The sequence below is a fragment of the Mixophyes fleayi genome, chromosome 7, assembly GCF_038048845.1.
Source record: "Mixophyes fleayi isolate aMixFle1 chromosome 7, aMixFle1.hap1, whole genome shotgun sequence".
Taxonomy (NCBI): Eukaryota; Metazoa; Chordata; class Amphibia; order Anura; family Limnodynastidae; genus Mixophyes; species Mixophyes fleayi.
In genome coordinates, this window is record NC_134408.1 from 129,015,036 (window position 1) to 129,066,830 (window position 51,795).

At 39.8% G+C, this 51,795-nt stretch overlaps 1 protein-coding gene across 1 annotated transcript; it reads left to right on the top strand.

The window, feature by feature from the left end:
* Positions 1 to 15,655: 15,655 nt before the first annotated feature.
* On the top strand, positions 15,656 to 49,179 carry GALNT3 (polypeptide N-acetylgalactosaminyltransferase 3). The gene is made up of 11 exons (XM_075180732.1): positions 15,656 to 16,132; positions 28,788 to 29,375; positions 30,352 to 30,524; positions 32,448 to 32,597; positions 33,103 to 33,337; positions 34,821 to 34,938; positions 37,574 to 37,774; positions 39,567 to 39,698; positions 41,580 to 41,684; positions 43,045 to 43,197; positions 45,886 to 49,179. Exons 2-11 carry the CDS (start codon positions 28,876 to 28,878, stop codon positions 46,006 to 46,008), a joined length of 1,890 nt encoding a protein of 629 aa, XP_075036833.1. The 5' UTR covers positions 15,656 to 16,132; positions 28,788 to 28,875; the 3' UTR covers positions 46,009 to 49,179.
* The last annotated feature ends 2,616 nt before the right edge of the window (positions 49,180 to 51,795 follow it).

The window sequence follows — 51,795 nt, forward strand, 5'->3', positions numbered from 1 at the left end:
CCGCAATTCACTCACCTGCGTCCCGGCCGTCGCTATAGCGACCGGGACGTCACTTCTGGCCCTGACCCGGCCGTTGCCGGGGCAACAAGTAGACGCTTCAGCGCTGCGTCCCGGCAATGAGAGGAAGCCGGGCGCAGCGCTCACCATATTCTCTAGCCTGTGGGCTAATTAATGCAACCTATTAATTATGCTGGGGGCTGTGTCTAATTCAGAGCTAGGCTCTGATTGGTGGCCACTGGTATTTAGGGCAATGAGGTCTGCTGCCTGTGTTCCAGTCTGCTAACCTGCTAGTTCCTGTCCTGTATCCTGATATCTCTATTTGACTCCCCGTGTATGACCCTTGGCTTTGAATTGGACTTCGCTAGTGTTTCCTGTGACCCTGATCTTTGGCCTGTTTACTCGTTCTGCTATTTGCCTGTGACCCCTGACCTCAGCTTGTTCATCGATACTGTTGTCTGCTGCCGGCCCTTGACCTCTGCGTGGACCTGACTCTTCTTGCCTGGGTTCTCCCCAGCCGGTACGCACTTCACGACCCTCTGTCAGTCTGCGGCCCAGTCTGTCCCCACCATCAGGGGCTCCAGTGAACACCTGACTGGCAGAGTAGATTCCGGGTTGTGTTGTGCCGGCTGGAGGGGTTCCTAACAGTGCCAAAGACGCTCCACTGAAAGTACATGCTGAGGTCTGATTTCCTCCAACACCGAAGATGTACAAACAAGTAATTTTACAGGGAGAAGAAATGCCCTTCCGCCTCCCCCTCGTCTAGGTAAACTTGCCTTCTCCACCCATTACATCTCATTAAATGTCTGGTAAGTAAACACAAAATGTTTTTGCATGTCAGCATATAGTAGGTGACATAAGTGTGCCTGGCCTGCATTTAGCAATCACCACCCCTAAATCACCCAGTTCCTCCCTTCAAAACATGCACTATGCACAATTCCACACCTCCACAGATATCACCACGTCAGCTGCATAAAATCAGGCACAACCATGCAAAAAGTGTTGCAAACAGCACTGGCCCCGGGCGGAGCCACACTCCTGTATTTGTGTAAATTACTTTATCGAGCCCCTGCAAAAGTATTGGTGATCAGATAAACCCATTGTGGCAGAGAAACTAGATGTCAAAATGACCAGATATGTCTAGAGTGAACCAACCTTACAGTGGTATTGCCCACACCACGCAAACAATATAAAATGAACAATATAGTGAGATTTGTGAATAACAATATGTACTTTCAGGTAAGGATAGTTTTTTTTTGTTTATGTGACAATAAAAAGAGCTGCAAACGGTCATTTGTATCTTCGTTTATCCAAACATTCAAGTAGATACTTAATATTTGATTTACGGCAAGTGGATGTGCACCATACTAATCTCTAGTTCTAATATTTGGCATATTGTTAGGAATGGAAACTTCTCTGTTTGCTAAAGGGATTTGTTCAGCTAGTAGACATTAAACTGTGTTCTTTCTGGCATTTGAATCTGATACCTGATGTGACCTAGAAGAACATTTTGTGCCTCATTAAGAATTAAGATTAAACCCAGCTAGAAAATGCAATTTTACACCTTGCAAAACCATGTAGCGCTGGAAGGGGATACAGGGGATTTAAAATGTGCGGACAGATTTAGAGTTGGGAGAGGGGCCTGACCTAGCTCAACTCTAAATTGTAGTGTTAGAAATAAAGTTGCCCAGTATTTGTGTCATACATGGAAAAGCAGCCAGAATATTCCCTGCATGCAAAAATAAAACTGCATTTGAACCCCTTGCATGGCAAAATGGTATGTCCAGGTGGATATGAGTCATTTTGCCTTTATTTGAATAAGCTCAAGGCAACATTTTAAAGACTGCAATTCTAGGTTGCAATTTTAACACTTATTGTACAACAGCTAAGAAATGTTTGTGCTGTGCGACAAATAAAAATAAAAATTTATTCTGTTTCATGACTAATAGGGCAATAACATTCTTAATAATATTTGCACTTTCACCTCATAGCATAACAATAATAAATGTAGGAGGAGATATGTCCTATTTATTACATACAGATGGACCGCAAATAAATGGCGTGACACTTGCAGGTGACAAGCCGAATTGCACCACAATGCCACTGTACTGTAGTAGCTGTGCAATGCAGTTAGAGGTTAATGATGTGTTATAAGCACCGCGTGACGCTCCTGCACAGTTTATTTAAAATGATCATGCTCCATCTGTATAACCTATATTTCACTTTACATTCCCTTAATTACTAACATAGGTGTAAACTTGTATAATGCAAAAACACGTAACAACCAATCAGAAAGTAGCATTGTTTGGTGCACGGAAAACAAAGGAAAGCTAAATTGCTAATTTGTTACTATTGTGTACTGAACTGTGTACATATGCTAATATAAAATCCCCTTATTATATTATTACTATTTATTTATAATGTGCCAATATCTTTTGCAGCGTTGTAGAGTAGTAATATATACAGAGAATAATAACAATTACATGTTTTTATCATTTACACATCCATGACACAATGGGATTTAAACCGTGCTCAGAGAGTTTACCATCTAAAGGAAAAAGCATTGAAATGATAAGTGCGAGAAGGTGTAAGATGACATGGTGTGTATCGTACATCAGATTGTGGGGTGAGAAGTTTTTAATAGATCTGGTGAGTGCTGAGATCTGATATTAGGTCAGGTTATAATAATCTCATCTGCGGAGATGAAATTGAAGCAACATTTAAAAACGATGAGAGTCTGATGAAGAAAGTTCAGAAAATAGGTGCAGCCGAAGAAAACTATTGGTGGCATGGATGAGAGTGGGTTATCAGAGAGGAAGAGAGGGGGAGGTCTATGTACAGCAGAGGTTTGCAGAATTTAGAACAGATTAACCAATCTGTTCATTGTTAGACCACAAAAGAGAGTGTTGTAATAATGAAACCAGCATATGATTATAGCATGAACTAATATTTTATTTATAACATGCGTTAAATAAGAACAGATGCAAGAGATGTTTTTATGTTTAAATCAACAGTCAGTTGTTAGACCATGAATATGAACTGTGAAAGAGCCAAATATGTCTCAGAAACAGCAGATTTAGGAAACTGCAGAATTTGACTAGGACGGTCTACCTGTCAAACTATAATGTAGGTACGTTAAGGCGAGCTCAGGAAGGACAGACACCTCTCGTGGAGCAGAAGCGCAAAATCCTTTCTGCTTTTATCCATGTTCAGTTTAAAGAAGAGAGGTGGGGGGGCTATAAAATAGAAAACAGGCAATCAGGAAAACAAGATGAGAAGAGATCAGGGGCTGAGTAGTAAATTTGAGGGTCAGCAGCATATAGATAAATAATCTGACCAAGACTATATGTATAGATGGAGAAAAGGATTGGTCCAAGAACAGAGCCTTGTTGTAATCCGAAACAAAGAGGATGAGAAGAAGTGTTAGAGCAGGAACGAGAATAATAAGGGGTGATGTCAGGATTAGACTCCAGTAGCCGATAACCTCTACCTCTGGCACCAAATAGTACAAGACTATACAGGTTTAAAATGATAAAATTCAGTCTTAAATTTGAATAGCAATTCCCCTTTCATAATATAGAACAGAGCTGAAGTATAGTTGAATAATAATGCATAGATAACAATGTAACACTACCAAGAAGAAATATATAGATATATACTCTATGTGCACAGCCCACATTCTGGATAGGCAGCAGTATTTGGATTTCTTGCAACTAGCAGCACATAAGATAAAGAAGTGCATTCTGGTCAACACATACGTTCATGTTAATAGGGAATAAAACGGAATGCACTCACATAACCTGAATGGTAATCTTAAGTCCCAATGAAGATGGAATCTTGAAGCTGCTGAAAGATACAATACTGTTACTTGCAATAGAATATATCCTTCATCCAAATAAGAAATCACTGGCCATGATATGGACAAGCTGAAATTAAATTTGGCGCCATTACTTGCAGGAAGATGTACTCCCGATTGGATCAGTAATCAGCCGTAGTGAAGTGGACAAGCTGGAAGAAGTTCAGCATTGACCTGGGGGTAAATGTATCAAGCTGAGAGTTTTCCGGCGGGTTTGAAAAACCAATCAGATTCTAGCTATCATTTATTTAGTACGTTCTACAAAATGACAGCTAGAATCTGATTGGTTGCTATAGGCAACATCTCCACTTTTCAAACCCACCTGAAAACTCTTAGCTTGATACATATACCCCCTGGACTCAAGGGATCGGACACAGTAATAGTTCAGTGCCAGATAGCAGCAGGTAGAACCAGACACAGGCAATGCAGCAGCGACGCTCAGCAATATTTCAATGCTAGATAATAGCAGGTGGAACCAGATATAGCTAATGTGGTTATGGAGCGCAGCAATAGTACAATAAGTATAGGATTCAGCCTTAGGTAATACACAGGAGGTACGACAACAGCAGAGCAGTGTGTAGTAGCAAGATGTCCAAGTAGACACAGACTACGCGCTTAGAAATAAATCATAGTCAAACAATGCATGGTCAGAAAGGCAGCTAGTAGTCAGTACAGAGCAGGATCTGGATACAGGTAACAGGATTGCTGGGCACTGGTCTGAGAGATTATTAGTATATAAATCCGCCTTGCATCCTGCTACATACCCAATTCTGTTATGATGTTCAGCTGCGTTGGTGCGTCTACCTCTGAAAGAACTGTCCCTGAACTTCTGCCTTCAGTCAGTCCTGAGCTGCAGTGCACATGTACTTTCTCTTGTGAGCTGATTGGAGGACTTCAGAATAAAAACCCCGACATGCAATGCACTGATGCCAGTGATAGCGTTTGACATGCTCCTTCTTGATGCCTTATATGTTTGTTCGTGTCCCTGCATCGGTTCCTGTTTATACATTTAATTGTATGCTGATTTTTGGACTGCACCCAGGGGAGGGCTGTCAGATTTTAGCTCAGGGAGCAAGACTCGACTCAGCAGCCTATTAGGAACATTTTAAATGGAAGAAAATGCAGGTGGCCCAGCCCCAGGTAGCCCACTATGGGACCGGTCTGGGGGGGGGGGGGGGCAGATGCCCCTGACTACACCACACAGTTTCGCTGGTTCTGTTCTGCTCATTCTGGTTGTTACATTCCGTTTCTTTTTGTCTTGCAAGACTGTTACCTTACACCAGAAATATAATAGGCTGTCATATACCTGCATGGTTCCTTTCACCTTGGGCCTATTCATCATACCAGTAAAACTTCAGAGACTTGTTTTTATTTCCTGTCTGTGAACTCTTGAATAAACTCCATAATGTTTATAACTGCAACAAAACCTTTACTACTCTGAGTTCCCTAACAGACTTCACAGTGGTCCGAAGTTCCCATTCTCCAGGGCTCCCATCTGCTTTGTAGAACTTTTCAAACTCTGCTTTCCCATTGTCTGTTCACACATTTTATTAAACCCTGTCTCTGCTCTTCTTTAATTTCCTCCTATATAGCAGACTACACACTTATACAGGAATATTTACATACCAGTCTTTAATCTCTTCTCATTTTCTCTTCCTTCACTGACCCTGAACTTGCTGCGGTGTACTACTCGGGACCAATGGCATGTGCTTTGGATACAGTAACCCCTATAACTGAAGATTTATATAAGGTTATAAGCAGAGCCGTAACTAAGTATTCTAGCGCCCGGGACGAGAAAGACAAATGCCGCCACCCTAGCCCTCAAGTTTAACCAAATTAACCTAAAATATTCCTAAATTGCACCTAGGGGTATATTTACTAAACTGCGGGTTTAAAAAAGTAGAGATGTTGCCTATAGCAACCAATCAGATTCTAGTTATCATTTATTTAGTAGATTCTACAAAATGACAGCTAGAATCTGATTGGTTGCTATAGGAAACATCTTCACCTTTTCAAACCCGCAGTTTATAAATTATACCCCCTAGAGCAGTGTTTCTCAACTCCTGTCCTCAGGACCCACTAACAGTGCAGGATTGCCAGGTGACCAGTGAAATAATTATACCACCCACTACACTGTGTCAGTCAGTAATGAATACACCTTTGCTCCAGCAAGGAGATATGGAAAACATGTACTGCTAGGGGGTCCTGAGGACTGGAATTGAGAAACACTGCCCTAGAGTAACATTTGTTATAATGAAAGTGCAATACAAGTGACTTGCTAGGAATCAGGATCCACAGACCTATTCCAGATTAGTAGCTGGTTTGGACCTAAAGAAACACAACAAGGATTAATCTGTCTTAATGAGCATTAATGCTGTGCAGGTGCAGGAGAGCATTGAGAGCATTGTAAGATCCAGCCAGTGGGAAGGATCCTCATCAGATGATTGAGTCTCTGTTAGGGAAATCAGAGTAGTTTGATACTCTGTCTCGTCTATTAACACTGCATTTAGGTACAAACTTTGCAGTAACCCCTAGCAACATCCAGACACCTGTTTCCTTTGTCTAACTAGACAGATAAATGTTAATTGCTGTGGTTGCAATGCTGCAAAAACTTTTAGATAAAAGCTAACAATAAGAATGGTTTATTTTCTTTGTATTATTATTTTTAATTCATTATAGTACATATTATATTTCTTAAATGTCTTTAAGTTAATGAATCCCTTTAAAGTTTGAGATTTCATTGTATCACACCGACACTTCTTTAACACCTTAATTTGTTGGACCATTTTCTAAAAGTAAGAGTCAAATATGGAACACAGACATGGATAAATGCTCTCCACAACGGGCGTTGCCATAGTGAAGGCACAATAGTGAAAGTCTATGCAACAGATTCCTACTGCTGCAGTCATTAGACTGAAGGGAGGAGGGCGAATAGACACCCTGGCTGACAGCTCTGGAATGCCAACAGTGAGGCTGGAACACTGACAGCAGATGTTTTGGAATATAAGTCCAGCTCTGCCTAACTCTAATGTAATTGGTTCTACTCAGGGCTACTGGGGAAAAAATCATCAGTCATCTAGTGACTGCGGTTTGCTTTCTGCAAGTGATACTCTGTTATAGTGATAGACAACCTGATACACTTCATGGTGTGACTGTCGAACCTCCAAAAGGGCCATATATTACCATACTTCCCAACTGTCACAATTTCAGCAGGAAAGTCCTGAATTTAGGGCTTTGTCCCGCCCAGGGATATGTTTGTCCCGCAGATGGGAATGTTGGGGGTCGGGAGATAGCTTATGGGCAGCCTAGTATTATTATTATTATTATTATTAATATTTATTTATAAGGCGCTACAAGGCATCCGCAGCGCCGTACAGAGACAAACAAAATCACAATACAATGGGAGACAGCACAGTACAGTAAACACAGCAACTCAATACGCTCAATGCACAGCTAGAGAGGGCGGGGAAGGGGGAGGGAGGATCCGAAAACGACGGGGCCCAAGAAGGGGGGCGCGGAAGACAGGGAGACCCCCAGGGGGGAGGAGGGAGCGAAAGTGGACGTGGGGTGGAGGACCTTTGAGGAGGAGGGCTAAGTAGCTGGAGAGCAGAGTTAGAAGTGGTGGAAACAGGAGGAGAGATGGCCCTGCTCAGAGGAGCGTACAATCTAAGGATTAGATTAGATTAGATTAGGATTAGTACATAACATGCCCACTCCATGCCCCCTGGCATGCATTACCACCTACCTGTAATAACATATCAGCAGGAATTTTAAACAAGTGTTACCAGCTATAACAATCAAATCTGACAATAAAGCAGGAAGGAGAAGGGGGTGAAGGTGACGGCTCGGAGGGAAGCATGTGCCCTCGGGACACATGCGCCCTCCGGACACCTGTTGCCCATCACTGTTCTGTTGAGTTAAACAGATTACACCTCTACAATGAAAGGATGGCACAATGTTGAAAAGCATTTAATCTTAGTTATATTCTTATTATCCTTTATATTGTAGTATCTTAACCTTGCAAAATGTAGTTATACTAAACTACTCAAGCTATTTCTACATTGGTTGACAATCTTCGCGTACTTACCTACTTTTGAAGCCAGCTGTCCGGGAGGGGGTCCGTCAAGGGAGGCGTGGCCACGCGTGATGCGCCGTTAGGCTCAGCCCCTGTCAATCTTAGGAAATTCTAGCCAATCGCAGCAGGGGGCGGTGCCACGATGGCGCGATTAGCCCCGCCCCCACCATCTTCAACAACGGGGAGATGCTGGATCCGGGATTTTTGCCTGCTCTCTCGGGAGTCCGGGAGAACTCCCAAAAATTCGGGAGTCTCCCGGACATTCCAGGAGAGTAAGCAACTATGAATCTTCGTGGTATTGTGATACATATGGAGATTCATTACTTTGTGTGGCACCAATGCTAAAATATTGTAAGAAATAAAACCAGAATCATGAATATATGAACTTTGTTTCACTTATAACCAAAATACAGTTCATGTATCATTTTATTTGCTAATATTCAACATATTCTAAGTTGTTTTCTTTTTAAAGTTTTTTGTTTGTTGCTTTAAACAATAAAAAACAACAAATATTTAATAGGAAATTGGTGACCACATATTGTTATGCCGGTGTCTTGTAGGGGACAGAAGATATTTTAAGCATTTTAGCTGCTCCCCCTGACTTCTTGTGACATATCTAGGCTTGTGTTGGGACACAGTATTGTATACTGGCATACTAATTGTTGCTGACCGAAGGCTCATGATGATCTAAATCACATTGAGCATGACTTATTTTTTGCAGAAGTCAAGAATAAAATGATGCTCCTATGATAATTTCAGTGTTTTTTTAGGGTTGGCTACTTTGAAAAAAGATGTAATTTACCGGATCTTAAATTAGTCTGCAGTAGTCACTAACATCCAGTGGTACTAATTAGTCACGAACATCCAGTGGTAAAATGTGATCTGATTATAACTTAAATCCTCATTATTAATAGAATATGAATAAAGAGTGTGATCATTATGTAGTATATCTAATGACTGATTGTTATTTTCTGTTGAATTCATGTGTGACCATGTGAACATTTTATGTACCCTCTCAAAGTATGCTTTGCTGACTGACCTAGGTGACCTGTGCAATTAACAAAGGGTCTTTTGAAACTAGCCAGATAGATAAGGATCTTGAAGGAGTTTGAAGCCCAAAGTTGTAAACTGTCTAGTCACTGAATCAGAGAAAAGGTGAGCGATTCTCTGAGGTGCACAAACATATATCTTAGTGATAAATAATTTACTTTGGAAAGCTCTGTGTTTTTTTTTGGGAATCAATCTGACTTAATTGAAAGTGTCACTCCTAAGGTGGGGGTGAAGAGCCTGTAAGAAGGTTTTAAAATCTTCTGCTTTAGACATTACATTGTGCATTTTCATGTTGGAGTCTATCAAGACTGAAATGTCCCATATTCTTCCTTGTGTTCCCTCACACACACATAAAGTCTACCTAGTAAGCAGTACTCTGATTTTTTTTCCTATTTCAATTTGTAAAAATCATTTGTGCAACATATTGTATGTCTTGTTATTAATCTGTCCTGTTTGTGTGTTAGCTATATAATACAGTACAATGTGACTGCAGATTTAGAACAAGACTGCCAGTCATATTATTTCTATTTCAGCAATGACAATTTGCAATGGAGCTGTCCTGTTGGTGTGTTAGCTATATAACACAGTACAATGTGACTGCAGATTTAGAACAAGACTGCCAGCCCTATTATTTCTATTTCAGCAATGACAATTATCAATGGAGAAATGAAGCTCTTCTGTTTCTGTGTGAGCTATAACTCAGTAGAATGTCACTGGAGACTTTAGAGAACACTACTGCCCCTACTCTTTCTTTTATAGCTATGACACTGCCCAACTGCACTAGAGACTGCCAAGAACCGTGCTACCCCTTCTATGTCTCTCTGTGAAAAGACGCTGGATCGCCGTGGAGGGCGGTACTTATAGAATCCAAAACTGGTGAGATCCGACAATGTAACGTTGACATTTTGCCTCGTTATCAATTCTGAGGGCGCACAATAGTACCGAGCTGGCTCGGCTCGGTACTCGGATCTGCTAAGTTCGGGTGGGCTCGGTTCTCAGAGAACCGAGCCTGAGCATCTCTATTGTACACAGGGGCATCATTTCATATCATTTTACACATGTTCTTAAAGCCTATTAAATGCAGATTGGGGTAACAGTTAAACAATAATATAAGCAAATAGACCTCTATACAACAACTTTCTGACAAACATTCGCTTTGCGTCAACTTCAATGTTACCTGCAGAGTTCACAAGCGTCAACACCTGTTAATAATTCCATGGAGTTAAATTGGAACACTCATAAAATGCATAGTACATCATTGCTGTAGAGAAACTATGAAATGCATAAACATTCATGGGGTGGTCTGGTAAAGTTCATGCATTGTTTTTCCAAAGCCTAAATGTACAGGCACTTAAACATTAACTTTTATGCTCTTTAGCTTTCACTGTTGACTCTTTACTCTGGTTTGTACATCTTTGCTTGTATTCTTGGACTGCGTATAAATAAATTAAGTGTGAAAGCTTTTTGCAGCAAACTTTGATGACGCACTAAGTTAATTAGACAAAGACTAACGTTCTGTATGAGGACTAGAATTAAGAATTTTTGCTACTGTTATACAACATCATTTTATTGTAGTATAAAACAAATTCCATAAAATGAGAGAACATTAACTGTGAAAATAATCTATACTGCAAGTTTCCAGGACATCATTGTGAATTAATCAGGCTAAAATGTTACTTCTTGTATCCACCATCTACTCTAATTGCAAATGAAGTCCCGCTCTAATTGTACCTTTCATGCTTTTAGTACAAATTAGCTAATATGCACATTTAAACTCCATATGGCTGGTAGCTTTATTAAAGTAATTTACAACTAACCACGTTGTGTTTTTAATGCAAAGTGTACTGTCTGATTACACAGGTGTCTTTTATTAGTGTTTTAATGCTTTGGAGGTTACTAAAAGTTGTGGAGCAACTTTACAATATAATATTATTTTCAGCCTAGAAATTTGTAAAACTGGACTCATTGGGGGACCATATTTGTTCTTTGAGTGATATATAAATTAGGGGGCTACTAGTGTATAATAACCAAGCTGAAATTATATGACAACTAACTGATTTTTCGTATTTCTTAAGTATGACTTACATAGAAACATAGAATTTGACAGCAGATAAGACACACTTGACCCATCTAGTCTGCTCATTTTTTTAACCTATGGTAACCTCAAACCCTATTTGATCCTTAGTTCTTTGTAAGGATATCCTCATGTCTATCCCAAGCATGTTTAAATTTCTCTACTGTATTAGCCTCTACCACCTCTGATGGGAGGCTATTCCACTTATCCACTACCCTTTCTGTGAAGTAATTTTTCCTCAAATTTCCTCTGAACCTACTTCCCTCCAGTGTCAGTGCATGTCCTCATGTTCTAATATTTCTCTTCCTTTGAAGAATATTTCCCTCCAGCACCTTGTTATAACCCTTGATATATTTGAAAGTTTCTCTCAAGTCCCCCCTTTCCTTTCTCTGCTCCAAACTATACATATTAAGATCCTTTAGTTTTTCCGGGTAAGTTTTGGCCATGCACCACTTTAATCCCTTCTTTGTACAGTCTCTAATATATTTATATCCTTCTGGATATATGGCCTCCAGAACTGAACACAGTATTCTAGATTAGGCTGTACCAATGACATATACAGTCACATTATTACTTCTTTCTTTCTGCTACCAATTCCTCTCCCTATGCAGCCAAGCATCTGACTTGCCTTTCTCATTGCTTTGTTGCATTGCTTACCTGCCTTTAAGTCACCTGATATAGTGACTCCTAGATCCATTTCCTCCTCAATAGTTTCCATTTTAGTGACATTAATACTATATTTAGCCTTTGGGTGTAGTTACCACACTCTTGAGCATTCCTCTAGTCCACCTAGATCATCAATCATTTGTTTGCCCATCCTGTTGCTTATATTTGTGTCATCTGCAAAAAGGGATACTTTCCCTTCAATACCATTTGCACTGTCACCCAAAAAAATATTAAAAAGCACTGGTCCAAGTACAGATCCTTGGGGTACTCCACTGGTAACCTTTCCCTCCTCTGAATGCACTCCATTTACTAAAACTCTCTGTTTTCTATCCTGCAACCAAGAACTTATCCATTCAACCATCTTAGAATCCAATCCCAAGCTTTTGATTTTAGTTAACAGTCTGAATTTAGTCAGAATTATATAATTTTGCACACAAATACTTATATCATTGTATATTTCAATGAAAGATATAATGCATAGATAGATATGAATTTAATAGAATCCTTGCTTTATATTACAAAGCAAATACATTTGAACATAGCATTTCTTTCAAGCATCATAGTGACCTTTTTTTAATAGTCATAAAAAATAAAAATATAAATATACAAAAGTACACCTATGTCCCTTTAAATATTATGAAATGGACTTTCTGCAGTATGCCCATGTTACAGCCTTAAAACATACAAACCCAAGCACTGCAAGATCTATATATGTTTATATGGGGGTAGGGATATATTTTATGATAATAGGGAATCATGATGCTAGACAAGGGCTTATTTCAAGATTTGTCCCTGGATGTTTTCTTTTAATATTGACTAATGTCAGTGTCATGCCGTTATTAAAGTTGAGTGCAATGTCGATTCTTCACAATTTAATTTATGACTGCATCTGAAGATGAGCATTTTTATTATTAACAGACTGTATTGTGATCTGGTTGAGGAAACATTCACATAAGTTAAATATTTGCATATCTGCCGAGATTGTCAATTGGAAAATCAGGACAAACAGGCATTTTGTTACATACCATGATCCTTTGTCAACCAAACATGTGGAAGGTCTGAGAAAATAGAGACTGTCAGTAGGCATGTAGGTGCAGGGCATCCAATAGACGGACTAGGCTGCTGCCTACGGAGCAAGGCTTTTTGGGTAAGGGGGGGGGGCAAAATTTTGACAGGAAGACGTATAAACTGAAGTTAATTTTAAAATATAAGAGAATAGTTGTGCTCCAAGGTAAAAACAATACAGGAAATAAAAATATAAAAAGGTTGCAATCTTGACATATTCCTATGGTAATGGTTGAAGACAATGAGTCATCCTTGGGCCGGGGGCTTGAGCATAAGCACTTAGGAGAGACAAGGAAGGGACAGGCTAAGGCGTGACAGCCCCACCACATCTTCACCCTAGTAGCACTCGTTCATGCCTCCTTTCTGCTATACAGTTCTGATTTTAAAGAAAACAAAACCAGTGACAAAGATGGCTGTGACCCTTTTAAAAAGCCAAGTGGACTAAGCGTATTAGTCAGATGTGGAAGGTGAAGGGATGCTACGAGCGTGAAGGGTGAAGGGACGCTATTAGCCTAGGGTGGCCTGAACCCTTAATTGGACCATGTGTGGTTGGTACAATCAGGGCCGCCATCAGAGGGTTACGGCCAGTACTGCTGTGAGGGGCCCGGACAGACTAGGGGGCCCGGACAGACCTCTCCGTCTGTCCGGACTCCCTGGACTGTCCGGGCCCCGCAGTCACTGACTGTGCCTCCCCTTTTTTTTCTTACCTTTTCCACGATGCTGCAGCTCTGCCTCCCAGACTCTGATAGGCTGGGAGCACTGCCGGCGCAGTGATGTCATCACCGTGCGCCGCACTCCCAGTGTATCAGTGACCAGGAGGCAGAGCTGCAGCATCGCGGAGGAAAAGGTAAGTTAATGAGCTACTATTTTTGAGAGGGGGGAAAGGGAGAGCCCAGGGGACCATAATTGTGGAGGGGGGGGGACAGGGAGAGCCTGGGGGACCTGATATTCTGTGGAGGGAGGGGGGAAGAGGGGGACCTGATCTGTGGAGGGGGGAAGAGGGCAGTGGCGCACGCAGGGGGGGTTTCTGGTTCCCCAGAAACCCCTCCCCTCTGGGAACCAACGGTACTCCACAGCAGCCGCGGCGCTGTCAAAGAAGCGTCCGCGGCAGTGCTGTATTGTAGTATAATACAGCACTGCCGCGGATGCTTCTTGACAGCGCCGCGGCTGCTGTAGAATTCAGACTCGCTGAAATGGAGCTGCTTTTTTTTCCCCGGGGGGGGGGGGCGGAAACCCCCCCTTTTAAATCCTGCGTTCGCCTCTGGAGGGGGACCTTATCTGTGGAGGGAGGGAGGGGGGAAGAGGGGGACCTTAACTGTGGAGGGGGGAGGGAGAGGGGGACCTTATTTGTGGTGGGGGGGAGGGAGAGGGGGACCTTAACTGTGATTGGGGGGGAGAGGGGGACATTATCTGTGATTGCGGGGAGGGGAGAGGGGGACATTTACTTTGGGGGAGGGGAACATTTACTGTGATAAGGCAGTGGGGGGGAATGTATTGTGATGAGGGATAGGGGGTGCATGTATGGCGAAGATGGGAGGGTGCTCATGTATGGGGAGGGGGGTCCCACCACATTAATTAGTACTGGACCCAGGGAGGGGAGATTAATTAGTACTGGACCCCACAGTTTCTGTTGACAGCCCTGCGTACAATGCTCTGTTATCCTAGAGTTTAACTTTTTGCAGAAAACTGTCCCTTAAAATTGCAATAAAAAATGACAACTACACAGTTTTCCCCCTGGCCCTACAAAGTACCAGCTACAATTAAACAAAACACTTAAATGCTATGTTATTTATTTAGCCTTTTTATGGTTTTATTCTGTTGCATGACTTAAATAAAATGTACACACTGCCACACATTAACACAAGCAGTAGTCACAGACTGTAAAATAGTGGAAATGAGTAGTCTGCTGGGCACTGACTGTTGTGGTTTGCTTGAGGTTTTCTGCTGTATTTAATTTAAGGCACAGTTAAGACTGGTTGCAGATGACTCAGTTTGGGATGTTCTGTAATACACATCAACTGACAGATTCCTAATGAGCCAAAGCTACTTGCCCATATTCATATGTTGATCCCACTGACGTCTATAATTACAATGAAGCAATGTAAGAATATTAACTTGGGAACAAGTGACATGCCGAAAAAGGGCTTGTCCAGTGTAAGAATTATATAAAGAATTTACTTAATTAAGCTGACTCCTCAATTAAAATCTGCAATAATAAATTATCTATGTTATAAAACTGAACTACGTCACATACACAATTAGATTATGCTATTAATATTATTACTATGGTATGATTTGTAATACTCCACCTCGCCAGAAAGTAGGGACAACCAAGCATATATAAAACAATGACATACAAGGTAGGCAAAATAAATGTGAACCTGATAACAAAGGGTAGATAATAGTCCATACAATCTAGTGGGAAAGGGCAGTAAGTGTGGCTCAGAGAGGAGATTTGGGGCAGTTGTGAATATGTTTACATCATTAATTGTATATATCAAATAAATAAGCCATATTTATTTTGTCAGTTGTGCACAGATATAGCTCTGTAAGCGAATGTGTCTAGACATTGGACAAACAAATGAACGGTGGCAAATCACAAAGTATATTTGCCAATCTGAGCCATTTCAGTGTGACAATATTATACTCCTGTTCTCTCAGTAGTTTTCCCAATAACAAGAAGCATTAGTCACTGAGTTGTAGTAATAATAAAGAGGCAAAATAGTTATTGCCACCCAAAGTTGGTGGAGCCTAAATATTTTTTTTTCCCCTCTGGGAGTACTGCCAGATGACATCAGTTTCCAGAAAGTGACATGGAATAGCCTATAATTGTTCAGACCTTTATTAGGGAAAAAGGTGACTCTTCATTTACTGCCCAAAAGGATCTAATTGTCTGCAGTATTGCAATTGCACTTCCCACAGGTAAACAGATCACTGTCACTCACTTAGAACCTTGAAGAGTGTCTGTAATATTTAGAGTACAGCAGACAGACACCCTCGTGGCCGGCTCTTCCGGTTTGCCCACCTGTGTGACAGGTAAGGGCGTTGGGCAGGTGAGAGGGAGAAGGCCGCGCATGCGCACTGGGGACCTCGCCTTGGCTACGTTGCAGCTTCATCTCACCTGGGTCCAGCAAAGCGGAAGTGGGATTAGCAGCCAATTCTCCCCAGTTGTCATCACTGCCAAGTTGGTGGTGACAGCCTCCCTCCGCCACCCGGATCCTCCTTCACCACCTGCCCCCTTTCACCAGCATCCCGGGGGTGGGCAGAGCGCTGCAGAAGTCGGACTACAGGACACTCTGGGGGAGAGGATCACCCCCCTCCTGCTCCCTCTCTCTGGCTCTCCATCACTGTAAGTACGAAACTTCCTAAACTTTGTGCAGCTCCAGCACCAGGGGAACGGCTCTCACTCTGTTACCCTGTATCAGTTCCACCCCAAAAGTCCCGGCAGAGGATCTAGGTCTAAATATAAGATATACAAGGTATGACTCTAGAGGCACATACTCTGTATACTGAGTTTATCTATATATATTGGTACTTTCTTCCCAGCTGAGAAAACGTGAAGGCTCTTACTCTGCTCTAGTCACTTGTGCAAGTATTTTTTTTTTTTTTTTAACTCTTCCTATGTCACAGACTAACTTTACTTTTACATAGGAAACTGTTTCCTTTTGTAATGATAAATGCAACAGATTGAACAAGTAAAACAGACTTAGAACTGAAAGTTTTGTGCCACAAGTTTTATTAGCAACTAATTTAATTTTTGTAAGGTCACAAAATGATGAAGCCAAAAGTCACATTTTAACTCCAGCGTTTACATTTTGCATTGTCATTTTTACATACTCATGATAGTAATAATACAGTATATGTCAATGGGCAATTAATGTGTTTTTATTTACTCACTGATGCTGGATTTGGATGTTTCATCGTGTGCTTTGGCTTCGAAAGTTTTGGGCAGGTTTTAATAATATTTAGTCATGGTGCTGCAGAGATTTGGTAAGTATCAGATTTGTTTAGGAGTTGGCCGGCTTTGTCGTAGAGTCACTTTGGATTTTGGAATGTGTCCCTGTTGAAGAATACGGCCATTGTTATCTATCTGCTTCAGTGTACGCCAGTGATATCTTCACATTGAAAGTGTACTCATGCTGTCAACAATAGGTCTCCTATCGTCTGTCTGTGCTTGTTTTTCATAACGGAACACCCTGGTAGCTCTCTAATTGGCTCAATTTTGGTAGAATAATTTATATATTCTATTTTTACATAATAAAACTTTTCAAAGGCCTTCTAAACTTAACATTCAGAGTGCAGGTTGATGGATTCAGACACCGAAACATTGACAGTATTGTCACTTCAAATATAAATTGCACACTATACACTACATTCCACTGAGTTATCAGTGTTTTAGAGCTGTGGAGCAGAAATTATATACTGCTGTACATGTAGGCAGCCATATTATGGGGTGAACCAGTATTCATGAGCGTGCAGCCTCTCCATTCTCTGAAAATCTCTGCCTCATAATTTTTCCTTAGTGATTTTAATTGGTTTTCCTTTGGAATGATAATGAGATTGAAAATTTGTTTACTCCAAAAATGTCCGCCTCCACTGTATCTAGGTGATGTTCGTGCTTTGCATTTTTAACAAAATGAATATTTTTGGATTTGGAAAGGTTAAACATGAATTCACCTTTTTGAGTCATGACCTCTCTTGGTCTCATGAGTACAGCCAAGTTTATGTAGCATAATAATTAATTAGCGATATGCCTGCAGCTAAATTACTGGATATCAACATACTACAAACACTAATATAAAACGAGAAAACAAGCTCTTATAGAGGAGTTCCTAAATAAATAAATATAGTTTAAATTAGATATAGCTTCCCTTAGTATTGGTAATATACAGTATTCTTGCTGTGGCACATTTAATTAATAGTTCACATGACTTTTAAAGTGCAATATAGCTTATATAATATAGCTTTTGTCACACATATACCAGTGATGGACGAAAGGCAGCTCTCCGAGCCTTCACATGCATGTAGCCCCCAGATCCTCCCTGCATTACTGTCAGATTTGTGTGGTATAGCCATAAATCTGACATACATATAGCCATACTGACATTCATGGAGACTCCCTGAAATAGGGGTGATCTCCCTCACTCCCTGAAGAGTCTGGCATTCTCCCTGATGCTGAGCCAGTACAAGACGAGGTTGGCTTCGCCATCCGTGGCATGATGACACAGTTCAGAAATTGTGTCCTATGTCCATTTATTGATGCCTATGCAGTTGGCCATTTTCATGGAGACCAAGATTTAATCAAAGACTGACAGGTAAGACAACATGACTTCATTAATGGAGGCAGAAATGTAAAAGACACTTCAGTCTCTAGAGTTTCATTAGCTGCTTTTCTTTAATGCATAGTTGCCTACTCTCCTGGAATGTCCAGGAGACTCCCGCATTTCTGGGAGACCAGCAGGGCAACCTCCTGGTTCTCGTCCCTGCAATAGATAAGTGGCGGGGGGGCGGGGGGGGGGAAGGGTCTTAATGATGCAAATATAGCGTCATCTTAGCCCCGCCCCTGCTGTATTTGGCCAAAAATGTGACCATCGTTTAGAGGGTGGGGCCAAAAGATGTGATTCATCAAGCCCCGCCCACCCACCTTCCCCGGGATCTCCCCGAAGCCGACGAGGAAAAGTTGGCAAGTATGGGTATAGTTTGTAACACTTAAAATGCCTGCTGATGTGTTATTACAGAAAGGTGTCTGTTTCTCTGATTAAAATTATTATTCTAACTAATTATTGGGAAAAAAGGTAATGTACGGTCATTGTGAAGGTTGGAGGGCTGCCCCCGCGACCCCTGAAGTGTATCGGGTTGCCTGTCACTAACTTGTACTGTACATTTTAAATTCAATGGCATTACCAATGACATTCACTTTAATCATTAAAGCAAGTTTGTCATTAAAGCATGAACAGCTCCTGAACATTAAAACCCACAATGATGCTTCAGTTTCTAAAATTCTATCTTCAAATATAAATAGGTGGATACTGACCAACCTTTAGGTGATCTATACTTTTATCTTTCTCTTTCATTAAGATAGTATTGGATTGCTTTTTTGTCTGTAAGTGTTTGTGTGTTAACAGTTACCAGCATGACTCAGAATGACAACTAGCGTGTTACAACAAGCACCGAGGGCCTCTTATAACATCATATCATCTGGATTTTACAAAGGGGTTTGTATTTATCAAGCTTTGGAGCAAGTTGCTTGTTATTATCTTTAGACTTTTCTGGGCACTTATAATGTATTATAGTCCAGTTTTCATTCCCATAACTCATTTTGCTCCTCTCTGATATTGCAGTAAACTTGTATCAAAGTTACAGATACATTTCACTTATTTTATCATAGTGAGTAGTGCACTTTTCATGCCTCAATTTTTTTTTGATCATTTTAGCAGCCATGAAAAAATCCGCTCAGTCCATTGTTACCATATTTTCAGAGGATGCTATTGACGTCATTGTTTAGCAATAGTGTGTTTTTGAGTTTTCAGCAACTGATTTCATACATTCCAGTATTTTCACTACATAATAATTTTAATTAGCAAAATGATCTTCCAGTGGAGATAACCTTTAAAGTGATTTCAGTGAAGTTGTCCTCCTTACCAACATTATCAAATAGCCTGGCTGGTCATTGTAGGGTGTGTTTTTATACTCTGTAAACACTATAATGGTATGACACATACTAAATAATGACCCCCTCCCCACAATCTTTCTATAGAATAGCCATACGTTTTACATTTGCTGTTCCAACTTCAGTGGGATGTCTGTGACACTTGGTTTGAAGTCTTTAACACTGGACACCATATTGGTGACGGCCCTATGGATGTCACACTCTGACAGCAGGCACCCGATACTTCCATGTTCTGAGTGGTCACATGATCGAGCTGAGGGGCGGGTAATTCAAAGGCAGGCTCTATTTAAATCTCCTCGTCAGAGCAGTAGGTCACTATCTCCTGACTCCTTGCGGATTCCTCCCTTGGACCTCTGGCTCTCCAAGGATCTTCCTATGTTTTGGGAATATATGCTATTTAACTCCTTGAGTACCAATTCCCGTCTTGCCTTCTGACCTGCCTTTGAGCTCTGGTTCTGTACTGCTATTGCCTGCCAGTGTACCAGTTACCTGCTCCTACCATGCTTTTGATAAACTTCTAGCGTTCCTGTTACCACCCCTGGTCTGCTGATTTCTCTCCCACATCCGTGTTACAGTTTGAGGCAGACCAGAGGGCTGCGACCTGCAAGTTCCCTACAGCGAGGCCCATCCCGCCTCGCGGCAGCTCTTGGTGAACTGGGGGGCTCGCTAGACTCCACGCCTTTGGCCAGCCAGCATCAATCTTGGCTAACACTAGGGAGGTAGATTCAGTTCCCCCCGTTGTTCTTTAGAACAACACAGGTCGTGCATCATTACCGTTAGTACGGTCATTTTAACACCGATTTCTGCTCAGGGAGCTGCGAGCAAAAATCGGTGTTGAAAGTACCGTAGTAATGGTAATAATGCGCATCAATTACTGTAGTAATGGTAGTGATGCTTGCCCCGCGTTTTTCTTTAGAATTGAATCTCCCGCTTGAATCTAACCTCCTTGGTGCGATTGTTGCAATGGATTGCTGAAATACCATACTTGCCTACTTTCGGCAAGTGTAATCCCGTAGAGGGGCGTGACTAGAGGGGCCAAACGCATCATTTTGGCCCCACCACCTGCGACAAACATGCCATTTTGTCGCGGGGCCAAAATGTCGAAATTCACCACAAATCGCGTCATTTAGGCTAGACAGTTGCGAGATGCGGGAGACTTGCCTGCTCTCCCGTGAGACCGACCCGAATTTCGGGAGTCTCCCGGACATTTCGGGAGAGTTGGCAAGTATGAGAAACACATTTAATATATCACAAGCAAATATGTTAGTGTGAATGCAGCACACTGAGTGTTTCTAAATTCTCTTCTTGTATAATGAGGGAAGTATGAGAAGTGTGTGTTTTTATATAATACATTTTAAACATGTATGTGTGCACAGTGTATATAATATAGTTAGTTTTAAAGATAAGCTCTATACTATAGTATTGTATGTGTGTTTTAAAGTTTAGCACCACTTAGTTAGTCATGATGTGCAGAAGGATATTGCACAAGTGATAAGTGGTGAGAGACAGTTTTTAATTATTGCTTTACTTCCTTTTTAACTGTAGCAGAATTGTGTTCTGCAACTGCATGTTAGATATTTGCTTTTTCACTGTATTAGTTACAGAAAAAATAAGCTGTTTGTATAAGGTACTTTGTAACCTTGAATGATAGTTATGCATTTTAACAGGGGAGACTTCCAATAGGAGGAGATTACAACCATCACAGGGCTCCCGAAGTTTCCTCTTAACCATCTAGTGATGTGAGTAAATGAAACAATGAGCACACAAAACTAAGCTCAACAGCAGTCCTTGCAAAGTTAGAACGCTTTTGAAATAAGTCATGTGGCCACATCATAAACCTAAAAGAATAGGCAACACTAATGAACCAGTTATAAATCAAAAGTCAACCTACTGCTTATGAATAATTGTTTTATTAGTGCTGACTATCCTTTTGTCATTTTGATTTGATCAGTGTGATCACGCTTTTGATAGGCTTTGGTATTTTATAGGTTTGCCCTTCCAAACTATTGCCACCTTAGTATTCAGTATGTGCTTATTCGCCCCAATTGTCATTGCTGGGTTACAATTACATCATATAGTTTTAGACTGTAAGCTCCAATGGGGCAGGGACTGATGTGAGTGAGTTTACTGTACAGCGCTGCGGAGTTAGTGGCGCTATATAAATAGCTGATGATGATGATTCTATTAAGCTTTAGGTTACAAATGGATACCCTGGTATTCTGTTGTAGAATTGGCTGGTACAGTCTTGAATTAATGGCACTTTCAGTGATTACCAGTGTTCTGAGACTCAGTCCTGCATACCGGGCACCAGAATGGCACTCGGAATGTAATGTAATATTATAGTCCCGCTTTATCCACTTGTTTGAGCTAAATTAAATAATTAACGGTGTAGGTGTTGTTTTACATGGATAAACTAATGCAGCTAAAAAGATTATCACACTGAAATGACTGAAGTTGGCATGCGTGCCTTAATATTCTCCATTTTGTACTTAACGTCAAATTTGTATGTAGTAACACAGACTGGACAGATTAGATGGCTTTTTTTTTATCCACTAGACACAAAGGGAGATGTCGTTAAGGAGTTATTGTGTACCCATTGGTATGGAAACCCTCACCTCTGGGGATAAATGTTATACAGCATCTATTTTATTCCAAACATTTATGGATCTTGCTATATTACATGTGCAGTATGTGAAGCTGAGCAATCGCAAAATAATTATTAAACCCGAACATATCACATTTTGGGAGCCAGAATCTCGATACTAACTAAGCGGGAAACAAAAATCAGAAATGAAAAATGAAAGTAATCAAGATGAGCAATAATGTATTATATAATTCAGAAACATGAGTTAATATATATGCCATTAACCCCATCGTGACTGACTCGATCCACTACTTCACGATCAAGAGAATTTAAAAAAAAAAATCCCCTTTAGTCTACTTCAGTGAGTTTTTCAAGGGTTTGTCTATATAGAAGAACAAGTAACAAGGCAGAAAAAAGAAAGAAAATAAAAAATAATTTCACAGAATTAGCGCAAGCTCAGAAAAGTGACCTCAGATTTAGGGCTGTACTTGAGATTATAGGGAATACTAAATATATGTACTTGGTAGATTTTTTAATTTTTTTTTTATAGGGCCTAGGAACAAAATATACACATTTGTTTTTTTAGTTGTTGCTGTTAACGTAGCTTTTGATTTATTGATTCAAGTTGGTGACCAAGGGTGCAGACTGGAGTTCCAAAGAAGTATGGCATTGTGCATAGGTGTACATCTGAGCAAAGTTGTTCCGTGAAAAAACAAATAGTACCTTAAACCTCTATATAAAATATTTATTTTTTTCCGGTCTGCTTCCATTTCAAGAGAGCAATAAGTCATATTGACTGTAATTTTAATTTTTTTACTGTGCATGTCTGAGATATTTTGGATTTACGATTATTCATTGGCGAAAAGGACATTTATTGTCAGTTATTGATGTTTTTAATTTGATTAAAACTTCTTCATTTTATTGTAAACATTAAATTAATATTTTAGTTTCAAAGTGTTTCCTTGGAAGCTATCTTGATCTTTTAATCTGTTTATGTATCTTGCACTTCCTGACAACAGGGGATTTAGAGACTAAGCAAACCAGTTAATTCTGACGGTGTCATCATAGTTGAGGCATGCCCACTGATAGTATGATGAACGGCAGATCGCTGGGTACATCAGTGCTATGTCTTATCAGTTTCTGCCTACCTTCAGTACGTTAATGTTCCTGATAAAAATCTGCGCACCCAGTTTCTTCAGAAATCTGCAATTGATGCTCGTTTATGTACAGTGACAGCAGGGGGATATGAACTCTGGCATTACATTTAAACAAGGAAGAACACGGATACACACATGAAGCGGGTAGGGTACATAATTGCGACAGAGCTAATGCTGTCACTTAACCTGTCAACATAAAAATGTCGGTATGTCGGTAGGCTAAATGCCGACACTCATATTGTGCAGTGAGTTTCACGTGGCGACGTGGCAGCATTGGTCTTTTAATGTTGACATTGTGATTGGCTACACTGTCAATGTCGCCAATCACACTGACGTCGTTGTCAACCTGTCTGCACAATGTGAGTGCCTGCATTTAGCCTGCCGACATTAGCTCCGGTACAATCAGGGCTGCCATCAGAAACTGTGGGGCCCAGTACTAATCAATCTGGTGACCCCCCCCCCCCCCCCGGGTCCAGTACTAATTCATTTGGCGGGGCCCCCCTCCCCATACATGTGCACCCCCTCCATCTTTGCCATACATGCGCCCCCTATCCCTCCACAAGTACATTCCCCCCACTCCCTTATCACAGTTAATGCCCCCCCCCCACAGTTTAGGTTCCCCCCCCAATCACAGTTAATGTCCCCTTCTCCCTCCCTCCCTCCCTCTACAGTTAAGGTCCCCCTCTCCCCCACCCCCTCCCTCCACAGATAAGGTCCCGATCTGTGCTCGTCATCTCTCATAACCATCTGCACACTCCAAGGAGATCTGCCTACGATACACTTCTGGTTGTGAGTGCACACACACTTCCACATTTGCCCGACATCGTTCCATCATTCATAATGATTTTTTTAATCAGTTTCTAAAATCAGATGATACTATTTGCCTTAGGATAATAAAACATGACCGTGGGAGTGTACACACTAATGTAATATTGACCCTAACAGTTGTTTATCATGTGATTGGCACGATAATCAGTCAAACATTCTGCTCCATCTGGTTGTGTGGTTGGAATTTCTCCAGGTCTGGTGAACTTGTGAGCAGTTTTATGTGGTACTAATTGTTACCTGGGCATTTGATTGGATGTAGTACTTTGTCCTGGACAAATCGCTTGTGTTTCTTGTGCGTGACATCTCAATCTATTGGACACTTGCAACAGAGACCTCTGAGTTTAAATATTCATGAACTACCTGTTTTGTTTATAGGAAATTGATTACATAATAGACATTGGTTGGTCGACTTTGCATGTGAGTAGCATAGAATGGAAATGCATCCAAATACAAGAATGCACTGTATTTATATGTACGCAAAAGCTGTTTGCTCACACTTAGGGCTAGATTTACTAAGCTGCGGGTTTGAAAAAGTGGGGATGTTGCCTATAGCAACCAATCAGATTCTAGCTGTCATTTTGTAGAAAGTACTAAATAAATGAAAGGTAGAATCTGATTGGTTGCTATAGGCAACATCCCCACCTTTTTCAAACCCGCAGCTTAGTAAATCTAGCCCTTGGTGTCTTTTTCATCCATTGCACCTGAAAAAGTATGGGGACCCCCTTCTTTTGTGCTGGGAGAACTGTGATAGGGCCGCCACAAAAAAGGACGGGATGTGCAGAGCTTGTAATGTTGGTGCCAACCCCTACCTCTTATTGCCGCCAGTCTGGCCTGCTCTGCACGTCTGAGTATATTAGAGGCCCAGTGGTACCTTGGGTCTCTTCCAGCATAGAGATGCCTGTTGTAACTATCACCAATTTTTAGGCATGGGTGGAAAAGGGAGGATTTCTTTTTAGAAATACTTTATCAAGAGGAATTGTTTAAAGTTACAGGAAGATACTCCTGTCTACCAGATGCTTAAAGTGAGTCTCTGTAGCATGTTTGATACATAGGACAACATGGCAAAAGTTTATTACCCTGAGATATCACATAAGCATTAACTACATATGTCAATATTGTAGATTATTCTGTGCATGTACATAACCCATTCTGACAAATGTGTGGAACAGTAAATTGAAGTGTTTCCATATATGTTAAGTATTATAACCGACATTACCCAGTGCTGGAAATATCACACATCCTGTAAGACATGCACCCTATTCTTCAGCGTGGAGTAGAAATACTGAATATTTGTTCTATTTATCACTATGCTAGTTGAATATCTTTTGTAAATTTGCAATGTTTATATAAGGGCTTGGCAAAAGTAAATATAGATTTTTGATTTTTAACAAGCACAAGTATAGTTAGTCAATCAGTAAGTCCTTAAATAAAACACGTTGGATGTAAGAACTTCTTTACATATAGACAGTATCCTCCTAATTCAAACATGACTGTGCATGGAACACAAGCTGAGCTGAAATAGGCTGCTGCTACCATTCCACAGCCTGTTCTGCTCCCTCCCACTTAACCTCTTACATATACGGTGGCTCAGTGGTTAGCACTTCTGCCTTTCAGCATTGGGGTCATAAGTTCGATTCCCGACCATGGCCTTATCTGTGTGGAGTTTGTATGTTCTCCCCGTGTTTGCGTGGGTTTCCTCCGGGTGCTCTGGTTTCCTCCCACACTCCAAAAGCATACTAGTAGGTCAATTGACTGCTATCAAATTGACCCTCTGTCTGTCTGTCTCTCTGTCTGTGCGTGTTAGGGAATTTAGACTGTAAGCTCCAATGGGGCAGGGACTGATGTGAGTGAGGTCTCTGTACAGCGCTACGGAATTAGTGGCGCTATATAAATAGATGATGATGATGATGATACAAGTCTGTGTGTAACCAGTATAGAATGATTGCAGTAGGTGCTCTTACTCATATGTTGGTGACAGAGCAGGATCTTGTCATTGTGCTGCATTCCCTTTAGGAAAGCTATTTGTAGTTTAATATATGCACAGTGATCTGTTTTCTAGTTTGGGGGTCTAGAACAGTGTTTCTAACAGTATGGTACAGTGTATATAACAGTGATCTAATTCAGAAGACCTCCTCTGGAAGTCACAATTAGACTCGCTCTAAAATAAAATTTAGATATTAGAAGCCCCTTACATTACATGGCTTCTTATTCAATTTAAAGTTGCATAACAATCTTTGTTCTTAATTTAATAATTGCACATAGTAATCTAGTCTACTTTAATCATTCAGCCATTAGCTCAGAAAAGTGTTCCAACAGGATGGGGTCTGCAAAACCTCTGTGTTGAGCAGGAGTCTCTAGTTTCCAGCCACACCTGTTTAACCAACATGCTCACTCTGTACATAATGGACTTTAAAGTGTCTGTCATGCAGCTGACATTGCTTTGGCTAGAAATTAAGTGAATCACTTAACCCATTTGTTTCAATAAATGGCAAAAGGTGAATTACTTAGGAATGTTGATTCAGGCAGTGTAGTCTGACCTCAGTCATTCAATTCAAGCTTAGTTGTCTCTGTGTAGTTAAATATATAGGTACAAGCTATTTACAAATCTATTTTGAATCCAATTGCATATCCTTTGAGGAACGTATTCTGAAAATACATTTTAGGAACTTTTTTTTGAAAAAAAATATTCTTGCTTTTCGGAACAGACAGGTTTTAGGAAAATCATTCATAAGTCTGTTACTACGGGCTGCAATACTGCTACAAAAGTCATTGACTTTGTGTAGAAAAGAAAAGGTAAAAAAGACCTGTTAGAAATAATATATGCACTACTGTCTTAGACTGTGCACCACTCACTTTTACAGATGTATTATAGACTTGATGTGAGCCATATTCGGAACTAGTGAGCTGTGGTCCCGGTACGGGGAGGAGGGAACGGGGGCCCCTGACCCTCTGCATCTGCCATGCAGTGGGCCCCATTATCTCCATGGGCCCCGGTGCACCAATGATAGTTCCACCACTGATGTGCCCACACGTACACTGCTATGTAGTGTCAGTTAAGTTGTTTTTGGCCAAAATGACTCTACTTTGCCACCAACAAGGGATCATAACTGTCCAGTCAAATCATGATAGCATTTGATTGGTCAGGTCTGAAAGTTTGGTTGTTCATTGACTATATCAGAATGTGTAGGGTCATCATACAGCTGGAATGAATTTCCGTGTAGCCATTTCCCTTGTCCATTGTATGACTGGATGTGCCATTATTGCTGGCTTTCTCATGTAGTGAAATGGGACACCGATCTGGTCATACGTCATCTGTGTCAATCGATGCATCAGGACATATATACGGTCAGCTTAAAGTGGGTCAGTCACCTACAGGTAGTAGTCGGCTTTTTTGTGAGCTGAACCAATATTCATATCATTAGGGAATATTAAAATCACTGAGGCATTAGAGCTGACTATTGGTTTTGCACATAAACTGGCTGTGTCCACTGTGAGTAGGTCTTGGGCAGGCTGAGCTAGGGGGCAGGGGGCATATACCCCCCTCTCCCCTGGGCCGGTCCTATAGTGGGCTATCTTGGGCTGCGTCACTGGGCCGCCTGAATTTGTTTTTTCCTTTAAAATGTTCCTAATAGGCTGCTGAGTCAAGTCTTGCTCCCCCGTGATAAAATGTGCCAGCTCTCTCCTGGTCATGGGTCAGTTTTAAGTTGATATATTTCAAATGCATAAAGTAAGCCCATTAACATGGTCCTTTTCAATGTGTCGATGTATCTGTCCTTGGTGTAATATTGCGGCAGTGCCAGTTGTATGACAGAACTCTTTTTGAACATGTCCAGTGATGAAGCTGCATAGGTAATTGCCATCAGAACTTCCTAATACATGAGTATTACCTTGCTTGTGTTTAGCTTATTCATGGTGGTACTTTAAAGTGTAGTAGAAATGTACTGTATCCTATTGGTCATGTTCTATCAGGAGTGTAGTACTATTATGTATATACAGCACCAGTGCTCTACCTTTTAGATTTCCTCTGATACACCTCACTAGCAGCAAAGTGTCTGTGGATGTTCTTATCACATTTTGGAAGCCGTGCTGCGTGCAATTCCAGATCTACTTAAACTGTTCTTGCATTTAAAGGTTCTACGAAAAGTGTATAATTATGACACCAATAAAAGCTGGGGAAATTGCAGTGCAAAGTGAAGGATTATTACTTATCGGCGCATAAAGATTGTATGTTTCCTATTTTGAGTGGAATGGCACACAGTTTCTTTCTAAACTTTATATCCCCCAGTTGACAATTAGGCGATTTGTTATATATTGTTTTTTTTCTGCTACTTTCTGGTGGAAAATAAATACAAAGTTGTTACTTCAATTTGTATGCTGGAGATTTCGGCCAACCTGTGTCTAGTGAGTTTGAAAATATAGTGGTCTGGGCTCTCATATACCCCTCCCTTCCCTTATTATAATACAGGCAGGAAGACAGTAGTCCTGTTGTTTTATTGTTTGTAGCGAATTTGCTGTACACTGTAAAACGGTTAACCCTTTGTGCAGTAGGGAAGCTGATAAGGGTAACTGTTTTTATTAATAGTAAAGCCTCGGAACCAACTAGGATTAAAATGCATGATTTTATGTGTGTATGTGTGTGTGTATATATATATATATATATATATGTGTGTGTATATATATGTGTGTGTGTGTGTACATGTTGATATATTTAGAACAGTGTTGTCATTCTAACTAACTTTGTTTTTACTGTAACCTTGTTTTACAGGTTTTGAACAATGTTACTTGAACAGTAATGGAGTTTAGGCCATAGACGAGTATTGTTCCCTTTCTTGCTGACGAGCTTAAAATCCAACATGACAAACTTTAAAAGGCTGGTTTTAGGCCAGCGATTCATACACTGGAAACTTGGTGCAGCCACTCTTATTTTTATGGGTTTCGTGTTTTTAATACAAAAAGAAGTAGTTGATCGAGAGATGGATGAGCTGGCAGCAAACGGAGGTTCGTACGTGAAGAAGAAGAAAGTGCTGGACATGGTGATGGAGGCTGTAAATAACATTAAAGATGCTGTGCCGAAAATGCAGATTAATGCACCGGAAAAGCAGGTGGACGACAAAGACGAGAGACGGTGTTTGCCAGGATATTATACTGCAGCCGAGCTTAAGCCGTATCTTGATCGGCCGCCTCTGGACTCTAATGCACCAGGAGCTTCTGGGAAACCATTTAACATGGACAAACTTTCGCCTGAGGAGGAGAAAGAGAAAGAAGAAGGAGAGAAGAAACATTGTTTTAATCTTTTTGCTAGTGATCGCATTTCATTACACCGAGACCTGGGACCAGACACAAGGCCTCCTGAGTATGTATTTATCTTGTACTTGTATGCAATAATGTGCGACAGCGCAAAAGATGAACATTACTAAGCAAGGGAACAGTTACCTATTATATTATAGAAATTGCTACCTATTGGCCAGCCCTATACAAAAAACAGATTAAATAGTTCAAGCAAACATTTTTGCGTTTTATTTGAAAAATTAGACCACACAGAGAAGCCGGGAATGTCTTTTCCTTTTAAATGTATCCCTCCCTATATTTTCTGTTCATCATGTACTTTCCCTTTTACAGAGAGAGCTGAAAGATTACTTTAAATGTGCACCATTCAGTTTTGAGTGGACAGTTCTGAAATTTTATTGTTTTTCAAGTCAACTCGTAGGGTCACTAAAAATGAACTTCAATATAATTTCTGTATAGAGATAACAATTTGCACATGTCTAAATTTTTACTGTTACAATAAGTCATTGCACAGTGGAGCAGTGATTCTTATCGCTTTCCTTTCTTTCCCTCTGGTTAAATAGCCTAACCGTTTTCATTATGCTGGACATATAAGTAGCTATATCATCTTTAATTGATCTATAATTAATCTTTAATCATCTATATATTTTTTTAAACTTATTTCTGATATAAATGTTAAAGGTCTATTACCAAAACGGTGACCATTTCCGTTCACCACTGAAATAGCTGTGTAAGGTGGGGGTGTGAGCTGGAGGACCAATGAGAAGCTGCCATGTCTGTGATTGCAGCTTCTCATTGGTCCCCTGGTTCACACCTTCTCTTCTGAAGCATCATACACCGAAGATAGATACAGACATCTATGTGTGACTGATAATTGTGTAGGCTGTTGTGACATGGTTGGTTTGTCATTCTCACTTGAAAAAAGAAATTCCCAAGTGTTCTAACCCACCAGCATGGCATGTTATAAATACTATGCATTACAGTTTCAGCTTTTCTCGTTCATTTTGTCTAATTTATGCTCTTTCTTTTTTCTCCCCTTCCAGGTGCATTGAACAGAAATTTAAGCGTTGTCCACCCCTGCCCACAACAAGCATCATAACCGTGTTCCACAATGAAGCCTGGTCCACTCTTCTCCGCACTGTGTACAGTGTCATGTATACTTCCCCTGCCATTCTTCTCAAGGAGATTATTATGGTGGACGATGCCAGTACAGATGGTAAACTGGGGGCTTTAAAGTGGCTAGATTAAAAAGTCTATAATTCTGGAAAAATATGGGTGTATATATAATATATATATATATATATCATTTATTTATTTATTTTCCTTGGGGGGTCTATTAGAGTATTTTTATATTGCTGATACCTTTTTATAGTGATTTTTTAAGCAGTGAATGGATTAATGTTAGTGTAGTTTTACCTTTGCCAATAGAGGTCTTATGTGAGTGTGCTCCTAAAGAGCTGTACAGTAGCTACACTGGGATTCTTTTAAGCAGCATTAAATGTCATTCCTGTGACACATGTACTGCTTAATTACAGCAATTCCTCCCTGTTGAAGCCGGCTGTATGCTCTGGTGTCTTTCATGTGGAAATCATTTTAGCTAGGTACTTGTTAATTATATGGGCACCAAGTTGTATCTGATGCAGGTGATGAGCTGTGCAGGATCCCACCTTGTGTTCTCCACGGCTCTGCTATATTTTTTTGGGGTTGGCTAGAATCATTTTAGTACAGACCTACAGCATATGTTTCCTCTAATCAAGGTAACCAGCCCCTTTACGAAAAGCAAGTAGGGATGTGCTGATCAGCAGAGATAGGCCTGGCCAAAACATCTTCGTATCCTCTGAACACGAATAGCCCTAGCTCTGAAAGAAGATAGAAGGGTGCGCCAAAACAAAATATACAGTGCTCTCCCACCTTGTCCCTTCTGGCTACTATTTAATGGTCAATACATTAAATAATCCCCCCTACCCCATTTTAAAATTGCATTAATTTGTTGGTTCCCCCCCTTTTTTTTTTTTCTTCTTCTTTTCCATACTTTCTCAGTCTACTTTTCTCTAATCTTCTTGTATGAGACACCCTGGATATTAATATCTCTAATACATTATATTTGTATGACCATGGACTTTACATTTATTGGCAACACCATTGTAATGAAAATCATGTCAAGGCAAGGGTAGGCTTTAATTTAATTTTAATAGTTTTTGTTAAAATCTATAAACACCTACCTTAGATATAGTGTTTTCTGATTGGTGCTTGCATAGGCTCCCCCAAACTTTACTTGGCCGTTGAAGTGTCTTGTTTCGGTAACGCTTTGGTAGGACAGGGGCACAGTGTTATTATGCTGACTGAGTCTACATATCGTCCATTATAGTCCTTGTCCATGTGGTCTTGCTTGTGAATATGGTATTAATATAACCTAAATTGACACCTTGTGGATTACTTTTTTAAGCAGTCAGGCCTCGTCTCTGCACCACTAAAAGAAGTGCATTACTTGTTCACATATTTTGCTTTTAAGATACGGAAAATATAAAGATAGATTTATGGTGTTGACAAGCATTTTTTGCGTTTCTGGCTGTCACAATGTAGAAGTATACAATGTTTTCAGAATATTTTAGATTACTTTTAGTCATCCATTCATTTTCCTCCAATCAGCAACACCGTGAAGGTGACAGCTGGATCCTACTGTACTGTCTCCAGACTCTCTGGAGCTTACATGTAATTGGCTTTGAAGTGTAGTTGTTTTCTGACATCTCACCTAAGCTTTGATCCATACAATGTGTGATATTCCAGAACTAATGTAAGCACATTGACCTGCACACACACACACTTTATGACATGCGTTTACTTTACTCCAATGGTAACATTGCCTGTAACGTCCAGCACTGGTGCTCGGTACTTGGTACACTGGGCTGCAGGGGGACATTAAAAACACGGCTTAAATGCTCTGTTAACCTTGCACTTTGTTACTGCTTTTTTGTCATCCTGCATGGCTTTGGCTGTATTCATTAGAGTATGTAAAGTATAATAAACTTTATTATCACTTAGCTTGACACAATGACCATATTTATTGTATAGTTGCAATACAATAGATAATATATTGTCACTGAAGGTTTACATGAAACATCTGGTTCTTTCTTGGCAGAGTATTTGAAGGATAAACTAGATGACTACGTGAAACAGTTTGGAATTGTGAAAGTGGTCAGACAGAAAGAAAGAAAAGGACTTATTGCCGCCCGTTTGGCCGGAGCCGCTGTAGCAACAGGAGACACATTGACCTTTTTGGATGCGCACTGTAAGTACACAAAGACAGCTAAACTTATTGGCCTAAATGTGATTCCCACATTAGATATGGATGCTAGAATTTTTTTTATTAAAGTTCTATTTATTTTATTTTTTCTGTAAAAGAATTAGTATCCCTGTTATTTTAAACTTCTATGGCTGGGTTGAAATAGGGCAACACTTTGCTTCCTACATCCCCAATCAGATATTACAGTCGGCCATTGATTTGTTTTTGTTTATTTTATTTTTATTTTCAACATTGCTTTTGAATATTACTTTTCCTCTTTGTTACAAGTACAACAGTTTTTGGAATTTAATGCAGAGAGCTGGTAATCGAAGGGTCGGCACACACTTTAAGGTCATAAAAGCACATTTTGAAACACAAGACACTAATTATAGGTGTAGAATAATCATAGTGAACGCATACAGAAAAGACTGAACACCTGGCTCCCTACAAGGAAAGATAAGTAAACATACTTTGTAATATATCTCACCGGTATTAATTCTCCTGTTTGTAGGTGAGTGTTACTACGGTTGGCTGGAGCCATTGCTGTCGAGAATCGCGGAGAATTACACAGCGGTAGTCAGCCCAGACATTGTCACTATTGACCTCAACACTTTTGGGTTTAGCAACCCCTCACCATACGGCAATAATCGTAACCGAGGGAACTTTGATTGGGGCTTGGCATTTGGATGGGAGTCTGTTCCTGTTTCAGAAAACAAGAAAAGGAAAGACGAAACATACCCCATAAAGTAAGAAACTACTTATAGCAATATTCGGAAATTTTATTGAAATAAGTCAATATAGTCGTAGCAAAGACATACTATGTAGGATAATGTAGCCAAGACGACTACTTCTAGATCTCTAATCTACAAATCTAGGATAAAACATTTTGTCCTCTCTGTAGAAAGATAATTTTATTTTTAAGAATCAAAAGCTTAATAAAATGTATTTAGATTTTGTTTTTCCTATAAAGAGCTACCAGTGCTGTAAATACAGATATAGATAGATATATAGATATATTAGTTTTTATTAGTTGTATAATTGCACATAGTTTTTACTAAGTGTGAATTGGTGGATTGGTGGTAGGATATCACTTTGCATTATAAGTTGTTGATATGTTTTGCCTCTTGGTGAGAATCCTGATCTTTTCCCTTGCAAATGTATTAAGAGCCTGAGAAAGTGACTTTGTTGTGCAAAATGCACAAGCCTTGATGTCGCTCTGTGCAATCACATAAGTTACACACTTCTACGCTAACATAATAACCTCAGAAGTGATATGTACACTAATGTCACAACAACCTTGGATGTAATATGGTACTGGCATTTTGTGCATTAGATAAAGCTGTTAGTTTTGACCTGGAATACGACACATATGTGCTTTCTGGATAGGTTTGTATGGGGAGGGCTGGCAAATTTTAGCCCAGGGGGCAAGACTCGACTCTGCAGCCTATTGTAAAGGGAAAAAAATGCAGATGACCTAGGCCAAGGTAGTCCACTATGGCACCAGCCCGGGGGGCAGATGACCCCCAGCCCAGCCAGCCCCTGGTTTGTATCCAATGCAGACAGCAGATCGGTGTTATATACCAGGGCCAAGGAATTAACAAATCTACCAAATTTATTTAGGTATATGTCTGAAACCAGATACAGTAAATGCCTTCTCGCTGTAGTGAGCATGAAAGGTGGTGTGGCCATGAGGCATGACCTGGTCAAAGCCACCTTCAACTCTAAGCCCGCTTCCCTCCTCTAAAAACTCACATGCATTGCAGAGCAGCTGTGAACTGGTCGTACCTCCCAATATTCCCACAGTCCGGAGAGACCTTTGAAATCGGTAAAACCAGTTCATTGTTATACATAGCACGGTGGCTCAGTGGTTAGCACTTCTGCCTCACAGCGTCGGGGTCATGAGTACAATTCCCGACCATGGCCTGATCTGTGTGGAGTTTATATGTTCACCCCGTGTTTCCTCCGGGTACTCCGGTTTCCTCCTACACTCCAAAAACATACTGGTAGGTTGATTGGCTGCTATCAAAAATTGACCCTAGTCTCTCTCTCTCTCTCTCTCTCTCTCTCTCTCTCTCTCTCTCTCTCTCTCTCTCTGTGTGTATGTTAGGGAATTTAGACTGTAAGCTCCAAAGGGGTAAGAACTGATGCGAGTGAGTTCTCTGTATAGCGCTGCGGAATCAGTGTCGCTATATAAATAAATGGTGATGATGATTGTTTTTTCTTACATAGAACACCAACGTTTGCCGGAGGCCTATTCTCAATTTCCAAGGAATACTTTGAGCACATCGGTAGTTATGATGAAGATATGGAGATATGGGGTGGTGAAAACATTGAAATGTCCTTTAGAGTAAGTATATCCATTTATGACACATTTCTCTACTACCATTAAACTTCTGTGTTTTTTAGCTTTTTATGTGTATAGTTGATGATTTATCTCCTTAATCCATGAAGTCTGACTAGAATATACTGAGGCATTCGGTCTGTAATGAATAAGCACAATAATTTAATCAGTGTATGGGAAGTAACTATTGGACAATGCCCACATACAAGCACAACTTTTGACTGTCTTGTTCACATAGGATAGACAATGATTAAGTAAAGAATGTCTTAGATCAGTGAGTAGTCAGGCCACACCCGTCCCTCTTGTGAGAATTGTAAGCTTCATCGCAACTATTTGAAGACATGTCAGGATATGTTAGGGAAGTAGTAAAACCCAGTAAAAGCAATCACTGTCACATAGACAGATTTGTGTATCTTACCCTGTTGCAAATAGCCACAAGCATCTAAGACAAAGCGGCTGTAGCCTCTAGTAACCAATCAAATAAAAGTTTGGAGTATATTGCAAGTTAGACCATTGTAAACTTTGATCTTATTGGCTGTTATGAGTTGGAGTTTGTGGGTTTCCTCTGGGTTCCTGTTTCCTACCATTCTTGAAGACCTACTAATAAAAAGTGATGTCTGACTAAATTAACCTTGCTGTGTAACTCACCTGTCCAAACTCTGGCGAGACAATCCCAAATTGCTGGCCTCCAAAGGGGCAGAGCTTGCAGGAAATTGGTGACATTTCATTCAAAAGTGAGTTGTTTGGGGAAGTATACTTACCGTGTGTGTGTGTGTCCGTTTGCTGGGAAATATAGATTGTAAGCTCTACCGGGACAAGCTCTGATGGGAAATATGAAATATTCTCTATAAAACTGCGTAATAAGTAGGTGCTATATAAATAAATGTTATCAAAAATCTTATTTATGCTATTTTAGAGATGTTTAAAAATTCTGGAAAAAGTTTGAATGAAGATTCACGAACTGCACAGAATTTGGTGAATCTCAAATTCAAGTGTTTATGCAGGCTGGACATGGCCATTAAATACAAGAATTCACAACAGCTGGGGTATATTTACTAAATGGTGGGTTTGAAAAAGTGGAGATGTTGCCTATAGCAACCAATCACATGCTAACTGTCATTTTGTAGAACATACTAAATAAATGATAACTGGAATCTGATTGGTTGCTATAGTCAACATCTCCACTTTTTCAAACCCGCAGTTTAGTAATTATACCCCTGGTCTTCAATACTATTTTGATGTGATTTGTTTCTTAGCCTCTGCACCATTTTAGTAGCCCTCTGAATTTATTCTAGTCTATTAATGTACTCTCTAAATAACATCAGTCATTAAGCTTTTGATGATTAACATTTAGTAGGATAGTAACTTGGTGTAAAATGAATTGGATAAAATGCCAAACTGGGCTGGGAAATTGTTAATGAAATTCACTGTACATAAATGTAGGGTTATTCTATTAAGCCTTGTTCATAACAAATTAACTTGCACATTAAGTGGAATATAATTGGGGAAAAACTGAGATGGGAGATGGGACTTGGGAATACTAGTTGTCAGAAAACAGAGTAGAGATGCACAGCACCAGGCAGCAGCTACAAAGGCGAAAAAAATCCCAGGATGCATAAAAAGAGGATATATGCATATTATACAAATATAATAATAACGTTGTATAAGTCACTAGTTAGACCCTTATCCTGAACATGGGTGTAGTTTTGGGCACCTCGCTATAAGAAGAGCATAGGAAAGGTAAATAACCTCATTAAGAAAGGGAATGTCTGGTTAAATTATAAAGAGAGATTAGATAAACAAGGTTTGATTACTTTGGGGGGAAAAAAGGTGCATTAGAAGTAACCTAATTAATATGTATAAATTAGGTTACCTGAAATGATTGAGGTGGCACCAAGGAGCGTGAATGTTGCTTTGTACTTTTGCACACATTTTTCAAATACATGATCAATCAGGGGCGCACGCAGGATTGTCGGGGGGGTTCACCCCTGACCAAAAAAAAAACACGCGAGAGAGCTGCTGCGCATGCGCCTGCGCCCGCGCAAGCGCAGCAGCTCTGTTTCGGCAGCACTGTACTATACAGCAGCCGCGGCGCTGTCAAAGAAGCTTCCGTGGCGGTGCTGTATACAATACAGCACCGCCACGGACGCTTCTTTGACAGCGCCGCGGCTGCTGTATAGTACAGTGCCGCTATGATGGGCACTTAGTGGAGGAGGGGGGGGGGGGTTCTGGAGACCCAGAAACCCCCCTGCGAGCGCCACTGATCAATTATCCTTTGAAATTTATTTTTGGAAGGAAAGGAAGTAGCAGGGACTATGCTATCAGTTTGGCACTGATTTGGCATGTGAAATAGTCATGAGCCACCGGTCCAGCATTCAATAAAATGGGACTTCATCTTGTGTTTGTTTTCTTATTGTCCAGTTGTTGAACGAATTAATTAAATCAACAAAATAATACTTTAAAGGCTTAAGTAGATTGAGATCATAAATAGTCAGAGGGGTTTTGGACGTTGCTTCTTTATAAACATGCCAGAGCCAAGTATTTGTGGACACTGCTGCAAATTTTTAATTTTTATATGCCATTAAGCAAAAATATATTCATTTGCAATTCTGTTGAAATGCTATATTTGTAATTGAACCAGGTGTGGCAGTGTGGTGGGCAGCTGGAGATCCTGCCCTGCGCTGCTGTTGGCCATGTATTTCGCAGCAAGAGTCCTCATACCTTTCCTAAAGGTACTCAGGTGATCATCCAGAACCAGGTCCGCCTGGCTGAAGTGTGGATGGATGACTACAAAGAAATATATTATCGTAGGAATCATGAGGCAGCGAACATTGTGAAACAGGTAGATGTGACCACTTCTCTTTCTTTGGTGTGCGATAATAAGTGTTTATGAACTGTATTACTTTCTGTTATTTTACATTGACTACATGAGTTATAAGCAGGAAGATGACACCCTAATGCCCTGGTGTTATCTCTCCCTCTCTGCTACGGTCACTTTCCCATCTCATTCTGTTTCTTCTCTTTTAAGATAACTCCTTTATTCCCTAAGTCATCTATTTGGCTGCTAGTAAGTGGCAAAGAGGGAGGGTGACTCACTGACTACCTCAAAGCTGTTTTGTATCTTATTCGGTGGCCCTGCCATCTCACATTCTTGGCACCCTCACTCAGCCCTGAGAAGAGTTGGGGCCTCTATTGAGCATGCAATGGGCCCTCCTCTTCTGAGCATGCACCAAGCTGTCCCCCCAAATATTACTATGGGGCCTAGATACAGTGTTCCATCCCTGTTCTTGGTGGGTTTTTTCGGTCAGGTGGAAGTAAAAATTTGCTGCAATCACATGAAGGTGTTTTCTTTTCATTCATTTATTTAACAGATTTTTCCAACTAGAGACCAATTTCAGCAGTTATTTTTCAGGGTAATTAGAAAGTAAGATTTAGTAACTCAAAAGTAACCTCTACTTTGTAAGACACTTACATACAGGGCCCTCAGCTTTGTCATAAATGGTACAGCCCAGTACTTATCCTTTTATCAGGTGCATTGGCTTCATGCTGAGAAGCTTGATGTCTATACTCTGACACCGTGGAACCCAGAAAAGAAGAAAATGGATACAGTACGTTCTACAAACTATTCTCTTGTACACAGAATTCTGCAACTCGCCCGTGTCTGGTTAGAGCTCTGTCTTTATCAAAATAAAGATGACCTTCATGCACGAATATTCCCCTCCATGTTGGACCACATAAAATAATGAAATAAAAAAATAATAGTATGTACACTGTGTAATATTAATCTGTATATGACCATGATGTGGTGTGCTCACCCTGTGGCAGTAAAAGCAAGACTTTATCAGCAAGCAATGTAGCAATGTCATGAAGAAAGATGATGTGCCTTTATTTGAAGATATGTTCTTCCAGACGCAATGATTCCTGTCTCCTCTGAGTATGTGGCTACATCAAAAGTTTTTTCACAATTTTGTACCGTCAGTGGTATTTCTGGATCCGTCAGCATTTTTTGTGCAGCGCACACACTTGTCATATTTGGGTCTGACTGATAGTCGCTGAGCGCAGGTGAGCTCCACGATTGGTCATGGCAGCTTGTTTCCTGTGTGAGCAGCTCTAACCTGAGCTGCGGCGTGTGAGCCTGGTACATTATGGTCTCACACATGCTGGTGTTTGAACATTCGCCTGTCATAAGCTGCACAGCAGATCACACCACTCTGTGTGTGATGGATAATCAATACTGACCTTTTCTCTAAAGGAAACTGGCCATGGGCTATATTGGTTTTTGTTCATTTTCTGTTGAAAATATGTTACTGGGTATTGCTTCTGTTTATTTCGCCAGGTTATTAATTATGCTGTTTTTGCTGCTGTTCACGCTGTGTTGGTCCTGCTGTGAAAAGCACAGGGAAGGATAGTATAAAATGTTCAAACAACACTGTGTTCAAACTCTAAAACTGCAAAGAACTGCAGCATCTACCTCTCATTATGGGATTTGCTTACTAATCAAAGCACCTATAAATTCATGTTCTATTTGTTTTACATTTTTAATTGGGTGGTTTTCACACTGCAGATTTCATGGTTATTGTTGTTCAGTTTTGTTTGCAATCGGAAAATGTCACCATCCTTTCCTCTATCGGCAGAAATCTTACGGAGATCTGTCTAAGAGGCACAGTTTGCGTCAAAAGCTTCAGTGCAAGAATTTTACGTGGTATCTGAAAAATGTCTATCCTGAAATGTACGTACCAGACCTCAACCCGCTCATCTATGGAGACGTAAGTCCTTTTTTTTTTTTTTTTTTCTTAAACAAACTCTTTTTATTGGTGTTCAGCAGTAAAGGAACAGAGATATGTGCATATAAATAAATACAAGCAATGCAGAGAAATCAATAACGATGAGAAAGAGGAACATACATACTTACAATACCGGAACTTGGGAAGCTAGGTAGGGGGAAGGGGAGGAGAAGGCGAGCATTATTGTCTGGAAAATTACAAGATAAATTGAAGACTTAAGTTCTTCGATGCCTAGTCCTACTGAAAAATCAGGAAATCCAGTCTGATCATGATAATTGTCTCTTTAATTCAGAGCGATAAAGATAATGTAGGAAATCTTTAGGCCCCTACAACGTGCAAGCTTTGTTAGTACTGCAATAGTCATCAATATTAAAATATATTTCTACAATAAGTAAAAGTGAAAAGCTTAGGTCTAGAGGAGATCATAAGCCCCCGCACCCAACTGTCCTCATTGGTGTGAAAAATTCTACATATATTTATAATTTTCTGCAGCAGGGACAACATTTTGGTTTATCTAGATCTGAATCCAATATAAAATTCTTCTACTAACATACAAGGCCATCAACAAAATTGCACCAGCATACAAGGCCATCAACAAAATTGCACCCACATACATCTCCTCACTTGTCTCAAAATATCTCCCAACTCGACACCTTTATTCTGCACAATATCTGCGTCTCTCTTCCACTCTCATCACTTCCTCCCACTCCCAGTTACAGACTTTTTCAAGCTGCACCCACTTTATGGGATTCACTCTCTCGCACAATAAGACTTTCCTCTAGTCTTCAAACCTTCAAGCTTTCTCTGAAAACCCCACCTCTTCAGTCAAGCTTATAGTATTCCTCAACCACCCTCTTAACCTCACTAAGTTACCCTATTACCACCCTCTACACAGCTAACATAAGACAACCCTCTGACCAACATAGTTGTGTGACTGAACATAGAGCCCACTAAATACTTTGTATCCTTTGCACTCTAGCTGTACCAATATGCAATATGATGTAGCCCTTACCCTTGTGTATGAAACCATTGTCCCATAGATTGTAAGCTTGCGAGCAGGGTCCTCTTACCTCTCTGTATTACCCAGTATTGTTTTATTGCTGTTTGATCCTAATTGTAAAGCACTACGGAATTTGCTGGCGCAGATTAGCGATCATTTATAGCACAGTTTTGGGTTTCTACACATTGGGCCTGATTCATTAAGGAAAGTTAAGCAAAAGTAAGCAAGTAAGGCAATACCATGTTGCATTGAAGGGGGAGGTAAATTTAAAATGTGGTGGAAGATTTATATTTGGGGAAGGGCATGTGCTAGGGCATGTGCTAGATAAACTTTAAATTTCAGTGAACAAGTAAGCTATCCAGTATTTGTGTGCTACATTAAAATATAGCCAGTATTTTCCTCAGTGCAAAATAATAAACTAATTGCACCCCTTGCATTGCAACATGGTTTTGTCCAGAAAACTTGAGTAAGAAAACTTACTCATTTTTTGCTTAACTTTCCTTAATGAATCGGGCCCCTTATTACCATATACTGTAGTAACACCAATGGGTGTCTCTCTCTATACAGACATAATGTATGTGGAAACTGTCTTCCTCACTGAGCTGGGAATAATAAAATGACAGACTAAGGGGTAAATGTATCAAGCTGAGATTTTTCCGGCGGGTTTGAAAAACCCTTCAGACTCTAGCTGTCATTTATTTAGTACATTATACAAAATGACAGCTAGAATCTGATTGGTTGCTATAGGCAACATCTCCACTTTTCAAACTCACTGGAAAACTCTCTGCTTGATACATTTACCCCCAAGAATGTTTTCTCAGGTGACCACGTATGTATATTGTCTCATTTTCTCCTCTTTGCAGATACAAAATATAGGCAAAGGGTGGTGTTTGGATGCTGGAGCAGATAATAATAATGGGATGAAACCTCCAATTTTGTACAGTTGTCATGGACTTGGGGGTAACCAGGTAAATAACTATATTCTTCAAAATATCATTTTAGATGGTGTTTGATCTATATTATGTTTCGGTAACTGTGCCTCCTATTACCATTGGCACATAGGACACGTGCCACGTCTGCCACTTTCAGCGCGCACTCATATCCCTCCCGCCCATGGAATGTTATTCGTTTGGTCTGGGAAACTAAATGAAATGTTAGATGTAGCAGGGACTATGAAGCCATTATATGGTATCATTTAATAAAGTCCTGTTTTATTTCTATATATGGCTGTGAATATATTTGTCATAAAACAAGTGTTAAAATATAAATGTACCTAACAGACTCGTAGGAAGGATTTCTGTATAACTTCCATACAATAGTCAGACCACATTATGGTTTAATGTTTTAATACCCAGTGGCATAATCTCATTAATAAATATTTTTTTTCAGTGGGGTATGACTCCAGCAGCTTCTCTATTTATATTCATAAACCGCTAGGTGATCAGCTGATAGGCTGGTTATTACCGTGGCGGAGTTGGGGGGAGTGAATGACTTCTCTGCTGGTTGGCACGGAGACTGTTTGATAATAAATAAAGTGTGTAGGGTGCATGCTTTGTAGGGCATTTATTTAAATACATACATTCAGTATTTATTTGCACAGATACATTGTATGTTGAGAAGCAATATGGGGAAATGTGCAATAAAGGTGTGAAATGCCAATGTATAGTATACTATTTTGTGCTTTGTTATAAACTTCCATCACATAGTGGGGTGTCCCAACCTTTCCATTTATTGGTGGAAAAGGTATAATTTAAATTAATTGTTTCGATTCACCCTTACCTTTAAGTAGCAGGCTCCCAAGCCCCCCTTCCACTTGCTCATGGCTAGAAGGATTGTTCCCTGAGATACATATAACTGATGGCTCCAGGTAATGATTAGTTGACTGTCAGACAGGAAACAATTTTCTTTCGAACACTATGAACAACTAGTTGGGAGCTACTAGCTACTTATAACTGACAGTTCAGTTATTCCCCCCCCCCCCTAAATAAGCAATGGGCAAAGCACGAGAATGGGTGGAGTGCCCAATACTCCCAAAGCTTGTAGCACCAGGCCACCCTCCCGTGGCCAATCCTTAGACCCCATATGGGGCTTCCGGCTGTGCCCTTGCACAATGGGGCAATCATAGAATTTATCTCTTCATTACAACTATTTAATACCATACAAGAAGCTTAATGGGACAAAGACATTTAAATACTTTTTTTTTTTTAAAGAACACTAAAGAGTGCAAGAGAGCGTTCTACAGCCCTGCCATTAATGAGATCTATTGTTCTAAAAGCTGGTAATGATACATTGAGTTGGTGTTTTTGTTTTCTCTTTGTGTTCATACAGTATTTTGAATATACATCAAGTCATGAAATTCGACATAATATCCAAAATGAGCTGTGTCTTCGGGCTAGTAAAGGAACTGTGCTGCTCAAAAAGTGTAACTACAAAGGCAGAGGAACATCTGTGCTACCGGAGGAAAAGTGGGAGTTTCACAAGGTCTGTGTGTTCACTTTCTGTCTCTGCAAATTGCGGTGGGTTTGTCCGACTCTTAGGAAAAATGCAGCTATGTTCTCTTAAGAACTCGTGTAAATGAGACAATGGGCCGTGTTTGACAGTCATGTATGAAGTGTGACGTATAACAGCCTTTGCACAAAGATACCAAACCGGGCATTTATCCCCACACTACCCTGAGTCATTTAACCCCTTCTTAGTATGGGGCTACTTGTAAACAGTCATTCTGCAGATCCCTTGACCCAGAATGAGGCACTAATAAATGGCCAGTAGAAATGGTAGCCGCACTTCGCCCAACAGGGTGCCATAACCTTACCCCTGATACCTATAATGGCCCGCAGATACAGTCTTGTATCACAATTGCTGTGCACAACATTCAAGAAGAAAAAAAATTGTTAAATCTTATCCTTATTTTATAACTGCATCAAATATTGTATAAACACGGTCATATTGGGTATCCTTGTGCTCTGGGATCAAGTGGGCGGGCGTGATATATCGTGAGATAATTTGCGTCCTCACACCATATACCGATTTTTCAGGCAGGTGAGTGCACTATAACTCTGGAAAGAAGCCGATTTGCTCATGTAGGGTGTGTAAGGGGGACACACTACCATCGCACACATAATTCAGGCACGTTTATGAAGTGGACAATTACCTATGTATGAGTGCACCAACGAAGGCAATATTTGTCTAGCCTTCATATGTACCAAGGTTGTACAGCAGGATGTTTTAGCTGTGTGAAGGCACAACCAGAGGACAGAATGTCTTCTTTTTTTATGTTCTCTCTCCTGCAGTGTAACACATTGTACAATGCATGAGTTTGGATATAGAGATGTAGCACATTGTACAATGCCTGAGGCTTGATATAGAGATGTAGCACACTGTACAATGTATGAGGTTGGATATAGAGATGTAGCACACTGTACAATGTATGAGGTTGGATATAGAGATGTAGCACACTGTACAATGTATGAGGTTGGATATAGAGATGTAGCACACTGTACAATGCATGAGGTTGGATATAGAGATGTAACACACTGTACAATGTATGAGTTTGGATATAGAGATGTAACACACTGTACAATGCGTGAGGTTGGATATAGAGATGTAGCACACTGTACAATGCATGAGGTTGGATATAGAGATGTAACACACTGTACAATGCCTGAGGTTGGATATAGAGATGTAGCACACTGTACAATGCCTGAGGTTGGATATAGAGATGTAGCACACTGTACAATGCCTGAGGTTGGATATAGAGATGTAGCACACTGTACAATGTATGAGGTTGGATATAGAGATGTAGCACACTGTACAATGCATGAGGTTGGATATAGAGATGTAGCACACTGTACAATGCCTGAGGTTGGATATAGAGATGTAGCACACTGTACAATGTATGAGGTTGGATATAGAGATGTAGCACACTGTACAATGCATGAGGTTGGATATAGAGATGTAGCACACTGTACAATGCATGAGGTTGGATATAGAGATGTAGCACACTGTACAATGCATGAGGTTGGATATAGAGATGTAGCACACTGTACAATGTATGAGGTTGGATATAGAGATGTAGCACACTGTACAATGCATGAGGTTGGATATAGAGATGTAGCACACTGTACAATGTATGAGTTTGGATATAGAGATGTAGCACACTGTACAATGTATGAGTTTGGATATAGAGATGTAACACACTGTACAATGTATGAGTTTGGATATAGAGATGTAGCACACTGTACAATGTATGAGGTTGGATATAGAGATGTAGCACACTGTACAATGCCTGAGGTTGGATATAGAGATGTAACACAATGTACAATGTATGAGTTTGGATATAGAGATGTAGCACACTGTACAATGCGTCCGATAAGCCCCGAGAATGTTTCCTATTGTGTAGAGCATGCATATAATCATCAATAAGATGCATCAGGATGTGGTCTTTACCAGTATACTAGTATATGTAATCATTTTAAAATATTTTTCTAATAGGCTGCTAAGATTTTAGCATCATTAAGCATGTAACTGGGTTTCTACATTTGACACCTGCTACTTTAATAAAGGGGTTTACACCCCCCCCCCCCCATCCCCATGATAAGTGATTGCCACCATCTCCCACCTCTACTCAAATCAGGAATTCTCCTGCTCTTTCCAAAGTCTTGACAATAGCACAGAATAGAAACCATCAAGGCAAGGACATAAGGTAGAGCCCCTCCCACACGAGCCAATAAGTATAAAGGGGTTTAGTCTTAAAATACAAATCCCCTTTAATAAACATACATTGGCCACATGATTTTATAAAAGCTAAAATATATCACATATGTTTGTCATACTTGCAATTGCAGGGCTAAAATGACGTGATTTGCGGTGAATCGCGTCATTTTGTCCCCACCCCCTTGACAAAACGGCATATTTGTCACGGGGGCGGGGCCAAAATGATGCAATTCACCGCACCCCACCCCCTCCCATTCTTTAGACACGCCCCTCTCCCGGATACAACTTGCCAAAAGTAGGCAAGTATGGTTTATGCATATATGTATTAATATAAAAGAAAGGCACACATGTTAAAACAAGGGTTACACTTGGCAGCCAAACCTCTAGAACTGGGAGAATGTGCCAATGAGTAAATAGTGAAATAATACATCATTTTCCTTCTGTCATTTGTTCCAGGATGAAGCTCTCTTCAATGCTGCCTTTAATATGTGCCTGACGGGAAATGGTGCCAATCCAAGTCTTGTACCCTGTAACCCTTCTGATGCTTTTCAACAATGGGTTTTCCGTCAAAGCACATAAGAAAACATATGAGGTTCTCATCTAACAATGTGATTAAAAATCAAAACACTGTAATGTTATGCAATTGCAGTTATAATGAAAACATAAACAAAAGAAAAAACTAAACTTGTGTTATAAAAAAGAACACTCTGAATATTATGTCAACTGCAGATGCCAAAGAATGTTTTAAATCTGTTTTATTTTTCTGAATGTGTTTACATGTTAGTTGTTAATAGGTCAGGTTGGGCCGCGTGGGGTTTACATTGGCTAAAAATTGTGTACTCTGAGACCAAGTACAATGAGGTGTTTTATTCCTCTGTTCTTATGGGAAAAAAAAGAATACTGGTCTATCGTTTAAGAAAGGCTAAACTACCAAAGGGCTAACAGAGGTTTGGTTCCAGGTCTCTGCTTTTAAACCAGGGATATCTGATTATGATTATGCAAAGGAAATGAACGAGAAGATGTGATGTTGTTTTATGGTAACTGATATCCTTGTATAAGTACAAATATTTGAATTTAATCCTCTATTTTACTACTGGTCTGTGACAACTTGATTTTCCATCCAGTGATTTATCCCTTTTGGATAGGGTGCAGATATTATTATTTTATAAATCCCCAATAGGAGTCATTTACTACAGTCAAGCAATGTGCAAAACATGTATGTTTCCTTTTTGCGCTGTGACGTGTGCTCATGTGCTTTGTGTATACAATTTACATACACCAATTGCATACGTTTAGCCCAGTAATGTTTTTTTTTTGCCATTTGAGGTTGGATTGTGAATCCCACCTGTGCCCAATTCTTGCACTCTAGGTCCAAACCCATGTTTGAGCAGTACTTGTATTACTCTTCCCTCATTGGAACAACTTTCCTAATGCACGGCTTGTTTTACACCCATATTGTGAATTAACACCTCAGGGAAATATAGGGGCTATATATCATTCTGTTTTGATTAACTTTAATGACATTGTCTTCCGGTGTGCATATCTGAACTCCCAATGCTATAACATCTCTCATTGTGCAGCTTACCCCTTGCCATTCATGATATTACACAAGTCTTTTTGCAATTCACTGTGACCCCTCCCCAAACTGTGCCTACCCTCTCAATGTCTCCCTGAAATCGGCATGTTCCCCAAGCTACTATTTTTGTTTCCATAGATGCCATTGGTATGCAAATTGCTTTCAATTGCATGAAGTAAATAACCCTCAAAACCTAGATATTGAATATAAGCTTTTTATTAAATTGATATTGCTTCATTTAAAACTACACTAGAAGAAAACTAATGGTATAGTTGAAAGTTTAATAAATAAAATTCCTAAAAATCATAGTCAGATCTTTACTTATACAGGTTCGTTTTGTTGTTGTTTTTGTGGAGGCTATATAAAAGAGTCATTAATGTAACATACAGTAGGTAGTAGTATAGTCAGTACACTGTATTGAAAAGTCCATCATTGTACATTTGTAATTAAATTGTCATTTTAACCTATTTGTAATTAAATTGTCATTTTAACCTCAAAAAGAAGTGTCAGTTCTACTGTCATGGTGAAATAGTAATTCCCCATGCCATTTCCCCTGATATCTAAATGCAAAAAAAACCAAAAACCTCTTCTCTAAAATAATTGTCGTGGGCACTTCATGTAAGTTGTTTGCAGCTATATTTTTTTTCTTGTGTATGTTTTAGGCTTTTTTTTTCCTGTTCATTGGTTGTCATTCTAACCATGAGATTGTTTTTGTGCTGGGACTTTCAAGCCCTGGAAAGGCGGCACAGAATGACGGAGAAGGCAGGCTCTCCCTTTTTTCTCTTCATCTTACTGTATTGTTGTTTTGTTCTCCTGTGTTTGTGATGATGGATTGAAGTTCATCATCTTTTTTAAACATTTCTTATTTAAAATGGAAGTGGCACTTCTGCTGAGGGTTGAGTGCTGGGTGTAATTGCCCCAGTGATTGAATGGTGAAGGTCTGGTACAAGTAGGGTGATTAGAGCATAATTGTTAATGGTGAAGGAATGAAAGGCCAGACCTGGCTATGACATGGAAAGACGGAGGCTAGGTTACCTGCTGCCTGGATATAGATATAGATATATATATAAACTAGAACTGGGCCCTACACACAATGGAGGCGCCATTTTGTGGGCAGAATGGACATTCGTCCTATCGGTGCACTAGAAGCTACTGAAGTGCTCGGTCATGTGACTCAATCCTAGGGAAATGATAGGCTGCATTCTCTTTAATATCCATTCAGCCCACAAGATGGCTGCTCCCAGGGTATGTAGGTAACGGATTCACTTTCAATGTTTAGGGAGCGTATAAAAGATGTCATTACAACAGTTCACTTCTTAAATGCTCTTCTGTCTGGACATGTCCTTATCTGTATATATTGTTTTAAAGCCACCAATACAGTTTAGCGTAGATGATGCATTTGTCAAGAAGACACAGAATTAATTCATTTTCATTTTCTTAATTTGCACCAGGATGTAACTATGATTTTTTTTCTCTCTCTTTAATAAAAGCATTTGTTAAAGGGTTTCCCATCTTCCAATATTCAAAATTAATTTATTGGTCTTTAAATGATCTGCAATCTTTAATGCTTCCTTCTTGATTGAAACATGATAAAATTACTCCCTATACCACAGGAAATTTCATACATTGTATAATGAGATAATTACCAAGTCTGTTCTATAGGGTACAGTATCTGCTTTGATTTTTTAAATTTATTTATTATGTGTTCTACCTATTCTATAGTGCTGTATAGTTGTTTTTCTTAAATTATACATGACTAGTGGACTGTATACATTTTTTTTATGTACTAATAAAATAATCTCTTGTTTGTACATGTCAAGTGTATTTACTTAAGTACTTAACTGAATGTTGTCTTTACTGATGTTTAAAAGGACTTTAAAAAAAACAAACGAAATGGCAAAAAGTTTTGTATGAACTTTACTATAGATGTTTATTTTTACATTGACTTTTTTGAAGGCTATTTTAAAGGTCATATTGGCCCAAAAAGCTTTATTTTTCTCCCCTTTGCAAAACACTACGTTCGACTTTTTAGGGTAACCTGTCCTAAAGCGCTACGGAATTTGCTAGCGCTATATAAATACATGTTCACAATGTTGATGATAATGTTGGTTTTTTTTTCAACTGTGTATGGCAGATTGGTGAACTAATACCAAAATAAATGTACAGACTTACAATTGTGTTCTGTCTTATTTGTATTTTCTTTTACAGTTTATTGTATTTTATTTATTATTATTTTATAATAATATATAATAATATAAGTTATTTTATTTTACAGTATAATGTATTTAGGTGCATAGTGGTATAGAGCAGTCTGTTCAAAATTTGGTATTTTAAGGACATGTTGCTATAATAGACACTTAGCTAATATGTGTGTGTGTGTATATATATATATATATATATATATATATATATATATATATATATATATATATATATATTATATATATGCCCCTATACTAGACACAATTATGCAGCAAAGAACATATTTAAGGTTGAGGTGTTTTGCATTAGAAAAAGCTTCACCAAAAACTGAAAAATATATTGTATGTAGCTAATTATGGTTTTTCAATTTTTGGTGGAATTCTCATTTATTGTCAACCAAGGCAAAAATGATTAGTTAAATATTTTGCTGCAAATTAGATGCAAAAAAAAACCTGCCTAGGACATTACAAGCATCGGTGGCTTTTATGTTCATGAAAAAATATACTATCTTACAATGTAAAGCCTTCCCCAGTTTGTAAGACATTTTATGTTGTTTTTCGTAATAAAATTACACTCTGTGGGAACATTACTCAAGCTATTGTGAATATTTTTATCTTGAGCCAACACTAAAAGAAACCTCAATCAGTGGTTAGTCATAGGTCTATCCCGTCCGGCTATGTTTGAAGTCTGCTCCTTTCTCACAGTAACCAGACAGATTTGGCAACTGTTTTGTGGCTTTCTCCCACTTTTGTAGCTGGCCACATCCTCAAACCCTAAATCTAGAGACTATTGCTCCTTTTACTCCAAAACATTTGTAACTCTGAAAATAAAACAAACACGGAACAGAGTAAGAGGCTTAAATTAGAAGCTGGAAATGTTTAAATGTTATGTTTTCGATTTCCTACCACAAAAATAAGTTGGCGAAAATTGTCAGCTTGTCTGCTCCCGAAAACCTTTTTCCTCCTAACTTTTTTTTTGTTTTAACCTCAATAGAATAAATATTTCTGGGAAAATGTAGACTATTTATATGCAGGCTCATGCTGTTTGTTTTAAAATAATACTGTAGACTTTTTTTTTATCCTTAAAAATATGAGGAGCCTAAGTTTATTGTAACCAATATTCTTATTCGGTAAAAGACAAAGCAATATGATAGTGATTTTTATTCAGTACAATAAAGAGGTTTGTGTAATTTGTGAAGATTTGCTCTCTCTTCCCCCCAACTAGATTAGTGCAGAATTAGTTTTAGAATTCACTTGATAGATAAATCTGAGGCTTTGGGCTTGATTTACTAAATTGCAGCTTTGAAAAAGTGGAGATGTTGCCTATAGCAACCAATCAGATTCTAGCTGTCATTTTGTAGAATGCACTAAATAAATGATAACTAGAATCTGATTGGTTGCTATAGGCAACATCTCAGCCTTTACTAAACTGCAGTTTAGTAAATATAGCCCTGTGACTGAAATAACAGCCAGCTCTTAGTCCGGGTGGGGTACCTTTACGATGATTGGATCGCCGATACCAGATACCCCGACAGGAATATTCCCCGGCACACTGGTAATACTGACAGCTGGAAACAGTAACCGGAAACCCTGGCGCTGAATGAAGAAGCCGGCAGGTAACGATGACGTCACTTTCAAGCTCCACATTATGTTTGCTGTTCTTAAGCTACTATTTTAAGGAGGCGCCACCTGTACAATGTATTAGGCTTTCTAAAGAACATTGTACAGGCAGCGGGTGCTTAAAATAGCTTAAGAACAGCAAACATGTTGTGCAGCTTGAAAGTGACGTCATAATTACCTTCCGGCTTCTTCATTCGTCACCCCGGTTTCCGGTCACTTTCCAGCTGTGAGTATTACCAGTGTGCCAGGGAATACACCTTCGGTGTATTCCTGTCAGCGTATCTGGTATCGGCGATCCGTCATTGTATAAATGATTACCACCGCTAGTCCACCCAAAGCTTACACACACTATTTAGGTGCACATATCAGACAGTGCAAACACCCATTTTCTGGCACATAAGCACTGATTTTAGGGCCTGATCACCAGGTAAGTGAACTAGGCAGAAGCCTAGCGTAAAGATCTCATTAGCAGGCTCCATACTGCTTTGTAATATGTGAGGGGTAACATAATAATTTAATATTCTTCAAAATATCCCCTGCACTCCTTATGTTCCACGTTCGCTTTTCCTTTGGATTGTAAATTTATTTGTACAGGGACCTCTTTATCTCTTGTCTCAGTGTTTGTTTTGTACAGCAATACCACATGTTGTAAAGCGTTCCGTAATATGTTGGTACTATATAAATATTAGAGGAATAATAATACATGTATTCCAACAGTACAGTGCGTCACATTCATTTTTTTTTTTAAATCTGTTTGTTTTTGTCTTATAAGCACCCTAGGTCAGGGTATCTCAATATGTTTTTTTTTTTGTGTGCGCTCTTTTGATGGTATATTTTCAGGGACGGTGCAAGGTTTCCCGGCACCCTAGGCAAAGCTTCAGCCTACCGCCCCTTATACCCCCAATTCCCACTTCCTAGCCCCTCACACACTTGATATTTGTAAAATAAAAATAACTCTTGTCACCTTCT

Excerpts from the sequence above, each read along its gene's own strand:
- GALNT3 (XM_075180732.1), top strand. The coding sequence starts at position 28,876 with ATGACAAACTTTAAAAGGCTGGTTTTAGGCCAGCGATTCATACACTGG. Across the intron at positions 39,699-41,579 it reads ACCCGCTCATCTATGGAGAC|ATACAAAATATAGGCAAAGG; the intron begins GTAAGTCCTTTT and ends TCCTCTTTGCAG. Across the intron at positions 43,198-45,885 it reads AAAAGTGGGAGTTTCACAAG|GATGAAGCTCTCTTCAATGC; the intron begins GTCTGTGTGTTC and ends CATTTGTTCCAG.